This window comes from Carya illinoinensis, chromosome 15 (genome assembly GCF_018687715.1).
Source record: "Carya illinoinensis cultivar Pawnee chromosome 15, C.illinoinensisPawnee_v1, whole genome shotgun sequence".
Classification (NCBI taxonomy): Eukaryota; Viridiplantae; Streptophyta; class Magnoliopsida; order Fagales; family Juglandaceae; genus Carya; species Carya illinoinensis.
The window spans coordinates 33776981-33849069 of NC_056766.1; the positions used below are offsets into that span (position 1 = coordinate 33776981).

The 72089-nt window shown below is 34.0% G+C and overlaps 4 protein-coding genes across 4 annotated transcripts; 2 read left to right on the forward strand and 2 right to left on the reverse strand.

Annotated features, from left to right (window-relative positions):
* Positions 1 to 4682: 4682 nt before the first annotated feature.
* On the forward strand, positions 4683 to 8552 carry LOC122297449 (ATP-dependent Clp protease adapter protein CLPS1, chloroplastic-like). Its single transcript, XM_043107501.1, has 3 exons — positions 4683 to 4879; positions 5062 to 5209; positions 8133 to 8552. Exons 1-3 carry the CDS (start codon positions 4813 to 4815, stop codon positions 8395 to 8397), a joined length of 480 nt encoding a protein of 159 aa, XP_042963435.1. The 5' UTR covers positions 4683 to 4812; the 3' UTR covers positions 8398 to 8552.
* A 4701-nt stretch (positions 8553 to 13253) lies between these two features.
* LOC122296489 (actin-related protein 4-like) lies at positions 13254 to 29751 on the reverse strand. The gene is made up of 21 exons (XM_043106248.1): positions 29592 to 29751; positions 29376 to 29467; positions 28200 to 28376; positions 28022 to 28095; positions 27148 to 27228; positions 25892 to 25952; positions 25710 to 25759; positions 24239 to 24293; positions 23879 to 23956; positions 23617 to 23670; positions 21520 to 21573; positions 21359 to 21419; positions 21123 to 21174; positions 19708 to 19774; positions 16895 to 16957; positions 16729 to 16791; positions 15997 to 16059; positions 15536 to 15600; positions 14404 to 14472; positions 13701 to 13781; positions 13254 to 13595 (listed from the first exon to the last, which is right to left on the reverse strand). Exons 1-20 carry the CDS (start codon positions 29602 to 29604, stop codon positions 13736 to 13738), a joined length of 1338 nt encoding a protein of 445 aa, XP_042962182.1. The 5' UTR covers positions 29605 to 29751; the 3' UTR covers positions 13254 to 13595; positions 13701 to 13735.
* Positions 29752 to 40192: 10441 nt separating this feature from the next.
* LOC122296848 lies at positions 40193 to 41124 on the forward strand. The gene is made up of 3 exons (XM_043106645.1): positions 40193 to 40300; positions 40374 to 40628; positions 41038 to 41124. Exons 1-3 carry the CDS (start codon positions 40193 to 40195, stop codon positions 41122 to 41124), a joined length of 450 nt encoding a protein of 149 aa, XP_042962579.1.
* Positions 41125 to 42327: 1203 nt separating this feature from the next.
* On the reverse strand, positions 42328 to 43707 carry LOC122296849 (protein FAR1-RELATED SEQUENCE 9-like). Its single transcript, XM_043106646.1, has 4 exons — positions 42808 to 43707; positions 42663 to 42722; positions 42480 to 42557; positions 42328 to 42390 (listed from the first exon to the last, which is right to left on the reverse strand). Exons 1-4 carry the CDS (start codon positions 43705 to 43707, stop codon positions 42328 to 42330), a joined length of 1101 nt encoding a protein of 366 aa, XP_042962580.1.
* Between the last annotated feature and the right edge of the window lie 28382 nt (positions 43708 to 72089).

The following is a 72089-nucleotide window of genomic DNA, read 5'->3' on the forward strand; positions in this document are numbered from 1 at the left end:
TCCGCTTTGATCATCACATTGCCTCCCCTCACTTTTTTATTTAGACTTTGTAGTAGTTCTTGAGCCAGCGAGATGTTCTCATGAATACTTATCCCTTGAATAAAGGCCCCTTGCTCTTCTGAAATCAATCTAGGTAAAACAATAGCCAATCTATTCACCAATATCTTGGAGAAAATTTTATAAACCACATAACATAAACTAATAGGATGAAACTTGGTTAAGTCTTTAGGAATTTCCTCCTTTGGGATTATGACAATGAATGAGTTTGTATAGAAGGATGGTAGCCTCGCCTCCCTGAAAAACTCAGTTGCCATTTCCAATAGGTCGAAGTTAACTGTATCCCAACACTTCTAAAAGAAACATGAGCTAAAGTCATCCGGTCCTGGACTGTTGTCCATTGGAAAGTCTTTTAGAGCCTCTGAGACTTCATTCATGGTAGGTATAAGTCATAACTTAATATTATAATCCTCTGTAATATTGGGGGTGACAAAAGATCTCAGGTCCCCATCAAGTGGCTCTCCATTGGATGTCTAGACCCCCTAAAAATATTCCATAGAAGTATTGTGAATAGCCTTTGGAGTTGTCAAGATTTCACCATTTTCCTGCACCATGCTTTCCACCTGGTGCACTCCACCTTTTTCCTAGTTCTCCTTTGTTGTACTTTGGCATGAAAAAATCTTGTATAAGCATCCCCTTCATTTAGCCACTGCACTCGAGCTTTCTATTTTAATAGAATTTGTTTTTGTAGGAGGCACATTTCCAAGTCATCTTTCTTTCCAAGAAAACCCACCTCCACTGCACGGTTGGCCCCTAGCCTTGCTTCCATCTCAAGTAGCTTATCCTCTAATTTTTGTATATTCTTGTCAATCCTGCCAGACACTTCTATATTCCACTTTTTGAGAACTTGTGGTCTCTTCACTTTGGCTTCCAGCTTAATCATCCCACTTCCATACATAGGTTGAGAACAACTTTCTGTTATTACTCTTTGAAGATCCTGGTGAGTGCTCCAGATCCGTAAGCATTTGAAGGGTGCAGGGTCGTATGCCTTGAAAATATATTTCTCTGAAATAACCATGGGACTGTGGTCGGAAAACACCTTAGCTAGATATTTTTGTAGTAATACATTGCTCATGGAAACAATGATGGGAGAAACCAAAGTTCTATCTAGTCTGGCCCACAACCTTGTGTTTCCTTCACTACCCTTACAGTAAGAATATTTTGAATCTTTAAAGGGGATATCTATCAATTCACACCTTTGGATACACGCATTGAAGTCTTCCATGACCACTCTTAGCTTAGGGATACAAACCCACTTTTTAGCATTACATCTAATTGTATTAAAATCTCCACTAACAACCCAATTTCCACTAGTTGAGAAGAGATTAGTCAAGTCTCCCATAGGCTTCTCCTCTCTATATATCACAGCTTGCATGCATTACATATGACACCATATCACTATTGTTAAACTTCACTATGCCAGATATCATTTTACTAGAGCTTTGAATAGGCTCAAAGGACACATCATCACTCCAAAATATCCAGATTTTCTCATTTCTCTCTTCATTAGAGAAATAGCTTGCCATCTTCAATTTATTGGAAATTCTATGAGCCTTTCTAAAAGGTAGAAAAGGTATATGCAATGCAATAACCTTTGTATCATAGGACTTCACAATCTTCCTCAACTTTCCCAAAGATGACATGTTTCCTACACCCCTAATGTTCCGCACAAGAATTGGAGGGATCATGATTTAGGATTTTTGGGTGCTATCGCTTTCGTTAAAGCCATAATCTTTTTCTTTCTTGACTTGGTTTGCAATGTTATCAAACGCTTTTTTGAATCTAGGGCATAACCTTTTTCGACACTCATGATAGTTTGGAACAAATTTTTCTTGTCCTCCATATCTTGAAGTGAGCCAAAAGAATTAAATGTTGGAGTATTCCACCCCTCTTAAGGCTCACCCTTCTAATTCTCTTCCTCTGAACTAACAAAGACTAAATCATGTAAATTTGTTACCTAGGTTGAATGAGCTCTTAGCTTTTTGGCCCAATTTACTGTTGTCCAAGTCCCTTTCCTCTACAGAGGGCACTAGTGGCATCTCGTCTCTCACCAACAATTCATCCTTCCCAGCAAAGTTGGTACCATGTTGATCCTCAATTGATGTGGCTTTTGCCTCTACAATGGTTTCAAATTCAAGACCCCCTTGAACCCCACTAGCTTCCTTGTCTTGACTTCCACTAATTTATTTCTTTGCATACCACGCTTTATGTGTTTTTTGTCGTTTCCCCTCCTTCACGACAGCTTGTTTCTCCTCATTGACAATTCGACAAACACATTGGGGGGGTGTCCCTGATGTTTGCATTTGTGACAATATTGGGGGATCTCTTCATAGATGACCTTTCGCTAAAACCCATTAATTTCTTAAACTCCAATCCAAAACTTTTCAACCAAAGGTTTTGACATATGTACCTCTACACAAAATCGGGCACAACTTGGTCATGTGAAGGTTTTAGTGGCATTAACAGCTCTAAAAAAATCTCCCTAGTGATCTTCCAAAAATCTCCAGATAGTCTTTCTCAAATAACTAAATATATAGTCTCAGTAGATTCACCCAAATCGAGGCCAATGGTGGTTTTTCTCATCCACTAAACTCTGAAGTCCATTGAAGACTTTGTACGTGTATCCCTCCATCTCTTTGGCCTCTCTGGCCCAAGCAAGTGTGAAATCTTCCTCTTATTCCATATGCACCATAATGTTCCTCATATCAAAAATTCCAATGGTCGGAATCTGAGACAATGCCCATCGGTTTACTACATGCACTTTGATGGCGTCCAAAGAAGGCCTCCCCCTTGGAAACTTTAAAAATAGAGTCAGTTTAACATTTTGGGCCGCCGTTGCCATCTTTTTCTCTATAAAAAAAAAGAAAATCGGGGCTCCACTTAATTTTATGGGCGCACCATCGAGGTATAGCCAAACCAAGACTTTGAGGCCTTCAACAAATTTGCGAAACTCCTGGAAGATCCAGCCGCTATAGGGTCCTGCGCCGATGCCATTCTCCCTTGCCGAGGTCACGAAATCCCTAGAGAGATTACAGTTTTATCTTAAAATTATATCGTATCACATAAAGACAACTTAGTTCATGAATTTACTTTTGTGAAATCTTTTTGTGGTTAAAATATTTTTTATAGCACTCGCTTGACTTCATTGACATGATAGACAATTAAATTAAGAAAAATTCTATTTGTAAGTTGGTGCAAATAATGCACATAGTAAAGCACATATATGACAAGATTAAATTTTGAGGAAAAAAATTTAAAATTGGATTTTAAAAATCAAATATTATCACGTAAATAATGTAGATGACATGATCTAGACATCAGTTTGTAAATAGAACTCTTAAATTAAGTAGTTTTCCATCTTGATACATTTACAACTTAATTTCGAGCTTATTTTAATTATTATTTTTTTATAAATATTTCATAACTCATTGCACAATTAATTAATATAATTGTACTATTTTATTAAAAGTAATCTTAATTTTAAGTGATTATCTATAATTTAAAATAAATTTATAAAAATATTTTTTTTATGTTACACTTCTCACTTTGTCAAAGAATTGGGAAGTCTTCTCAATATTGTTATAAGAGTAATATTTATTACAAGAATAACATTACATACACTTTTAAGGTGTATGAAATTTTATGCACTAAAAAAAAAAAAATCAAGTCTTCCATTAAAAAATAAAACTTTTTTTTTTTAATCTAAATATGAGATTTACTCTCTTTTTTAAAAAGATTTGTCTAAGTGCTGCAATCACTCGTACAAAAATAAATTCATAAATAGATTTAATTTCATATAATACATTAAATTATTTTATAATAAAAATAATTTTACAATATAACCATATTTGGTCTAGTTAAACATTAAGTTACCTAAAATCTCTCTAAATCATTTATCCATAATCATTTTTTTTATTAAAAATTGATTCAAATAGTAAAAGAATGTTCATTGTTATAAAATAAAATTTATTTTTTATTAAATTACGTGATTATATTAATTAATTGAATTTATTTATTTTGAATTACGAAAGAATGTCACATTTCAAGATTTTTAATTCATATTTAAAGAATAAAAAAAATAGTTAAGATAACAAAACATCAATAAAGAAAATGTAAGATGTTAATAACCTTTGGAGACTGTTACAGCTACCGCTCCTAGCTCCCGCTGAGAGTTATCGTTAGTATTTTAATATATATATATATATTTTACATATATTTTTTAATTTTTAAAAAAAAAATCATAATATCATTAAAAAATACTTCCTTAATCACGAAATTTAAAAAAAAAATTAGAAAAAAAACCAGCATTATTCATAACCTTTTTTAAATAATTATTTCATTAAAAAAATTTAGTTACAAATATAATTATGTACTAATATATATATTAATTTATTGTGATTGATCAAAAAATAAATTTAATTTAAAAATAAAAAAATTAATATTAATATATATATTAATACGCAACTTTAGTTATAGTAAAGTTGTGAGAGAATCGCGCGACCTCGAATTGGCCTCTGTTGATTACCAGTTTCGGGACGTTCACCCACCACTCCTGATTAAGTGACGTGTCAAAAAGCTAGCGATTTAAAACGAGCAATGCCTGATCACAGACACCGTTATAAATATCTTTAATCGTAGGATTCTGCTAACTGTTACTTTATCTCCGAATTGCATAGAATTTCAGATATCTGATTCCGTCAAGCGGTGGAGAAGAGAGAACATCGAGGAAGGGAGAGAGAGAGAGAGCGCGCGGCCATGGAAACTGCCATATGCGGTCGAGTCCCTCTTTCACCCAACCATGTCTTTAACCCTACAAAATCCGGTACCTCTCTCACTGTCACACAATTTTTGCTTCAATTTTGACTTCTCAATGAAGAGTTCTTCGTGATTTCCTCTTTGTACCTCAATCGAATCGGGTTATTTGTAACATTGTATTATTTGCAACGGAAGCTTTTACATTGGTTTTTATATTTTAAAATTGAAGTTTAAATCGGATTATCGCAGGGGATAAGTACATTTTTTGCAAGCAATGCAAGAACCGGATCATTTTGATGACAGTATCGGCCGCTGGGCTTGGGAAAGGTGGCGGCTTATTGGAGAAGCCTACCGTTGAGAAGACGACGCCTGGCCGTGAATCCGAGTTTGACTTGAGGTACACACACTATAACCAGTTCTATGGTTTGCCTTTTTCTTCCCTCAGACGGTCATTGACATCATTAATGAATATATCGTTAGAAACTTTTTTTTAATTACCCCATTATTAATGAATTTATTATTTTAATTAAGACTTTACGATCTCCATCGTAGCTTGAATAAATTGTTAGGCAGGACAGGTGCAAGCCCCGCTCACCCCTGTGAAAAAAGTGGTTAAATTTGGGATCCACATGATCAAATCAATTTTTAATGATAGAGCTCACTTTTTTTTAAAAAGAGTATGCGGGAGCTTGCACAACTAGGACTATATTTAGCCTAACTCTTCCTTAATAAGTTGAGGCAACACTTGAAATCTTTGATTGAAATTAGCGGAGTTAAGGTTCAACTGCATGGATGGTAAATGATTAATTTTCCCAAAAGTTTGAAGTGGATAAAAAAATGGTGAATTTAATCATTTTACTATATTTTAACACAAGTACACTTATTCACTTCCAAACTTGTCTCACTCTTATGAGCTTGACATGTAACCAACAGATCAATATGTAAATAACCACAAAATATATATATATATATATATTAAGTGTGAAAACTAGAGGTGGGAAAAGCCGAAAGGGTTTGTTTTAAAGCCCTCCAAACTCGTTTTACCTAGGCTTGGAAGTTTGACCAAGCTGTGGAGAAGAGTAATAATATTTTTTTGTACGAAAACCTTCTGATAACATTCATCCTTAGTCTTAATCTCAATTCCAAGGTTTCTGTTTTGCTCCAAATCAAAGTTTTCGAAACGAGAAACTTCTGTATGCTCTATTTTGCTGTACTGATATCTGTGTACAATAAGCTGATGGCCTGGATTACAAGAGGATGAAGTCGGCATGGTTATGTGCACTGATATTGCATGGGTCAACATGTTTGTAAGGTCTGACATTAAATTCCAGGTAGTCTTGCGAATGAATGCCTTTTTGTATTAGCCAGGCTATGACAAGATTTCTTGCATCTGGATGATGTCGGATGTAATGTACAATAAAAATTTAGAGATAGATATCTATTATCTAATACCAAACATCTTGTGTAGAGTTTAGGATGACCATCAGTATTTTAGGTTTATACTTTTGAAAAAATATAGGGAATTTCTTAAATTACCTGGAGATATAAATTATCAAGATAAATGGCAATGTCATTTATCTATAATATTGACTAGATTGGTTCATTCATACTTAATAAAAAAAATATTGGTTAGATTGGCATCAATGATCTCGATCTTCAATATGGGTTAGATTTGTGTCAATGGGTTCATTGAATACATTTTCACTAGTAATATTTTGTTGAAATTAGTGCCTGGAAACTTGGATGGAATTCCTTTCAGGGTCACATTTTGTAAGTGACTTAATGAAGGTGGTGAGGATTTTTATTTTGAGACAGCATCATAATTCTCTGACTCAATAGACTTAGGTGAGTAAGGACCTAGATTTGAGAGTTTGTCTGCATGACATCTTTTTTCTAGTTACTACCAAATTTTTTTTTTTTTAATTGGTAAACAAAATTTGATTGATCATAAGAATGGGCAAAAACCCAAGTCTACAAGATAATATACAAGAGCATCGCCTGAGTGTGCTAGTTCAGTGATACAAGAAATTCATGGAAACTCATTCCATTGAAATCAATTGCAACCTACCAATGGAATAAAGTATTGAAAAACAATTTCCTAAGCTCTTCCATTGATCTCTCTCAACCTTTGAAGCACCAAATGTGCCACCTTAGACATATTGGGATCATCTTCCTTATTGCTGCAATATGAGAGTTATCTTGAAATCCTCTCCAAGAAGCTAGAAGATGGATGACCCATCTTGGCATCCCCCAAGTTAGTCCCACCCGAGTGAAGAAATCATTCCATGAGGTCATGGCAATCTCACAATGAAGTAGTAAATGATTAACGGACTCCCCGCTCTTTTTGCACATCCAACACCACTCCATGACAATGAATGATTAGATATGGCAATATGTGACACGACCCGTTAACCCAACACGAACATGATGCAAAATTAGCAAATTTGGGTTTGATGTTAACAGTTTTAGGTCAAAACAGGTTGACCCGTTAAGACACGATTAATTATCGGGTCAACCTGCTTAAACCCTTTAGTGACGCGTTTAGACCCGTTAATTTTTTTACTCAAAATTACTATTATATTCTTTTTGACCTAAAAACAAAAGCACCACAACCCTATTTCATATTTCCTAACTCTCTCTCAGTTTTCACGAGTCTTAACCACCTCCTACACTTCATTTGGATTGTAATTTTGGACTTATGTAGTTAGTTTTATATTTTTGGGAGATATTATGAATTTAACTTTTATATAAAATTATGTTAATCAGGTCAAATAGATAATTTGGGTCAATTCAATCCTTTTACATAAACAGATTGACATGGGTCAAAACAGGTTGTGTTGATATATTTTTAATTAATTCATAATAGGTCAAAATAGATCATATCATGTCAACCCATTATTTTAATGGGCCATGTTAGGGTTTGGAGATCTAACCCGTTAAGAACAAGTCATGTTCAGGTTGATTCGTATCATATAATATACACGACTTGACACGATACGAACACGACACTTTAACACAATTTGCCACCCCTAAATGAATTTATTTTTCCCTTAAATTGTCAAGTGTGAGGATCTTTCCCAAGGAAGCTGTGCATACAAAGAAGAGTGCCCTTAAGGGTGCCTTCATCTTCCAAATATTCTTCCATGGGAATGGATTTGTATCATGTGTGTTCATGGCTTGTAGAAGGAGCGGAAGGTAAACTTCCCTTTCTTGGACCACTCCAAGAATACACTACACATCACTCCAAGAAAGGGAAGTGACAATCATTTTTCTTAGATGGTAAGAGAAGATTCAACTATGTTCATTGCTTTGGATTTCAGAAAATCAAGGAAAATGGCCCCACCTTACCGTGTTCTGCTGCACAATGATAACTTTAACAAGCGGGAGTATGTTGTCCAAGTGTTAATGAAGGTCATTCCTGGAATGACCCTTGACAATGCAGTTAACATCATGCAAGAGGCACATTATAATGGCCTGGCGGTGGTAATCATCTGTGCTCAAGCTGATGCTGAAGAGCACTGCATGCAATTGAGAGGTAATGGCCTTTTGAGTTCAATTGAGCCTGCCAGTGGCGGGTGCGAATAGTTTCATATTTTTAGAAAAAAGCAATGCATGTCTTCAACAACAGCTTTAATCCGTTTTTAGTGATGGAATTCTGTTGAAATGTACATAAACTTAAAAAGTCCATATGAAGATGAACCTTTGTTGTGTTTTGCTATGTTAAAACCAAATTTATCTTATATTATTTTATTGTTATATAATGAAAAAATAGTTATTCCAATATGGGAATTTATGTAAATAGAATAGCCAAAAGTTAAATTTCTCACATTAATCAGAAGTGTCATTTAGTTTTGACTAATCTATTAAGGATGAAGCCTCGTTTGGTTACACAAATTATCTTGTATCGTCTCATCTCATATGATCATTACATATTTCCCAAACTTCTACATAAAATATAATAAATAATTTAACTTTTTAAATTTTAAAATAAAAATAATATTAAAAAGTTATATTCTAACAATATTTTATTCAACTTTTATCTTATCTCATCTTATCTATATAACCAAACTAGGCCTTAGACTCATTAGGTACCAAGGTTTTGTCAAGGTTATTGGCACAGGAAGAAAGGAAAGGGATACTTGAGGAATAGCACTCAATAGGAATGGTTCAACTACCTTTCATGATCTCCTCTTTGGATTCGATTTGATCGGCTACTGCAAAGCAAGTCCACAAGGACTCAGAGAATAGCACAAATAATTTGGCAGTACCCATTTTGGTCAGGACAAGAACCAAACTTGGAAAAGTCCACTATCCTTGGATCATCATAATGGTCTTAAACCAAAACCAATAAACAAGGACATCATAATGGATCAAGCTGGTATGCACTCAGTCCTATTCTTGCAGGAACCAATTAAAGAGATGGAATTCAATTTTAATAGCAACTCTATTCGGTCAAGAAAGTTCCAATGAAATTCTCAAGACCTCCCTTCCCTCAAATAGAAGTCAATATGGTGCCAGGACCATACAAAATTAAGCACTAAGTACTACGGAAGACCTCTCCCTCACCCCGTTTTCTCTCCATGAAAAAACTCCCACCACCGTTTTAGTATTACCCTCCCCTTGTCTAGCCCTCATCAGACCTGTCTATAGTTTGTTTGTTTGTTTGTTTGTTTGTTTGTTTGTTTGTTTTTTTTTTTTTCCAGTCTTTCTCTAGTTTTCCTCCCATAGCATCGAGGCTTTCCACCAAAGACGAGCAGCTTGTGTGGCTCATGAACGACTCATACCGCCAGTGAGATTCACGCACCGCAGCGCTGGGTGAGGTTTGTTGCCGCCACGCGTGGCGCCATCGGGTTCAGTGGCCTCAGATCTCTTAGATCCGACCTTCACTTTACAGCCAACAGCTCATGCGCCTCCACAGCTGGTGGTCTTTCTTCAACGATTCAACTCATTTTCCGATTGCTACGTTTCTATATTTTTCCTTTCCGTAACCAATGATTAAGATAAAGTGGTCGTGGAAGTCTACTTCAGACAATCCAGCCCAGCAAAATGTAGCACACATTTCACTACAGCTTATAGCTATAGTCTTATAGTCTATTTATCAGACTATGTTAAAACTGCTTTAAGCAGCTTCCCCTTGTGGGAATTGGATGTGAGTCAAACTTTTGGCTCCAAAACTTTTTTATTTTATTTTATTGTTCTTGTGTTATATTTGCTGGTTTTGGGATGATTGTCGGGAACTCCCACCCTATTAAATCTTGTATCTTGTAACTCTATAATTTATCTATGATATGTTTGCTTATAGGAGGGGGAAAAAAAAAATCAATATGGTGCCAAACAAGCTTCGGTGGATAGCCACTACTAGGAACTTTTCAACAAAGTCAACATTATTAGCCTAGTTTAGATAGAGAGATGCTTCAATTTCATCTTATCTTATCTCAATAGACAAACATTATAAACACAAATACTTTTCAATTTCAAATCTTCACATTTTTCATCTAATCATTACATAATTATTATAACTTTATCAAATTTTCAAACAAAATATAAAAAATAATTTAAACTTTTTCAATCTCAAAATAAAAATAATATTAAAAAATAATATTATAATAATATTATAATTTTATAATATTTTTATTCAACTTTTTCTCTCATTTCTCAAAACCACTTACAATATTTTAACTCAAACAATTTCTAACTCATTTAATCTTAACTCAAATATCTCACTACTGTTATCAACTTATCTCATCTTAACTTACAATCTAAATCAAGCGGCTCCGTTTGGATGGTGAAAATGTTTTATCTCATCTTATTTCATTATTATAAGTTTTTCAAATTTCTATACAAAATATAATAAACAATTCAACTCTTTCAAATCTTAAAATAATAATAATATTGAAAAATAATATTCTATCAATATCTTATTGAACTTTTATCTCAATCCACTATCCAAATAGCACCTAAATCCTAATTCCCTCACCAATTCAGCAAGACCTCAAATGGAAAAAGTTTCAGAAATGCTTTAGACACAAAGAGAGTACATAAAAATAAACTCACAAATTGATGTAGTTTGATGTGGTACGTCAGATTGTAAAGTTATTTTTATTGTAAAATAGATATAACAGATCTCATAAAAACATATCAGTTTATAGATTTTCTTTTATCTACGTAGCAGTTCTCCACCAAAACGAAAATCAACCAAGTCATGGGTAATACTCATTAGAAGAACAAAGATGCCCAATCTTCAATATGGAAGAGGAAACCAGAGAACATCTCTTACCAAAAAGCATATATACCAGAATCCCCTTGGCCCTTGTACACATTGCTTTTATCTAGTTACTCAATCCTGAAATGGATCAACCTTGTAATTGGACCTCACAAAAACTTGGAAGCTAGAAGATGAAGATAAGCAATCATTCCAACTCTTTGCTATGCTGGCTATGGACTGCATCTGGTACCTTCGTAATCAAATTATACACAATCCAAAACATGATAATTTTCTTAATCCAATTAAATTTGCAGAAACAGTTCACAACAGATACAAGAAGCACCGACACCAATAAGAGAAATACTTTTTGCAGTCGGCAAATGCAGTCGGCGTGCAGTCGTGGAGAAAAAAGTGAATTAATACGGGACCTACATGAAAAAAAAAATTATTTTTATAATTTTTTTTTATTCATGTAGGTTCCCTTGAATATAAAATAATTTTTTTATAATTTTTTTTATTCATTTCGTACAGCCGACTGCACGCCGACTGTATTTGCCGACTGTATCTAGCAAAGCCCATCTAATCTCACTCTGTACGAAGAAATCATCTCCCATCCAAATAGTCACAAAGAGATGTGAAAGTTGATTTAATTTATTTTCACAAAATGACAAAAACTGAGATCTGAAGGTTGGTTTGAATTTATTTTCACTTCATATGACAAAATCTGTCACCTTTTTCAAGAGAAAGAAAACATCATTTCAACTTTTCCAAGCGGAAAATGAACAAACTTGACAAAATGATCATTAACTCAATAATCTCATTACTATTTATAAAATATCTCAATTTATCTTATTTTAATATTCAAATGAGGCCCAAATCTCATCCATTATTGTGCATATCTTAAACTGGAAAGCCCCAAATCATCAATTGGGACCAAAACTGATCCACACTTTCCATAGCACAATGAGTAGCTGCCAATTCCCAACATGGCAGCAACCCCTTAATGTACTCCCCCTTGCTTTTTCCACTTTCATACAGTACTGCCAATTTCTCTCAAATATTTAGAAAAGGGTAATATTATATATCTTACCACCATTCTATTTGCATTTCACCATATATGATATAACGCATTTATCACAATTTAATAATAAAAAAATATTCAAATAAATGACTATTTAATGATGATAAATATACCATATCTTACTTAATAGGATACAAGTATGATGGTAATATGGTATATAGAATTTTCCTTTGAAGAAACAATATTTATACTTAATTATGCAAATCTTGCATATTTCCTTTAAAAAAAAAAATCTGAAATTCACATCAAAATTTATTTTTTAATATCAAACTTCATATTTAAAAAAAAAAAAATGAGTATAAGACTTACACACCTTAAAACTATATCTAACATTATTCCAATATTTATAATATATCGTGCCATAGAACAATTGTACTTCGTTTCCTCTTATTAATGCATGGCGTGATTATTAAAAAAAAAAAATCATAACCAACTTTAAAACCAGTTTTTTTAATCACATCCTGAACTGCTAAGAAATCGTAATAACCTCATTAAAAGATAAAATTATCTGAAGAAATTCTAAAAAACAACAAAATACCGAATTTAAAAATAATTTACAAGGAATAACAATGAATTTTTTAATTTTATAAAATAATTTTTTAATTTTTTGCACTAGAAAATTATTCAAGTTTTTATTTTTTATATTTCAAAGCTTTTAAATATATATTTCATATTTTAAACAATTATTTTTTGTTCTTTTGGTTTTTACTTTTGTTTACTTTTAGCACTGCTACATACAGGTGAGTTTGTGCACGAAATTGCGCGCACCCTAGCCCTTCCATCACCTGCATCCAGCTTTTTTCATAACAAAAATTCTATGTATAGTAATTTTTATGGATTCCTTTGTGCACTCCAGTGAGATGATTGGTTGTGTATTAAAAAAAAAAATTAATCCAGCCAATCATATCAGTGGAGTGCGTAGGGAGTACGCAAAAATTCTATGTGCAGTAATTTTTGTGGATTCCTTTGTGCACTCCAGTGATATGATTGGTTGTGTATTAAAAAAAAAATTAATCCAACCAATCATATCAGTGAAGTGCGTAAGGAGTACGCAAAAGTGACTGTATGTAGCATTACTCTTTCCATAAAGGTGTGCGCAAACTCACCTTCGGGGAAGAAGAGAATGAGAGATATGAGAGAGAGAGAGTGACCAAGTAATTTGAAAGTATTTGTAGTGTCCACAGTTAGATCTGAGATAGCTACTGTTCATTTGATGATATTTTAAGTTCTACCCTAGATCAGAATGAATATAAATTTAATACTAAGCTACAATTGCAAACAGTTCTCCACGAAATAAGATACTACAACACTCAGAACCTAATGGACCATTACTAATGGTACAGGATGAGAGAGAGAGAGAGAGAGAGAGAGAGAGAGAGTAATTGTTCAGTTTAAATACATGCATTATCTTCTGCAAAGATATCATACACAAGCTTTGAACCTTTTACAGGCCTCAAAAAGTTGGTCTGATGCACACGAGGATCCGGCAGTAAAATCCTGAGAGAAAAAAAAGGAGCAAATTAGTGGCGTGAAATAAAAGAAATACACAATCTTTAGAAGGGTGCCGTGAAATCATCTACTCTTCAATCATGCCAAACAAACCTCTGGTTCTCTTCTTTCACGAGGATGATATCATCTTAAGGGCATTTCCGTTGAATATAAGCAGCCCCATGCTCTTCATACCTGTCAATTGCATACAAAAATTGAAATGAGGGGCTGATCAATAAAAACTGTTTCGAGGAAAAACTACATTTTGCACTTCCAAAAGTGGTATATTTGCAACCCTGAATTACCAAAACTATCATACATGTCATCTCAACTCATCTCAATTCATCTCATCTAATCATTACAACTTTCTCAAATTCTAGTATAAAATATAACAAACAATTCAACTTTTTCAAATCCCAAAATAATAATAATATTAAAAAATCATATTCTAACAATATTTTATTTAATTTTTAACTTTCATCTCAACTCAACTCAGCTCAACATCCAAACGAAGCCTAAATTTTGGCAAGTTGGATTAAACAATTGTAACAATTAGATCTTAGTCGACGTGTCTCGTGTCAATTACCAAAATTTAGTAGCTTAGGGTGCAACTTGAAAAAATACTAGTTGTTCATGGATGCAAGACGTAATTTTCCCAAAATTAAAAAATTTAATCAATGTTCCACACTATTTTTGTAAGCAAGGCTTTAATTTTTCATTCCAACGAATAGGTAAAATAAAAAAAAAGGTTCCTCTAAACTCTCCAACAGTTAATACAACGTTTGAAGTGCAATCTTGTCAAATAGGTGAAACTTACTCAGATTTGGAGAACCACATCTGCTGGAATGAACCGAGAGAAGCCAATATACTCCCTCCGATCCAAACACTAAAAAAGTACCCATCACCATCAATAGGTTAGACAAAACAATGGTGCATGATGTGGTATGAAAACAAGCATCTTGCAAAGAAAAATTAAAGAAAGATATGTGCATGAAGGGGCCAGGGGTTGAATAAAAGTATTCTGGTGCAAACTCGAAAGGCTAAAGACCATTAAATAGAAAATGATGACTTAAGTTGGCTTATGCGTGGATAAAAGCAACTCTCCCCTGTATCAGCAAGTGGTCTAGATCTAGGATGCGCTAGTCAGAAGTAAAAGGTGATGCTGAGTTTCTCAACATAGCATTCTGATAAATAAATAAATAAATAAATAAATAAAAAGTTTCTCTACATAGCATTACTTGTAGGAATTTAAACAGCAATCGAGATTACTAAAATTGATTATTAAAGCAGAAAGTTAATTGGATTCAACCCTCCCATGGATCGGCAAGGGGTCTTAGATATAGGTTGCCCTAGTCAGAAGTAAAACGTGATACCGAGTTTTGCTACACAGCATTACTTCTATGAATTTAAACAACTGAGATTACAGACATTGAATTTGGTAAATGGTCATTTTTGTTCATATTAAAAGCTATGTCAACCACAAACAGATTAGGATCTCTTCCCCCACACATATGAACCAATACTATCATTTCATCCTATATGCCATTTCTAGTTGTCACCAGTTCACAATGCACAAAATAAAGATGTTTTTTCGTTTTCAACAAAGGGTTACGCAAACCAGTAAGGAATGTTATAATGATGTTTACTGAAAGTACTCAAAAAAAAAAAAATAATAAAATAAAAAAGATTACAGAGAGTCATAAGACAAAAGGATGTTTTATTTCCTTTATTTATTTGTTGATGACAACCATATGGTTTAACAGAATAACCAACAAGGGAATGCTGTCAAGACCAAATCATTGATTGAGAAATCTGATTGGAAATTAAAAAGTATCAACGTCATTAATGAAGCCAAACGGCACTGTGACACTATTATGAGCTTGCATGGGCATGCAGTGCATATCAACTAATACACATCCAACACTGCAAGAGAGTAAAATAGATCTGACCTGAATCTCCTCTCTGTTGCATTTCCGCTCGCCAATACTTTAACTCTAGCAGCTTGAGGAGACTCCTACACATTGAAGATGATATTTCAGAAATGCAAAATCTTTAAGTAGAGTTTTCAGCTTGAGGTGTGTGTGATGGTGTGAGAGGAGAAGCAAAGGGGATCCACAACATCGGATAAAATGTTGTGCGATGTTATTTCAGTATGCTTAAGTTGAGGGTTTGAATGTTCCATTCAAGATTGTGGGTGCAAAGTTGGATATAATGATTAGAACTCTAACAATAAGATCACAGAACTTATTTAAGTTATTTAACAGTGGAAACACTAACATGGCCCTTCGATACTTAAAGCTACTGCATAATGGAAACCACGAGTATCAACCAGGAAGGAAAATCACCAAGAATTTGGGGTGAGGGGGACAAAAGAACAAAACTTTATAAAATACAAAGGCCGTAAATATACTTCTAGCAAGTCTTTCTCAAGGCGTTCCTTTAACTGTTGCATTGATGCCGTGCCACCAGCAAGCTGTACAAAAGGGAAACAGCGAAACCAAGTTAGGTTGAAAATGCTCAAATAAAAAGTTGCTTCTACTGGAAATATCAAGTGTTTGTATATGTGTATGTGTCTGATACAGTTGCATGAAGAAATTAGTGTATGCTTAATAGGCTTGTCTCCCAAGCACATGGCAGAGAGTCCATGGAAAATGTATGGCTTGATATAACTTTCAACCAGTCTCATTAAGAATCTACGAAGTCTGCATACACAAAAACATTTATATGATACTTCTATCAATTTTTCAGGCCAGGCTGAATCAGGCCACCACTTGGGATGGGAATGGCTCCGCTCACATGCATCATTTGATCAAAGCAATTCAGTCCACTCACCTCCCAAAGTGGGATTTACAAATATCATTAATCACTGAATTTAGTGAGCGGCACCAAATCTTTAGTAATCAAATACTATATTAAAAAACATAAAAGAAGTAGCCCAAGTGCACAGGACTTAAAGTAGGTTAAACTTAAAGCCTTCAGTAACTAGTAGCATTTTATCATTTAAAACATAAAAAGAAGATATAAGTATTTAATGACAGCAAAGGATTTTACTGGGATATTTTTTATAAGTAATGTTACTAAGATTCTCAAAAGAAGAAAACTGAAAAGGGAAAAAAAAAAGAAAGATATTATATGACTTTACCAGTATACTACTAAATAGCTCTCTCCGAATGTCCACATCACACTTGTTAATGCTCTCTAAGACCTGAATAGATAAAAAAGAAATTAGAAACCAGAAGTAATTAAAAAAATAATTAAAGCCCAAATACATGCAACTATACATGCATAATCAAATAAAAGGAGCTTACCATTTGTGGCAAACCGCGAGCAGAAGAAGCAATCTCCGCATAATTCTCCATACCGGGAATTGTCTGAGGTTTACGTCAATAACAAATTTAAAGCTTGAAAACACAACAAAAGTGATAAAAAGAATAATGAATTTCCAAGTAAATTAATAAGCACATGAGCCCTTTGAGAACTATGTATTCTGATAATTTACATACGTATATTTATGTTTAAGGTAACTGCATATCACACTAATATCAGAAAATTAGATATTTATCTGTGCATGCAGGTGTCCTGCATTATCCAATTTCAATTGTCCTACATTGAGGTGGGTTCTACTTCGGGTATCGGTGTAGAGACATCCGTAATGGAATGCCCTCCGCCACAAGTGACACAGGAAAGACCGATAGTCAGTGTTACACCCTTAGTCAGTGTTCTCTCCGAAGAAACTATGGCACCCATGCCGGAGTTGAAGGAAAACGGTGTAACGCCAAGGTCTGAGGGAGATGTAGGGTCTGTCGAAGTTGCACAAAAACGGTTGTTGGAGGTGAAGGAACTTGATGTACTGCCGAGACTTGTTGCCAACCTAGAATCTCCAATGGTGACCGTGGCCTCATCACTTGTGACGGAGAGATCCAATTTGTTGGGTATCTATTCAAACATCTTGTGACAGCAACAATGGAGCTGTTGAGGAGGTACGGGATTTGAATGTAGGAGATGGTGTTGGGGGGGGGGGGGGGGGGGGGGGGAAGATGAGTTTGTCGGTGGTGCCTTGCGAGGATGAATGTTTAGGGCCAGGTGTACTGTTGGGAGCTGTGTCTAGGGAAGTTGTTGTCCCCCTATTATCTCTTCCTCTGATAAACAATATAGCTAGATCATCATCGGATTGGGTTTTGCAAAAAGTTAGCGAGATACAATAGTGTATGGGGATTACATGTGGAGGATTTGACGACCAATACACAGCACTACTCACTGCAATTGAGGTAGGTCACCCGCTTGAAACAAAATCAAGATTTAAAAAGAGCAAGGAGTTAAAGCTTCTTACTTGGGCAATCAACTACGACGCAAAAGGAAGTAGTACAAGTCAAGGGAGGACTAGAGGGAGGGCATAAAGCCTTCCCCCGTCCCCGTAGAATCATTCGGATGGACTATTAGTTTTGTGAGAAACAAGGGGTTGCGGTAGTTACAGTGACTTGCTTTGCTTTGGCGAGGTGTGTTTTGTCCCAATAGGGCTCGGTGTATATTGGATAGGTTTTAATTTCTCCCTCTTGGGTGATGTTCATTAGGGGCTCTCTATTATGGGCTAAGTGTTTTCTCTTGTATACACCCAGTGTATTTGGTTACGCCTATTGATATTAATACATTTTTACTTATCAAAAACAAAGAAATGACCAGTGTCAACTTTGAAAGAGGGATTAAAACTTTGAAATCAAATGTACTTCAGTATAAAGAAAGTTTTGAGATTAATGGCAGATTATTTTATCAAAACTAAAGCTTAAGAGTTCAAGAGAATTTCATAATGAAGTTATTGCATCAATCAACTGATCAATTAAGAAGAATTTTACAGTCGAGGAATTTAAGAAATTAACAAGTTATTGATAATTGTTTGTTTTGAAACTTTTGAGACCAAAAGTGAAGTGATTAATGCCAATGAATTTCACAGAAATAACTATTTAGGGGTTTCGTATTCCCAGCTTCTCAAGCTTTTGAAGATTTTGCTCAGTTTCTGATAAGGGATGACCTTCCCTTCATGATAGAAAGCTAGAAGGAGGTACTTTGTGAGTGCTCAACCCCCCCCCCCCCCCCCCCCCCCCTCTCTCTCTCTCTCTCTCTCTCTCTTCGCTTGAACAAATTTATGTTTATTCATTCTAAAAATGGCTTCACTTCTGAAACCCAAGGAAATTGATATGCATATTGGGAATAAGCTAAAAGGAAGAAGAAACTGTTGTAGCAAATAACACCTCATGCCAATTACATGGTTATGCGAGTGAGCCATAGAGAAGTATCACTAAAGGGGGGGGAAAAAAAAAACCCAGCAGCTGCACCAATATTTGTAAAAACTGAAAGCACAATATCTAACCCTAGGTAAACAAAGCAAGCATACAGCTAGCGAGCTATTAGGGACAAATTCAAGATGCTAGCATCAAACAATGTTTTAAATTTCCTGGCATAAATGTCAACAAGTCTGTTTTTGAAGCTCATAAAGGTCTACACAAAATAACAAAGAAAAAAAATACTTTAGCCATAAACTAACACGGCTTGATGTGATACGTTAGATTAGAAAGTTTCTTTTCTCGTAAAGTAGATCTAACGGATCACATAAAAACATGACTTTGTGAGTTTACTTTTGTGTAATCCCTTTATGTTTGTAGCACTTCCCAACAACAAAACCCTTTCTCCACCAAAGATGAACATTTCAGTATCACAGGATTAAGACCTCTCCAGGACTTCAAACTACATTCATGGGCGAGAGATTGACAAAGCCACATGTATTTCCTATTATCTGTTTCACTAAACAACTTATCTTTCATATTTGTAGTAAACAATGTAGTATAAAACATTATTGGTTAAAGGAAAATCGTTTAATAGAGGAAGAAGCCAATCAGCCAATAAACAAGCAAAGTGACTTGACTTTCTCAGCCCCCACATGCCCATAAAAAAAGTCTCAGCACCATAAAACCATAATCAACAAGGTTCATCTTTAAAGAAAACTATTAAAATTCTAAATTCAATGAAAAAGATAACATAACTATATGAGATATGCACCCAACATTCCCAATTTAGCTGAGAAAATACATAAAAAAGCTGAAGTTCTGTTCATTTGCAAGCCACCCACCTGAACCAGAGATGGATTAAATAAAACATCAGGAATCTTGAATCTGTCAGCTCCAATTTCAATTGTCCTGCATTATATGGAATGCATTATGAAGTATCAATATGAGAAACGACAATAATGATAATGTACCAGTATAAAAGTAGGTTGGCTGTTTGGAAGCAGCTGTACTATCAAAAGGAGGTAGAATAACCTTAATTAAATGTAAACTTACCAATCTCCCAACCTCCTTTCTTTTTTAATTTCCATTGCTTGCAGGGATGGCAGATTGGATTGAGAAGTTATTTTGTGCATTTCTGTGGGGTGGAATGGGAGAGGAAACTAAATTCCACCTTGTTAATTGGAATAAAGTTTGTACTCCTATTTTGTTTGGAGGTCTGGGGGTTCGTAACTTGAGAATTTTCAATAAAGCTTTGTTGGGAAAATGGCTATGGAGATATCAATTAGAAGGGACTTCGTTGTGGAGGGAGGTTATTGACCAAAAATTTGGGAGTGATTGGGGGGGTTGGTGTTCTAAGGAGGCTAGGGGGGCTTATGGTGTGAGTCTTTGGTAGTTCATTAGGAAAGACTGGGAGAGTTTTGCTAAACATGTCAGCTATATGATGTTGGAGAGGGTTCTAGGATCAGTTTTTGGTTTGATGTTTGGCGTGGTGATTGGGCCCTTAATAGGGTGTTCTCGGCTATTTTTCGTATGTTATCTGATCGGCATGCATCTCTTTCTGATATGTTAGTCCATTCGAATGGATCCTTGCAGTGGGATGTCTGTTTTACTAGAGCTGTACAGGATTGGGAACTTGATGATGTTACAGATTTTTTCAGCTTTTTATATTCCCTGGGTATTGGAGGTAATGAGAGGGATAGAATGCTGTGGAAGAGAAGTGTGGCCTTATTGTTATGGAGTGGTGTTTCATGTGTAAGAAGCATGGGAAATCTGTGGATGCTTTACTTTTGCATTGCGAGGCAGCTAAGGCTTCTTGGGATGGGGTTTTTAGTAGAATCGGCTTGGCTTGGGTGATGCCTTTGCAAATGAGCGGTGTTTTAAAGAAAAGGAGTGCACCTTGGAGGATAATCAGAATCTTTTTGTGTACGCTTTCTTGCAATGGTTTTCTACTTTAGTGATTAATGGAGCTTCAGCTCATGACTTTTTGTTGTTGCTTTCTACTTCCTAGAATGTAATTAGGTGTTTTCTTTTGTATACGTCCGTGTACATGGGTTTCACTTATTTCATTCATTCTAATAAAATTGTCTTTCTTACTTATCAAAAAAAAAAAAAAAAACACTAGGTCACAATATTTCCTTAGAATGCCATGTTGTGCCTCATGAATCCATTAAAGGTCATGAAGACCAGAACTAGGACATTCAAAGAAATGAGACATGGCATAATCGGATTACTGGTAACAAACAAGTACAGGACTTACTGGCCGTCAGGTAGCTCATATGATGTCATTGGAATGTTTGAATAAGCACTTTCTGTAACGACAAGAATACTCTATCAGATTGCTCAGCATGATCAATGCTTTTAAGGCCTCAATGAGCAAAGAATTTCATAAAACAATGGAGATTTGGTCAGAAGAAAATTAACAAGATTATCAAGGTTCAACTATAAACATGGATCAAAAGCAGTTCAAGGTGTACATATGGCAGGGATACAAACCATCATATGGAGTATCTGGGGCTCGACAGACGCATTCCTTAATATCACTAGCAATTACCCTCTGTAATAAGAGAAAAATAAGAAAAAAATAAAAGGGACATTCTGATCAAATAAATATAAATGATACAACATCCAATAAAGAACCGTAATCAATCACAAACCTGGGAGTAGAGTTTGTAGCTTTCTGTTGTATTTGGATGATCAAGGTCTACCGTCTGTGAGATTCAGAAAGTTAAAAGTGTCCAAAGAATGACATCTTAAGGTTATGTCTAACAATTGCACCTGATGAGTTAATACAACCTAAGAAAATGCAAGTGCACGATTAGAAATCCGTAACTGATTTTTTATTTATTTTTTGACAAGTAAGAAAGACACTTTTATTCATCGAATGAAATAAGCAAAGCCCATGTACACAGGAAGTATACAAAAGAAACACCTAATTATATTCTAGAAGCATAAAACAAAAACAAACACTCATGAACAATAGCAGAAAACCATTGAAGCAAGGAGAAAACAAAAAATTTCCAGATTTCCTCTACAGTACACTCCTTATTGTTAAAGCACCGCTCATTCCTCTCCAGCCAAATACACCACATAATACACAAAGGAATCATCTTCCATGCAGCTGCCACTTGAGAAAAACTATGAAGCCTATTCCAACATGCAAGTAAATCCACTACTTTCTTAGGCATAACCCAAGCCAGCCCAGCTCTACAAAGCACACCATCCCATAAAGCCTTTGCCACTGCACAATGAAGAAGTACATGATCCACTGATTCACCATATTTCTTTTTCTTTTTTTTTTTTTGATAGGTAAATGATTATAATGTATTAATAAGAATAGGCATAGCCCAAATACATAGGGAGTATACAAGAGATAACACCTAATTAGATAGAAGAAATAGAAACAAGAAAGTCATGAATATCAAGGCCATTAAAATCTACAGATCTGGCCCAAGAAAACAAAGTGCTAACAAAAAGCAATCTAATCTCCTCCAAAGAATGCTCCCTTTCTTCAAATGTCTGGTCATTTCATTCCTGCCAAATGCACTAGAGAATACATATAGGAATCATTTTCCACACAGATGAAATTTGTGGAATACCGCCAAGGTTCGACCCGCATGCCAAAAGTTCAACCACTGTAGCAAGCATAACCCAGGCAAGCTCTAACTGTTTGAAGATGTCGACCCATAACACTCTAGCAATCTTGCAATGTAATAAAAGATGGTCCACAGTCTCACTACTTTGTTTACACATACAACGTCATTCCACCACTATCATCCCTCGTTTCCATAGATTATCCATAGTTAAAATCTTCCCTAGAGATGCAGTCCATGCAGAAAATGCCACTCTAGGAGGCGCGCCTTATTCCTCCAAATTCTTTTCCATGGAAATTGAATATTCTGTGCTTGTGCGAGGGCCTTATAGAAAGAACGAACTGAGAATATTACTTTCCTAGCAGGTGTCCATCACAAAGAATCAGCTCCATTATTGCTTGGTCTCATGAAGTATAAGAGTTGGAAGAAATCTACAAAAATACTGATTTCCCAATCTTGGGCCACCGTAGTGAAGTTCACATTCCACCATATTTCTTACACATGAAGCACCACTCCATAACAATCAAGCCACACTTCCTCAGATTATCAATCATCAAAATTGTCTCACACCAGGAAGCAATCGTATCTTTTTTTTTCTGGGTAAATAAACTGAGAAGGATAATTTAACACTAATCTTAAGCAACCATGAATATTTTTTTGGAATTTAAGGCCTTTGACTAGAAGCAACATATCGGTTTTTTCATGACGTGGGCCCTCACCATGGTAGGTACACTGGCGAGTAAATCACAGATACACAACCCACAAGCTAGAACCATGTATAGAGTAATCCCGGGGAACTCCCAGTGCGAAATTGAACCCAGAATGTCTAAATCTACAACTAATCCTAAGCCCGCCCTTTGACCAAGTGATTAGATTATAACACATTCTTGTACCAAGAGAATATCCCGTTGACATGAATTCTTAGTAAATTAAGTATTAGCCAAAAAATAAGTCTTATATTGGCCTTCTACTACAAAGCTTGCAAGCAACTTGACCAAAGGAATCATATAATGTAGCAATGCCATGCATAGTGAAGTCAAGACAAAGGAGATGAGGGAAGACGAGATTGAATCGTGATATACATCAAATCCATACCACAAACAAGACAGAATTGAATGAATTATTTGCCCAAAAGAGACTACAACGGAAATCATTAAATACCTGAAACTCGCCTGGCCTTATTTCCTTTCTCTTGAAAGAGTATCTGGGTTTTATCTGTTTTTTTATCAGTAAATAAGAATTTTATTTATCAGTAAATAAGAATTTTATTAAAATAGGCGAAGCCAAGTATACGGGAAATATACAAGAGTTTATCTCTAAAAGAATAATAAGAAACATTCATAAAATAAAAAGAACACAAAAGCCAAGCAACTTGAAATAGTCAATTTGTCGTCCAAGATAAAATTTTGTTGTAGCCACTTACCGTGATACCTTTGCTTTCCAGACTTTTCATTAAGCAATCACTGAGAAATTCTCCTCCAATTGGAGAAGATGCCACAGCCTATAGTTGTAAACACAATAACAAGGCAAAAGAGCCCGTTACTAGCTGAGAAAAGCTTTATTAAAATATTGACATGGTAATTTACCATGTCATTAACTGATTTTTAAGTTGCCCCTTCTTATGCGGACAGCAAATATATGAAGCTTCAGGACCATGTTAAAAGTGCTGCGTGCAGAAATTCAATATAACTAGGTTTGCATGTCAAAATGTGAACAGAAATGTGCGCTCAAGTAAAATTATCTAATGAGTCATTTTTACAGTTGGTTGTAAAGTGAGGAATACCTTCTGAAGAACATAACCATCATGCACTGGGGCAACTGTAGTTGATCCTCCACCACTGAATGAGTCGGTAATTATAGCCAAATATATCAAGAAAAACAAAAAAAGAGGAATACAATAGATTAAACAACAAATGAAAAGAAAGCCTCATAACGATAGCACATTTTATACTCATTTACCTACAAATAAGATGAGAACCATCTAACCAACGGATTTCTTATGGGAAAGGGGTGGTGAAGAAAAAAAATCTAAAAAAAAAGTCTTTTTTTAAAAAAAAGAAAAATTGTTAACATTTTGCAAAAAGAGAATAAAATATCGATCATCGAGTCTTTCTTCATCTCTGGTATCTTGAGAATCAATTAATTCCCTTTGCAACTTCTGCTGAAACTTTTCCAAGAATTGACAAAATTTTGGGTTCAACTTTTCCAAGAAGACTGGAAAAAAAATGTTGGAGCTCAAGTCATCCTTTCTTAATAGTTTGTACCATTGGATAGTGGTCCACAATAGTGTATTCTTCTATTTCTACCATTATGAATTGCTAGCATATTGTTCCTTATGCTAATTAGGTGGATGTCTTTTATACTTCCTGTACATGGGGGGTTACACCCTCTTTTGTTTTAACAAATTTTATATTATTAAAAAAAAAAAAACCCTCTGCTATAGCAAGCATATTACACGACACCAAATTACAAAAAAAGAGAGGGATGATTTTCCTACTAATGGGCATGTAAAAAAGTTAGCATACATATCGATAATGACATCAAGATTGCTAAGGGTGCAGTATATGTCAATTATCCTAAGGAATTTAAAACATCAATTACTTCCAAAAAAAAAAAAAAACAGAAATCAGAAATCAGAAATCCAATTGAAAGTATATTTATCATCATTGTACATACAGCAACATGTCGATAGATTTATCACTCCATATTTCAAAATTCCCGTTGATGTTTCAGCCTAATAAAGTAACCTTTCATCTTCCACCATTACTTAAAGCATAGTGAGGAGTGCATTGCTGTGAAATATCCAATACTCATAATCTTTTGAACTAATATATGCATTACAATATCTATCGTTTCTTGTATTTCTTTCTTAGTTCATATATTTTACATGCCTTAGCCCTGTAGCCCAAAATCTTTTTTTTTTTTTTTTTTTGGGAGGGGGGGCAGAAGATAACTAGCCCTACATCTTAAAGCAAATTCAGATGTTTTCCAATCCAGCTATACAAATTTAAGGAAACAGTGAAAAGAAAGAGTAATTTTGGAAATTGTGTCCACCCATGACAAGCCCCAAGCAATGCTAAAAAATTCAAGTAATCTTACTCCATAGCAAGAAATGCAAACATTAATCACAGAAATGAAAATATAATATGCAAATTGTCGTACACTATAAATGGAATGTCAAATAATAATGCTTTTGCATGTAGGTATAAAGGTCATTGAAGAAAACTAATACTGATAACAGTTACATATCCTACCAGTCAACAACTAATGAGGTAGCACGTCCTGATGCAAAAGATGTGAGAACCTGGTATCAACAAAAATGACAATCAATTAACATACTAACATTACTTAATGAAAGGAGAGGAAAAGAGCATATTCATCTTGATAAGCAAAGTGCTACAAGTGGAATGAGGTCATGGATCCACAAGGGGCATACAGCATTCTTGGCCAAAAATAATGCAGGAACTTTGTACTTTTCGAACATAAGCTCCGCCGTCCTGTCAGATACATGACAATCAAACTCTTTTACTAAAAAATTAGTTTTTTTATAAGTAAACTAAAAATTTAGTTATCCTCAAGAGTAAAATGCAAAATCTTAAAACATTAAATTTTGGCCACCGCTAAAAGAATAAAGCTTTATTGAGTGAGATAGGATACAATTATTCAGCATAAGTTTTTTTAAAGAAAATATGGAAAGGTAGGACCAAAAAATAAAGGAAATTTATCTTATATGGAGAAGGTAAAGTTTGCATATATTTTTATAAGACAAAAAACTACTAATCATACAATATGCTTTCCATCAATTGGAAATTAGTAGTATATACCTACTTACTCATGAAATTATAATTCCCTTTATTAATGATACAATGTTAAAGGTAAGAAAACAACCTATTGGCATAACAAGACAGTAATTGCGTTCATACTACATAAAGCACAGAACTCTATTCTTGATAGACTCGGCTGAAATGCTTTTATAAGTCACCTTAAAGTTTTTTAGAGATCTTTCTGTGAGACCAATATTGTTTCTTAAGTCTTAGTCTTTCCTCACCAATCCTAAGACAATTCCAATCACCCATATTAACATCATCAACTCCATAGATCTTATGTTCCTTTTTTTTTTTTGTCCCGTGTGCTTGGCTTCACCTATCATCAATAAAATCCTTATTTACTAATAAATAAATAAATACTCTTATGTTCCTTTTCCTTAGGATTATTTCTTAAAAAGCATTTGGAGAAAGATTGTTTATTGATGAGACAATGACTCCTTATAGCAGATACCACCCTTTCTTAAATTGAAAAAAAAAAAAAAAAATCCACCTGGGGCAGAGAGTGCAAAGTCTGCTTTTAAAACGCTTCTTCTAAGCATATCCGCTATGAACTCAGTAGATGGTGGCTGTTGGGTCATTGATAGAAGTACATATGCTTTTTATTCCAACAACTTTAGTAAGTCAAAAAAGAGAACAGCTATGGAAAATAACTGACAAAGAAGCCACTTGTGTGTATGCTCAGAGGGAAACAAATACTATCAATACCAGTAAGTCAAACCTCAATGTCATAAATAAACATCATGCAAGTCATAAAATTTACAAAATCCTGAAGCTGCTCAAAAACAAGTTGATAATAATTGCACAGTGTCAGATCACTGATCATATGTATCATCAATTTACAAAATATCACACAGCACTAGATCACCTTTCTCGTTGTTGTTGAGTATTAGAAGATGGTTCTGCGAGTAGCATTGGATGCTCTTGAGGATCAATCAATAGGCATTCCCTAAGGCAAAATAGCGCCCAGTTATGACATAAGGTAACATAATTTCAAATAATAAAAAAAATAATCAAACAGCTTAAGATGAAAAGGATGTACAAATTGCTGCGCTGACAAATGATTTGTTCTTTTGTGTTAAATAACAAACAGCCCCAATGGATCTTGAACTCACAACTATACCTCCACCCAATGCTCATGAGGAAAGGTAGCATTTGAGCTAGAGCTCGTGGGCTATGGATGATATGTGATTTTGAAATTATAAAGGAAAGAACTACCGCATAGTTACACTTAAAAAAGAAGAATGTTTTCATGCAGTAGAGATAATATGGTCGAAAATATAACATTCAATGTGAAAATACATGCATAAGTAAATAATTGTTAAAACATCTGGAGCTCAAGCCCAAAAAGAGATGGCCTTAACAGGCTAGCAAAGAAATATATTTGAGAGAGCAATAACAATGGAATTATTCCGATTCCCCCTCATTTGAGGTGGTACCATGCCATTGGGCACCTGATATCCTGTTTTAAATTTTTATTTTTATTTTTATTTTTTTTATAAGTATCCTGTTTTAAAAATTGGGGAGGAAACGTTAAAGGTACAACAGGGTCATACTTCCAGTTCTACAAAATGGATCAACAGCAATAGTTGAGAGTCTCTTCACACTACTCAAAACTGCAATATATCCTACATTTACCATTATTGAAGAATTTTATTTTAAATGATTTATAAACAAACAAATATTATAGAAAAAATTAACCCTCATGGAACATCTAGCCAAATATAATCCTCAGAAATTACCTTAAAGCATGGTCCCATATGCTGTCAACCATCTCCCAGTCAACAACAACTCCATCCTTTATGGGTGACAGCACCTAATCGACAGCAGAACATATAGTCAAAATCGTAGTACATGAAACAATCAGGACATTTTCCATAAAAGACCACTACATTAACAGATAATAACTAACATACTTACCTCCATATGATCCCGGCGAAAACCTAAAGTTTGGGATCCAACATACAACTTGCGTTTTCCCTTGGTTTTGTCAGAATCAAGAGTTCTAGCAGTGTTTTTAGCATCTAAAGCAGATCCAGAGTTATTTTCAGTTTTTTCGGGGTCATCAACTTCCATTTGATCAATTGCGCCAACAACCTTAACAAGCATAGACATAAAGTAAAGAAATTTAACTGCTTTACACACAAGAATGAAGAAAAATCTGCAAGATGATTTCCAAGAAATTATATCATACAGGACACAATTGGAGGGTGGATTATGCAGTAGTGGCATCTTATCATAGAAAATTCTTCATATGAACCAGAACTGTTTACAGTACATTTGAAGGTACAAGCATGCTATCCAGGCACCATGCATGCCGCTCATAACGGACAGGCACAACACATAGCAATACTTTCCCCACTATCCAAAATCTACATTCGGTCCCTATAAATAACAACCAAAGCCATACCCCAATATATGCAACAGGTTCATTATTGACCGATACTAATAAATTCAACCACAGGTCCCTTTGTTGTTGATGAATTACATGCATGAAATCTCAAAGGCTAAAACCTCAACATTAAACTTCCCCCACAATGATTTTTAAATATAACTTACCAGATCGGCCACATTTTCCTCATCTGTCTAAAGTATATGAAAAGGGGAAACTTTTCAACTTTGGGGCACCAGCCTTATCCTTTTACTAGTTACCAGACCCCGCCCAAAAAAATCTCCACTAAAATTAGTATCAGTTTCATAATACCCTATATAATCGCTGAACAAATAATTGTTCCATCTTTCCAATTTTAAAGCATAGTCTACAATTACATGCCACAAGCGCAGGGTATAAAAAAATCAAATAACACAAAATTACATCCTATTTCAACATATATTGAAAAAAGAAACAGAGAAATACAGCTCCGGAAGTAACATTCATACTGAACAGCCATCACTTTTACAAGATTTTAACAGAGGCCTCACAATTGTGAACCCCGATAGCCAAGACCAGCTGCGCAGAAGACTTGGAACGATTCACATTGTGAAAGACGATTATTTTGTTCAAGAAGAATAATATGGTTTAAAAAAATGGAAAAAACATTGTGAGTGAGTGAACACCTTCACTCAAAAATTTGACTCGGTCGAAAAAACACTTACAGAAGGAAACACAGCTTTGGGCGCATCTTCGCCGGCATAACCTGCTTTGCAGGTGTGAGAACCTAGGTCTATTACAATTGCCGATACCTCATCTGTACAATTCACAAACAACCAAAAAAAAAAAAAGGGGGCAAAACAAAGCAAAATGAACAAAATCCATTAGCGAAAAATTCAAACATAGAAAGAAAAAAAAAATGCGAAAATTCATGCACTCACCGCCTCCATACATGACTGCAAATTTGATTTTTAGGGAGTCTTGCCAGTAGGCCGATTAGGGTTTTAGCAGACGTCGGACCGCGGGAGCGAGAGGAAGCTCAAAAAAAGCTTTGACCCGTAAAGAGTTGACTGGGTTTCTTCGAGTTCGGGTTCGGGTTAAACTGACACCTCATTCGTCTTTTAGGCCCTGTTTGGAACTGGATTCAATTAAGGCTAATATCTAAATACTTAGCTGTTTTTTTCTTTAAGAAACAATACTTCCATAAATAAAATGATATTACAGACATTTATCAAACTAAATGACTTGAGAAATAAAATCTAGAATATAATCCCACCACATAGCAATATCATCCACATTTTTCGCATACCGAGCTAAAGTATGAGTTATCCTATTTCCTTCTCTATGAATATAGACAAAATTACATTCAACGAAATATGAAGAAAGTAACTTAATCTCCCTGTATAACAGCCTCAATACTGATCCTTCTATAGTATTTTGCTGCAATGCCTCCACTGTTAACAAACAATCAGATTCAACTTGAAATCTTGAGATACCCATTCTGATACATGGCTCTTAAATCACTAAATTTATCTAAACTTAAAACTTCTTTACACGTGAGACTCATAATATTTTTCAACTCAACACGTTTTTATACGTGAGATTCATAACTTTTTTTAACTTTCCATAAATAAATTTAAACTCATTTGAGGTTGACCCCATAAAACTCACTTTATCATCTCAACTTATTCGAAAAATATAGTTGCAAGCACAATTGTGCACTAATCTGTATATCAATGTGATGTGATTGGTCAAAAAATAAATTTTATTGAAAACAGTGTTAATTTAAATTTTAAGTATGAATAAATCAGTATTGGTACACAGATTAGTACGCGACTATACTTGTATATAGCAAAACTCGTTAATTACTATCTATAAAAAATTTAACTCATTTCAATTCAACTCAATATCCAAATAGAGCCTTAAGCTGAGAATGTGGCTTGTTTCAATTCTCGAATGATAGAAATGATAATTGTATAATATTTTATAACTCTTAATAAATAAATAAATAAATAAAGATTTATTCTCAAATCGGTATGTAGAACACATCATCTACATCACTTAAATAATAAAATCTTATTAATAAATTTTAAATTTTAAAATCTATCTTTCAAATCAAATTATTCTAAGTATTTTCTTAAGTATGCTTTATACACCGACTTGATAATATAATTTTTGATAAAAAATATTTAATCTATAAAAATATCTTATAAAAATAAAAAAATAAAAAAACCACTTCATTTATACAATTTGGTATAAAGTGATTTTACATGCTGATGTGTCAATGAATCTTTTATTTTAAATTAATTTGTTGTTGAATTAAGACTTTACCATCATATAACCTATCCTTTATTAAATATATATATATATATTAGTTATTGTTTTTTTTTTTAAATTGCACCTTAAATAATTAAGTTGCTTAACTTGCATCACAAGCCACCACATTTTCTCAATTTGCATATGAGGTACGGTTTGGATAATGAGATCAGATAAGATGGTTTTAAATAAAAGTTAAAAGTTGAATAAAATATTATTAGAATATTTTTTTAATATTATTATTATTTTAAGATTTAAAAAAGTTAAATTGTTTATTATATTTTACGTAAAAATTTAAAAAAATTATAATGATAAAATAAGATGAAATAAAACATTTTTACTATCCAAACGAGGTCTTAAGATTTAACAAAACCCTTACCTTGCATGTCAAACTTCAACATCATTCATTTTATAGTTGCACACTACACTTTCAAAATGCACTTGTTGAAATCTTTTAGTCTATATTTAGGTGTTGAGGTCTTCTCAATTTATCTTAAATTAACCATTGACGGAACTCATTACTTTTTTAACTTCTCATAAAAAGTTAATATATCTCAATGTATTTTATATATTTAAATACATATCTTCACTGATTTCATATATTTAAACACATCTTTATAAAATCTATGAAACACTATTATTCACAAGTTAACTTAAATTATTTCAACTCAATACTCGAACGTAACCTTAAAGTTAATATTTATTACTGTTATGATAATAAACCTACCACAACCTATTGTTACTTATTATTTTTTGGTGGGATAAAACAAGCCTATGGCCCACTCCATGGGAGGATAAAAGTCACGAGTCATGACCAAGTAAGAAAGTAGGAGGCTACACCAGTCAAGAGATTAAGTAGAAGGCTACACCAGTCATGAGATTAAGGATATGTCTGGGTAACAAGGTGAAATGAAAAATTATTAAAATTTTTTATAATTTTTTTCTTAGATATCACTAAATATAAAATATTTTTTAATTTCAAATTTTTAAAATTTTCTTCTAATCATTACGATTTTTATAAATTTCAAAACAAAATACAAAAATAATACAACTTATTAAAACTTCAAAATAAAAATAATATTCAAATAATTTTGTAACTTCATAATATTTTTATTTAGCTTTTTATCTCTTATTTATCAAAATCCAATCAAACATATTAATTCAAATTATTTTACTATTATTTATAGATTATTTAACTATTATTCACAAAATTTTTATACAAAACTGTTAAATACAGTCGCAATATACAAGCGGCGTGTAAACGAATGTACGGAAAGAATAAAAAAAATAAAAACAAATACTTCTCAGCCTCTTTCTTCTTTCTCCTCTCAGTTTTTTTTTTTTTCTAATCTCTTTCTCGCCTCTGGTTATTCTTTCTCACCATCTTCTTCTCCTATCTTATTTCTCTCAAATTTGTATCCGCTATTCTTTTTCCGTCTTTTTTCTTATTTGTTTTTTTTGTCTTAAAATCTGGATCTCTATGGATAAGCGCAAGCAGTTGGCCATCTGAAATGGATCCGAAGGCAAATAGATTCAACTATAAATACACCTTCTTTTTTATTATTCTAAAAAGAACCTCTTTAGTTTCTCTTTGCCACAGCTTGCCGTCGTCTTCAACAAGGGAGGGGGCACGGAACGATATCTTCAAGACCTTTCATGTAACTTTGCATTGATACAAAGCCGAAGATTCATACCAGAAAAATGACCCACACAACGATTCTAGCGCACCGTTTACTTTTTCTTTTCTTTTTTTCCTTCTTCTTAACTGGTCTCTCTCTCTCAGCTTTTTCATGGAGTCGACCATGACTTTTGTTCCTCAGCACTTATTAAATGGCAACTGACAAGATTAGTAAAGAGATAACAAAAGAGAGAGGAGAGAGAATTAAAAAATTATTATTAAATGAGCCGATTGCTTGCCGTTTGTATTCGGCGCTTGCAAAAGGCATTTCCCATTTTAATATACTTCGAATGTCTAAACGAGCCCAGCCAAAGATAAAGAACAAAGTGATGTTCTGACATGCAAAAATGTGCAATGACAAAGTGGGTTAGGGCCAAAAAGGTGAATTAATGCATAAACCAAAAGAGATAATTTCAAAGGGAAGACTTGTAACTACCTGACGCTTAGCATTCGAAGAGTTAGTTCTTGTAACTTAAAATCATCTCGCATAATATAATTATATATTCCAAATTTCAAATAAATTAGAAATTAATTTATTCCAATCAAATATATATGTTTCTCCATCAAGATACCAAAGAAATACCTCAATAAATTAAATTTGAATCTCCACAAAGATTTGAAAATATCCATGACTCAAAACACCAAAATAACATAAAATAATAATTCTATTTAGTAAGACTCTCCTATAAATACTTGTACCATTTGGCACTTATTCTTCTAAAGTCATCAAACCTTGTTAACACTTCCTACTCTGGACTTCTAGTTGAAATATCAAAATTATCTAAAAAATATTGTGAAAATACAGGATGTAACACCTCGTTCCCGTAGAATAGAGATGTCACTAACATACATAACATATTGCTTGATAAAGATATTGATATCTTGAAATGTTGCATTTATTGAAAAACATTAATTAAATTGAACATAACTGTTTTTGAAAACTTAAAACTGAAAAATGTAAAATAAAAACATAAACTAACCCTATGCGTGACTTTTTATCCAAAAAAAATATAAAAGAACTAAGTCCTTGCACTAGATCTACTCTTGGTCCTGCAGCTTTAAATCCTTACAACCATCATCTGTAACATTTAAACATAGAGGAGAACAAAGAAACAAAAAAAAAAAAAAAAAAAAAAAAGAGTCAAATACTCAGTAAATAGTACATCATACTATAAAATATAACTTAACAAGACTTAATTTTTGAAAGACTTCTTCGAAAACACATATATCATTCATCGATTCTCATAACATGTCTATTCATCATCATTATGAGCGGACACATACATAATCATGGTGAACATATAAACATGAAGGAACAAATTACTTATTTATTTTGTCTTTCACTTATTATATGGTGAACCATACTTAGGTTCGTGAAACCCCATAACTTATTATAACATGGAGTGAAAAGACGCCTGAGTTCATGTTTCACTTAACATAAGGTGAACCACCCTTGAATCTGTGGCACCGCATAACATAACTTGTGGTGAACACGCTTAGTACCGTGTCACCCTTAACATATTTTGTGATGAACATGCTTAGATCCGTGTCACTCTTAACATATCTTGTGATGAACATGCTTAGGTCCGTGTCATCCTTAACATAGCTTGTGATGAACACGCTTAGGTCCGTGTCATCCTTAGCATAACTTGTGATGAACACACTTAGGTTCGTGTCATCCTTAACGTAACTTGAAGTGAAACATGTTTAGGTCCATATTTCACTTAACATATGGTGAACCACGCTTAGGTCCGTGGCACTGTCTTAACATAGTTTGTGGTGAACACGCTTAGGTCCATGTCACCCTTAAACATCTTATTTTTCTTAATGCATGAGAACTTATTTAATATTATGAATTTTTCTAGCATGGTGTATACTTGCAAATGGCATAGCATAACATGGTATAACTTTGTTCATGTCATAGCATAACATGGCATATCTTTGTATGTGGCATAATATGATCTAAACATAAACATTCCATGGCATACATGATCTAAGATCTATATGAACTTTACATAACATATTTGATCTAAATAATTCATGACATTACATAGCATATATGATTTAATCACTACATGAACATGGCATACATGATTTAGGTACTACATGAACATGTCATACCTAAACTGACTATTTTATTACAAATGATACTTGACTTAAATTACTACATGAACATCTCATGGCTTCCATATGATTTTAGAATTATTTACTCCATCAAACAACAATTCATTCATACAAGCATAATTTCATAATTTATCAAAGATCATGAAGGGAATCTAACCTTGACTTATCTCATAGCATAGCGTAGACAAACATCATATTTTCCTATACCATTAGAGAATTTACAATACACATGCAATTATATGATCATACTAATTACGTCTTAGCGCTGCTTCCGCAATCTTATGTCGTAACTTGTAACCTATATGAGTAACTAATCGTTACTAACTTTTCTGGAAGAATGTGTCGTAGCATTCTAAATACTTAAAATAATACCAAAGGGATAATTTAATAAATATTCAAATATACAAAGATTTCATAAAATAATAATATTTAAACCTCATATCATAATACTTAAAACACATATCTTAATAATTTTATAAAAATTAGTTAAAGGTCAATTGGAATATTAGCTAAGATAATAAGCTAAAAATAATATAAAAGAATACATTAAAAGTATACTAATATGCTTAAAATCCCTTAAATATTTTCAAATAAAAACAAGTCTATGATTACTATATTTATTTAAGTAAAACAGCCCACTCAAATACACTAAAACAATTTCTCGTAAAACACCATCAACTCACATTAAACAGTATGCTAATTTATAAAATCAACCTACTTTAAATAATAAATATTTTCTGAAAAATATATAGTAAAACAAGCCCACCCAATTTAAACAAGTCTAGTTAAAAGCTAAGTCTAATAGGTTTATTAAAAAAAAAATAAGCCCAACACCCTTAAAGGGAAAACTCTTGGTCAAAAGGCTTAAAGCCCAAAAGACATTGTAATAAAAAGAATCTTGTTCAAGACGGTATAGGCTAAGGGTCAAAGGGCATACATGTGATTATGGAAGCATTGAAGGGGTTTTTTGGGAATTCTGAAACAAGACAATTAAAAGGAAGGAAATATACGGAAGTGGCTTACATCACGTATCACCAAACAAGGACAAAAGAAAAAGAAACAAATGGCCTTGCGATGCTTACTGAGAGGAAACTGAAGTGACGACAGCTTAGGGGTGGCTGGAAATGACCAGCGACATCACTGGCCTTCAGGGAATGGTGGTGCAAGAGAGAGAGAGAGAGAGAGAGAGAGAGAGAGAGAGAGAGATAGAGTGAGTGAGAGGGTTAGTGGGAAAAGCTGTTAAACTAAAACAAAAAATGGAGGGAGAGAGAAGATTCCAGCGTGGACTTACCGGAAGGGAGTGGGTTCGACAGGATTAGGCTGGTCGGCACATTTCTATGGTTGTTTCCGACGAGTTGGTTGTCTCGGTTGGCTGTGAGAGTGGTTTTCTCGGTTGTAGGGGCTGTTCCGTTGGGCTGGTATATGTATATTTTCTCCAAATGTTTTTGTGTTTAATACCAAGGATCATGTGGGATTTATAGATGAGGGAGAGGGAGATGCCGTGAGTCTTGAGAAGAAATTGGATAAAGTTTAGAGTTGAGAGTTTGTATTCAATTCGGGGGTTGTATTCAAACTGAAATGAAAACTAACGGGATAAAATTTCGAGATAGGGGATGAAACTCAATCAACAACAAACATCATCTTAAAATCTATTTCAAAACATATCTCAAGTTTATAATAATAATAATAATAATAATAATAATAATAATAATAATAATAATAATAATAATAAAATCACTCTGGGTCTAGGTGTTACATGAGTTATCAACAACTCAATAAGTTTATTAAAAATATTAGAGCAAAGGTTCAAAAATATTTTTATTCAAAAGTCCATTGGCATAGCACAAGTGAAACATCACATCAAAACAGAATTCTATGTTTAACCCCCATGGTAGGGTTGTGCGAATGCCCGTGGCCAAACGAGTAGAAACAGAATGTGAAGTCTTCCCCTCATTCATTCTTGGAGTCCTGAGTATGCATACAGGAAATACCATGCTGAAAACCATTGTATTTCTAAAGTGAGTGCACCAGAAACAGAAAAGTTGTTACCAACCCAAACAGAAGCCATAATTTTACACACATGGTAAGGTTAGAATAGAACATAAATAGAATGTTATGTTAAAGGTTTTTACATCACATCATATCATATAAGAGTAGAAACAGAATGTGAAGTCTTCCCCTCATTCATTCTTGGAGTCTTAAGTGTGCATACAGGAAAGACTATGTTGAAAACCATTGTATTTCTGAAGTGAGTGCACCGGAAACAAAAAAGTTGTTACCAACTCAAACGGAGACCATAATTTTACACCCATAGTAAGGTTAGAATAGAACATAAATAGAATGTCATGCCAGAGGTTTTTAGATCACATCATATCATATCGAAGTATAGAACAGACTCAGAACACAACAGAATCATATCATCGCATATAATTATGCATAAATTTTCATATTCGCTCTTTTCGCACAGTTTGAAAATAGAATGCCAAAAATATGCCTATGTCTGCACCAATCATGACAAAAAATACTTTCTTCTTATACAAAACTTCATGAGTAATGCAGAATAAATAATTGAGATTATTTCAAATTTCTTTTCATAACAAAACATGCAAATTTTTCAAAATAAACCTCATTTCATTTTTTTTATACAAAGTCTAGCATAAGAACCCTGCTTACCTAGACTTTTTAACTTCTCATAATTTTTTCACAACAGTGTCAAATGAATATTACTCGTCACCTATAAAATTATCACGTAACTTCCATAAATTTACAATTAAAGATGTATTTCAATTCTTAAACCTAAAATACTAAATAACCTATTTTTCCTAAAATTTTAAAATTCTCGTAATCCTAAAATATCATCATTTCTCAAATTAATTGATATTCACTAATATAAGTACTAGTAAAAATTCCATTTAATGATATAGACTTAATCAAATTTGAAGTGCTCAAAATAAAACTACATGCTTACTACTTACTTTTGAAATTTAATTTATCAAAAAAATTTAATACCAAAAATACAACTTAAAACCTTATTTATTTTCATTATAAGTTCTTGTATTTAAAATAACAAAAAGTCTACTTACAATCGGTCTTGGGGAATCGGCGTCACCATGTCCTACGTGGCACGTTTCCAATACGGCGTCGTTTTGATTTTAAATTCAAATTGAAGACGCGCAGCTCGATATAGGTTTTGTTTTGGAAATCACTTTCAAATAAGCCGACACACCTACGACCATGAGACCCTCCCCTCTTCCCATCGTCTTTGTCATTCTGCCTTCCATCCCAATCGCCAGCAATTAGTCTTTGTCCTTCCATCCCAGTCGCCGGCGACTTTCTTCTTCGTCTTCTCGCTTCTTCGTCTTCTCGCCAGTACTTTCTTCTTCATCTTCTCCTCGGTAGACCCACAAACCCTAGTTTCGCATCTCGTTTTGAATAGCCACGAATCACAAACGGCTTTTGAACCCACGAACCAGAGCCTGTATGTGGCTGTCATCTTCTCCACCAGATCTGATATCTAAAGCCCGCTCACAAAGCAGTCCCCGTAGTCACTTGGTCTTCGGCTTCTACTCAAACCCATGACCCACAAACCCATGTTTCACATCTCGTACCGAAGAGCCACGAACCATAAACCCGATTTGAACCCATGAACTAGAGCCACAAAGCCCTGTCGTCTTATCCACTAGATCTGAAATGTGAAGCCCACATAGCACCAAAACCCTAACTCTAACCCTAACACCGACAAAAAATCTAACCCTACCACTGAGTTTTAAATCAGGTTAGATTTCTCCTTTTGATGTGTTTTGGTTTTTTTTCAACATTCTAATGCTATACATACTTGGTCATGTGTCATTGTTAATTTTTTGTTTTTTTGTTTTATAATAATACTATTAAATTTGATATGCCCATTTGACAATCCATTGTAGACTTCTCAACATAGCTAACAAGTGAATGTCTTCTGCTTCATTTACTGAAAATGTCTATGAATTAGTGGTTGAAAGGTCCTTTTTGTTGAAAATGTCTATTAATTTGTGGTTGAAAGGTCCTTTTTGTTTTATTCCTCCTCTAAGTTATAATAATTTCACAACATTGTATGTGAAACCACTAATATATGGTAAATTGAAATTGAATGTGTAGATGGAGATGGGTTTGTAGTAATTAGAAAATTATAGTCAAGGTTGCTTACAATCGGGTTGTGTCATGTTGGGTTAGTATTAGGTCTATGAAATCGAAATTATTTATGAATTGACAACAAACTGATCCAAGTGAATCGTCCTAACCCAAATTTGAACACTGCCAATAATAAGCTATTCCAGACATCTTCATTGTAAATGCTCATAATTGAGAGCTAGAGGAGGGTTTGTAAATTGTATTTAGTTTATAGTTATTGTTTATGTATGCCGGATTATGTTCATTTGTCACATAAATTTGTGGAGTTCATTAAGATTTTGGCGTTTCATTCCGAATCCTTCATCACAGAGCAGGCTAGGGGCTTGTAACTATTTTAAATGAAAATTGAAACTACAAATGTCAGTAGTACCACATATCAGTAAGAAAGATCAAGGTTTTATATAAAAACTCATAAGCAAAAGCCAAATTACAAAATTAACTTGTTTATTAATTACAGACTTCGAAGAACTCTGTAGTTTTGTCCAAATCAAATCAAAATAAAATTAAAATAAATATTTAAAATAATATTATAATATTAAAAAGTTGAAGAAAATGTAAAAGAGTAGTAATGCTATCATTTCTCTTATGGACTTGGACTCTTTTCCATTCTTTATTTTAACCCAACTCGTAGTCTCTATATTTGGTAACGATATATTTACACTTTATTTGTTACTGTTTCAATATCTAGTTAATTTTTTTTTCCTTGAATATCTACTGTTTCAATATCTATTATTGGAATAGATCCTACTGTTGAATAATAAAGCAAGGCCATACAAAGAATTACTAAGAAAATATTTGAAGTAATACTACTAGTTTGTCATGTTCCATAACTCAATTTGTAGCTATAAATTGCATGACAGGTCACGAATTGGTGTAATTTGGTGTGGGATCATTATGAATGATACCAAGCTTATTATAAACATTTCTTTTTTAATTGTTATTTTACTACTAGTTTGTCATGTTCAAACCTATGTTCCGTGGGACTAAGTTTGTTTTATAGGATTGTGGAGACACTGTTTTGTTACCAAATAATAGTTTAGTGGTAATTGTTTTGTTACCAACTATACACTATTTTCTTACCAAATAATTGTGGCAAATTAGTTTTGGATTTTGACCACTAATAACTTTCTCTTCTGAAATATAAATATATGTTACTAACTAATTGTGGGAAATTAGTTTTTCCTTTCTCTTCTTTGGTTCATCTTAGAAATGTCATCGTCCTCATCAATGTCTTCTTCATCTTTTGCTAAACGTACCATGGGGCATCCATTGTGCTGCTATGTGGTGAAAGCCACACTGAAATTTTCAACTACAGCAAAAAATCCTGGTCGGCCATTCTTAGGATGTCCAAAGTACAACACAGAGGTAATTACATCTGTATCCTTTCTGTTCACATTTCTTTTAGTGTTCATTAACTAATTTGTGTTCTAATGCTCAGGGATTACCCTTCTGCAAGTTTCTCCAGTGGGCAGATAGTAATCAAGTGACTGAGCTCCATCTTCAAGAAAGAATCAATGACCTGTTACAGAGGGAGAAAGATCTCTCAAAAATAGTTGACCTTCTCAAAAAAAGGAAGATTGACCTGCGTAAGATGGTGGATCAGCTTGAGAAGGAGTTGCTGAGGCAGACACAAGAACCTGATATTAAGTGGGAGCAGAAACTGGGAAAACAGTTTAGTGGGATTGCATTAGTGGTACTTTTAATTTGTATTGGACACTGGCTCTTGTATTAGAGAAGAGGGAGCTGAATTCTGTCATAGATGGCTTTAGTAGATGATGATAACACTCGATGTTAGAAATGCATTGTTGCAAATTATTTATTTTGTTGGAGTATCTAAGTGCCAAAGCCATTGCTGTAAATTATTTATTTTGTTGGATGATGTAATGCACACTATTATATATTGTTTCTTGCAAATTCTGGGAATTATGGTGTATTAGTGGGATCTGGAACAGTGGCTCTACAACCATACCACAAGAATATTTTTAATGTTATATATCTTTTATGTTTAGAATTGTGAATGTTTAGAATTTTTCTTTCTGGATGTTTAGAATTCATTCATAATCAACATTGAGCTTTCTGGATGTTTAGAATTGTGCTTTCAGATGTTGCAAGAGCAAGTTGCCAATCCATACCAAGTTATCAAAGAGGCCTCTCGTAGCACTCCCTACCAATATTGTAGAAAAGGTTGAGATTTTAGGTCAATATAATTCTGCTGACTTTATTTCACTGGAGAAGAAATACAAATCAAAATCTTAAGTAAAAACACCATTCTAGTGCGCAGAATGAAATTAGTGTGTTAACATACAACCATGCATCTTCCTGACAACACAAAAGTGGAATTAATTAAATACAAGAACGTCATTTACACACACGTACTTAGGTCCATGGCTAAGAATTGCAAGATCCTTGGTCATCTTATAACATTTCCACGAATCCAACACCAACACTTTCTCATACATTGTTTATATATATGGTCTTCATTCAAGTAATTACTCATACATTTTCTCTGTCCAGACTTATTAGTCCTCATTCAAGTAATTACTCATTCCCATTCTGCTTCTATGGTCTTTCCACCTGGACACACCTGAAACCAATTCATATTACTAGCAAGTCAAACTACACAACAAAGATTGGGTCGGTAGAGAGTAAGCTATTGTGCCACTTCACTTCAATGCCGGTTTTAGTGTATACACACATTCTCTTTAACTTCATGTAAAAGAGATCCAAGATGTCACCCATAACTTTTATTAGGTACAAATTCATTTGGAAAACAAAATATCAAACACAATGCACCAGCACAGATGTCATCAATCCAAGAGATCCAAACCCTGTAACCATGCATTTAGAAGTTAGTGATAAGGAAAAGAGTAATGAATGCCCAGACTTACTGTTCAGATGTTCAGATATGTGGTGTTCCATTAGTCATCAAATACACCAACAAAGACAAAGGCTGCTAAGCAATTGGCATTAAGCCTACAACCAACGTCATTTACCAACAAAAAATTGATAATCCCTTTTAATCAACAATAGATGCTTAATAGCACAACAAAATCTTCAGGAAATAAATTAAAGCTTTATTGCCCCCTCATCATCAAAGGCAAAATTAAATGTTTACACCAACAAGTATCTATATTCACTAAATACCACCAACAACAAGATTAACATTCACAGGTGTTTTGCTAAATAGTGGTAGGCCAACTCATAACAAAATTTGTCAGTAGCTGGTACACCATGGGATGAACCTACATGGAAAACAATTGATGTAAATTTGGTGCCAAATCCTTCATTAAAACCCACAAAGAACACCCTAATCATTAAAACCAAAGCTTAAAAAAAATTATAAGCATGTGTAACCACGGAAAGGCATACCCACAACAATTGAAATGTCATTCCTATGGTTGTGAACCATCCAATATAGCCTCTAGCGGTTGTGATCCAACCAACCCAAATTGCATCTGTAGACCAATAAAAGTCATGCAAAACCATCTGATGTCAAACTTACTATTAAAATTATCATCCATACCACAAGTTGGGATTCACGTACACTTTCTTGGCTTTGCATTAGTCTTTCTTGGGGTTGGGCTCCAATAATGTCAGCAGCTGGTATGCTTTCTGGAACAGTCTGATTATACGGTGCCACCAAAATTTAAAACAATGCTTAATACGAAACATAAACAGAATTTCTTTATCTTATAATTTAAATATAAATATAAATGGAATATATTACTTGCACGACACCAAATAAATTCTTGCGCACATCGTCGACTGATATATCTTCTCCATCTCGCTGAAAATAATATATCATACTTTTCAGGTAGTAATAAAAAAAATTAAGCATCAACAAGGTAGATGTCGTGCAAGAATATCAGCACCTGCTTGCGTTTTCCCTTTCCCTGCGCTTGCTTGGTCTTCTCTTTAACTTTTTGCAAGTCTCTCTCCATCCTGGATGCTCTCCTCAGAGATGGGGGTCTCCCTTTCCCTCTCACAATATGTGGACTGAGAACTTTTTTTGAAGAACCAACAGTTACTGTAACATTTGCAGTACCACTTGCATGTGCTGTGGGATCCAAATTGCCAGAATAGAGGTCAATCATTGCATGCAAGTTATTAGTTGCATCCAAAGTATGTTCTCTCGAACCCGCAGCATGACTAATCATCTTATAACAGATGTTCAAAAGACTTGAATAAGCAATAGAATCCTCCCGTTGATGTACTGTGTCGTAGCTGCTATGGATTAACATGTATCTTCTTTTGATGTCCTTCCTCCATCGATCCAAAATGTACCTATCTGGCAATGCTTTAATCCCGTTACATTTGAACACAGCGAAGATGTGCCGGCACACTATCCCCCTCATTTCAAATAAACCACAAGAACACTTTGCAACACCTGTATCTTCCTGACTAAATTGGACTGAATGTGTAACCAACTTCATGAACTCTTCGAGACAAACTTCATCCTCTACTACATAGGTCTTTACTGTACCGTTGACCTTGAGTAAAACTGGGTCCAAGTCGATAACACAGACAAGTTGTTGCTGAACTTCCCTAAACTTTCCATTGGTGTACAAATCTTGAAATCTCTTTTCAATTGGAGATCTAGAGATGCAGGGAATTGTGACATTAAATGAGTGGAAGTTCGCCACATTTTCGTTCTCAATTTTCTTCTTCAATGCATTATCATATTGATCGACAAACTCTTTCAAGTTTGTCTTAGCATGAACATAGCCATCAAAAAAGGCATTCATGCTCTTGCTCCGCTGAGTTGTACTCATTCCAGCCCAAAAAACATTTCAAAAATGCCAGTACCCAGTACTCATGCTCAGTGTATAAACTCTTCAACCACACATTATCATACAAGTTGTACGTGGTGATGAACTGATCCCAACAATTCTTGAACTCTTCCCGAGTTTGGGTGTCATACACACATTTCATTAGTGTAGTTTTCATTCCAGTTTTGTAGGAACCATAGCTTCCAAGCTTTTCAGGAACTTTCTTAAGTATATGCCAAAGGCAAAATCGATGTCAGCTTTCGGGGAAACAATTGAAATGGCATTTTTCATCGCTCTGTCTTGATCAGTGTTAATAGCCTTCGGCGTTATACCATCCATTCACTGCAACCAGGTCTAGAATAACCACACGAAGGTCTCAGTATCCTCTGAGGAAATCAAGCCAGCTCCCAACAAAATTGATTGCCCATGGTGGTTTACACCAACAAATGGTGCAAAGGGCATCCCATATCAGTTCGTCAGGTATGTGGTGTCGAATGTGACCACATCACCGAAATATTGGTACGCAGCTCTACTACGGGGGTCTGCCCAGAATACATTCTTTAACCTACCATCATCATCCAGGTCCATTAATGTAAAGAACCCCAGATTTTTGTACTGCATTTGTAAAAAGTAGTCTTAAAGCGCCCCAGCACCACCTGCGCCCAGTCGTAGATGTCGTGCCTTGTCGATGTAGTTACGACAATCCTTTTCCAAAAATGGGAGGTTCTCAAATCCACCCACACTAACAACAAGTGATCCGAAACTCTTATTCATACGGATCCCAGCCATATCATTTGTATCAAGGACTCTTTTTACAAATTCGCTTACTTCTCTATTACATCGAAAGAAGCGTGATTTCTTTGGGCTCAGGTTGTGATTATGGATATTGTGAACTGTATTCAGCCGAAACTTTCCATCAGCAGTTTTTGAGGCATTAATCTTTGCCTTACATTCTGTCTTTCCTGTCGGACAAGGGTTGGCAACATTCACAATCCTATTCCGAGCCTTCCCACCATGGGCACAGGCAAGTGTGACATATCTAACAGTCCCATCCTCTCCCCTCTCACTCCTTTTTGCCATCACCCCAAACCTGCATTTCTTACCATATTCCTTATAATAACTCATTAAATCTTCTAACGAATTAAATTCCATCTTGGACTTTGGCACATCATCACCATCCATTTGCACTTTCTCAGATGCTCCGGCACTGGATATGGGGGTTTCACTTTCCCTACCATCGGGTCTATTATCCTGTGCATCTGGTCTATCCGCAACACATTCATCAACTATAGAGGATGTACATGGCGATTCGGTTTCCCAACCATCGAGTCTATTATCCTCTATACCTTGGAATTTGCTTGTAATGGTGCTTGTACTAATGCGAGATACCGGGTCTTCGATGCCATGTTGAAATGGGTAACTACCATTCTGGCAAAAAGAAAAAAAAATGCAATTAAACTCTTTTAAAAAATCAAATCATTAAAATTAAACATGTTTGATATGACATCACCACCTGTAGGTTGCTTGGATATTGGCTGGCACTAGGATATGATAAAAAAGCCGGTGACCACGCAGGCATTGGTCCATAGTAACCGTGCATGTAATTTGAGATGTTTGGACACGTTGATGGTATGTCCTAAAATATTATTGGATAAGTTATTGATGTATTTTGACAATAAAATATCAACTAATAAACAAATAATGTTTTCGATATATTAAATAATACAACATACCGTGGGTGGGGGATTTGAGCTAGATTGCTTTGAATTAGACAGGTCTTCTTTTCCGTTTCCCATGCTAAGAGGGAGGCAAATGAATTGTCAATAGCAATATTATATAACTTAAACCACATTATAATCTATGAACTAGTACATAAAAAATGAAGAAAGATACTAATATCTACAAAAATTTCCAAAATCAACATTACTAGGAAGGAAACAATGTCCTGCAAATGCTTTCCAGCCAATCATTGAATATAATAATTCTAAGGTGGAGAACATTGGCATAGATTTGGTAATAATTCACTACATTCTAACTATGGTTTACCAAGTTGACAAAATCTTCTTCTAGCAACATTCAAATGTCTTGTCAATTGTTTTTCCCTCTTTAATCTCTAAATATTTATCATACTCACCCTGGGATTTGATCTCTAAATAATTAGTGGCATGTTCTATTTTAATTCATAAAGCAATTTATGTAGGGGAAAATCTGTTTTGCTTAGACGTTCAGGCATTGCTCATGAGAGAGATCAATAAAAGTCATAATTTGTTTTGATATAGTTAAGAGGCTTGAAGCCACACTGTTTAATACTCTAGTGGGAAGCAAATATGAATTCATCCAAAAATTTAATCAACCAACTACCCTACTGTGAACATGTGGTTTCATGCTCATTAAAAACTTTAAATTTAATCATAGAACCAAGTTTATTATGGCATCCAAGTCCATGTATGCTGTAGTTGTAAAAATTAAAATAGAGATGTAAACATAATGGAATAAGCATTATCATTTCTTTCCCATAAGCTGAAACAGGACATTCATCAACACCCGAAAACTGGAGACCCGTAAACATCCTTACCACAGACCAAAAAATCTGTAGTAACCAAAGAGCAAGACTACATCAACTTTGTCTAAAAGGAAAGAATACAACAGAAAAAAAAAAAAAAAAAAAAAAAAAAAAAAAAAAAAAAGAACATACTCTCATAAGCAAATTTTCCTTATTTTATACTCTCTAGTCTGACATGAGCTTACGGACATATTCAGGTTTGTCTAAAAGCAAGACTAAATTAGGTTTGTCTACCGAGAAAGAATAGAACAGAAAAAAAAAAAAAAGAAAAGAAAAGAACATATTCTCAGATAAACCCAAAACATAACTCTACCGAATGAACTTGGATGCGCCTGGGTTGAAATTCATGCAAGTTGGGGCTGAACGGAAAGGGGGCTAACAAGTGACGGACGGCGACCTCACCTACTAGTTTTTCTCCACGCCGGCGACTTTCTGACGAGATTTTTCAGCTTCGACCCTTTTTGGATCTTCTCTCTCTTTCAGCACAAAATCATGCTTCTATTTCGATTTCGATTTCCCTCTCATTTTTCTGCTTTGTTTCTTTTTTTCTTTTTCTTTTTTTTTTCTGACGTGGCTATACATGTCAGCCGATGTCGCACCTGTTCTGTAAATCCGGCTGCATATAGAAGAATTGTTAAAATAAAGCCCACGTAAAGTGAGTTTAATCAATAAAGACCACTTATGGCCAAGGTAGAACTAGCCTAATGACAAGGGTATTTTAGAAATTAATCAAAATAGGTATGAGTTCTTTGGTCTGCAAATTTAAAAATAAACTTATGAAACTACAAAACCTCTAGACCAACCCGTGCCATAGAGATGAGAGGTCCATTTTGAGAGAGAATTAGGAGTTGTGCGATGGGGCAGGGTCTGGGCAGTGGTTGAAAGTGGTCGGCGCAGCAGCACAACATTGAGAGAGAGAGAGAGAGAGAGAGAGAGAGCGTGGTGAGAGAAAGCAAGAGGGACGGAGAGGAGAGAGAGAATGTGGTAAGAGAGAGTGACTTACGTATGGTGGTCAAGGGAGTAGTACGATCGAGCTGCGGCTGTTCGGTGTGGCCATTTCTAGTGAGAACTGGTGGCTGACAATGGAAGGGCATGGGCCTACGATGGTGTCCAAAGTTGCTCTGTTTCTCTTGCTTAAAACAGCGACATATGTGCTATGGGTGCAAGAACGCCGTGGGTGTGAAGGATGTGCAACAGTGGCTTGGATCAAACCAACTACCCTTTTGATCGCACTACACTGTCCGTGGTGAAGGCTCACAGTTGTTCCGTCGTGGCTTCGGGGCTAAGCTACTAGGGTAATGTGGGAGTTTGCTCTCTTTTTCGAGTGGATAAAACTAGGCTGCGGTGGTGCTGCGGTTTGGTGTTATCTGCGGTTGTGGAAGGAGGCATGGAGAAGCTACTAAACGTGGGTTGTTGCGGCAGAGGAGTATGGATCAACAGTAAGGTGGGCTTTGGTGTCGTTGGCCTACATTGCTTGCAACGGCTTCAACCTCAACCGCTTGATGTTGCGGTTCCATGAGGGAAAAAGCCAGCGGTGCTCTAGTGTTGTGGAGGCTTATCACGGCGTGAAGGTCCAGTAGGCTATGAGAAGTGGATAGCGGCAACTACGTAGAGAAGGTGATTCACTGAAAACTCAGGCTGTGGCAACTTCTTTATGCATGAGAGGAGGTGATTGGAAAAAGCATAGATGAGAACCAAAAAAGGAGGGGGGAGCTATGCATGAGAGACATGCATGGCATGGAAACGTGCCTGAGTGGAAATTGGTCCGCTTTCACAGGCTCGGGTTTTGAGCTTAGCTTGGGATTTTTTTTCCTAAGTTTTGGGCACCGATTCAGCCTTTAAAATAACCCAACTTGTCCAACAAATTTTTTCAGTACAAAAAATTCTACCTAATTCAAAAGTGTTTAATGGTTTTAACTCACTTAGCAAATCTAATAAAAATAAATTAGATATCCCCCAGAATAAAAAATTTGGGCCTGTAGTCCATTCCAAAAAAAAAAAACTCTTTAATTCCAAGTGGGCTTTTTAGTCGTATAAACCCAAAACTTTTAGAAAATAGCTTGGTGCTCGACCCAGGTGTCACAAGACTTCTATGACTACTGCTCTCTCTCTCTAGGTTTCTACCGGAATAACATGTTCTTCAACGTTTTCTTAACTCTTCTTTTTCACCATTGTATTGAAATCAAAGAAATATCACGAGAGGCTATAAAATTATCAAATATAATAGATGAGTAGTACTAAATACAGTCGTAAGGCGTGTAAGCTTTGCTCATTCTATTTGAAAAAATGTAAGGTCCATTATTAAAAAAAAATTCCGTGTGCACCCAGAGTTACCCACTTATTTTAAAAGGAATGTGCGACTCTTGCATACTCTAAGACTACAAATATCATTTCTCTACAGTGGATTTCATTCTAAAAAAGCATGTGGATAAAGGTTTTATTGCCGAAGCATATAAATCTTTTTGTATATACCTTTATTTATATTTTATGTGCTAGTCCATGGATAAGCATATGAGTACCGTACCTGTGTCCACGCACCATCGTAGGCCATTCAATCGTAATGTTGTGACTTCTGGCCTTAATGGGAAATTGCATTAACAAATAGCACTGTTGTTATAATTAAGAATATCACTCTTCAAAGAAAAAGTCTACCCAATACTAGAGGCCTCCAACAGATTACATATTCGTCAAAATTTGGCCCACACAATTTAGTATTAAATCCAAGTTGTTTCTCACCAACATGTTGGTCCACCATGTATGGTGGTGCATAATGTCATACACCCCAATTAAGAAAATGAAATTTGAAAGGCGGGCAAGCATGAGCCTGCCAACCTCCTATCCTAGGCAAGCATTCCCAATGGACTCCGTGTCTATGGGTGTGGAATGCTCTAGGCCCATCGATGCCCGCATATTTGATTGGTGGCCATAGGCACGCCGGTCTATCCTCACATGCAAGCACAAAAGGGTGCCAACAAACTTTACTGCAGAAGGGCGTCGCCCACTTACTTGGCTATGAAGTCCCCTAGAATGGACAAAGTTTGTGGAATGGACTACTTGCTACTTGGTGAGCTGGTCTTGTGGCCAGCACATCCCGCCAGGCTACATGGCGAGCAACATCCTGCCACATGATTCCAAGCTTCACGCTGCAACTGCGACTACCACGTGATATACATCAAGCTCACCAAAGATTTGCTCACCTCCTCCACTTCCCACCCATGGAGTCCCCACGCTCGCCTCCAGTTTGGGCTGAAAATTTAAACTCGAGAACTAGCCTGAACCGAATCGGTTCCCTCATTTTAAAAATCAGTTAAAATCGATCCGGTTCCAGTTTTACGTTTTTTGGCACTAGACTAGTTCATATAAAATATTTTTTTATATATAATTATATATGAAATAATTTTATATTATAATTTATAACATAAAATTTTAATCTTAAATATAAACATTTGTTTGATCATATGTTATCAATATAAAATATATATATATATTAAATACATTTTATAGCCTAATAAATTCTCAACATATTCCTTTAAATAAATACATAATATATATTAATATTAATACTAATATACATTAGTGTATTAATTACATTTCACTTTAATTAATTAGTATACATTAGTATACTAATGTATATTAATATATTAATTACATTTTATGACCTAATACTAATACTATTAGTAATCCACTTAAAGTCTAATATATAAATAACTATATAAATCATTTTTTATGACACATTGTCACTTGACCAAGATCGAAAAATCAGACCTAACAAGACCAAAATTGGAAGTAGCGGTTTAAGAGAGTAAACAATACGGCATCGGTTCTTGAAAATGCAAAACTAGTGTATACTGATTCGGTTTCAAAATTTGTCCAAGATCAAACCGAACCAGACCTGTTACACCCCTATCTCCACTTCTACCACTAATGAAGCGCAACTCCCCCAGTGAAGGAGATCATCTCACCTAGTTACTATACTTGCCAGCTTCACACCCACTACTACAACTTCTCGCCATCATGACCAATAGTGTCTCATCCAGCTCGAAGACACCCAACAACGCACATTAGCACATCTCACCTAGTAATGGATCTTGAACCATCTCACCCAGTCATTACAGTATCCTACCAACATGGTGAGCAAGGGAAGCTTGCCTACTATGCCCACCATCATGACCTTGTCTGCGTGATTGGAGCCACGTACTCATCGCCCTCAAGTAACTCGCCCAATGATCGCAACTCGACATTCCTCATGGAAAATTCTATCAACTCTTCCATTGGTCCTAAAAAAGTGTGTGTTTCTTGCCTCCAAGCTTATCTCAGTAGGATTTCTACCATGCCAAAACAACCAGCACACATCCTACCAGCACCAAGCTCGCCTGCGCTAGGCAAGCACAAGGCCCAAATCACCATTGGTAAGATAACATGAACGAGCTTATGCCTACCCATATCTTGCCCCTGCAGCCGAAAACTAACCGACATGTTCTTTCAAAGCTCAACTTGCAAAGTGGCAAGAGGAGCTTCCCTACTTGCCACCCTCCCGGCCAAGGTGTACAACCCTTTGCATGACAAGTTGAACATCTTGCACACGGTGCTTAAAAGTCCTTGCTCCTATGCCAAAAAGACAAACAGACGTACCCACTCAGCAACTTAAAAACTACATGACACACGTGCTTGTGCAATGCCACACTTGCCATCTGATTTCACATACCTTTGGACATTTGACACCTATTCTATATTCATAATTGCTAGCAAAATGTTATGTTATCTCTCTACTAGCCACATTTCAACGTGTTTTACCATATCATTTATCACCCAATGAAGAAAGGGAAAATGTTACTTTATGGCATGCAAATAGTTCATCACTCAACACCATCATATTCAAGGGAAATCATCAAGGCAAGAAAAAGGGGAAATGGGACAAGAGGATGACGAGAGCACATCCTGCCTACCAATTCTATTTGGTAGTGCTCAGTCTCTATTTGAAAAAGAAAAAAGAAACCACCAATAACAAAGTCGCACTTAGGCACTCCAGATTTCAAGGTGAGCCCTAAGGAAAGCAAACGAAACAAAGAGGATAACAAGCAAGGCAATTTGTTCCCCATTCTCACTCAACAACGATCAATCTTTGTGAAACAAAAGGCTTGAAGATCAAGTCACTTGGCTTGGGTTTGCTTCTCTCCACTTATGATTAAAATTATTTGTGCTAGCAAATCTTTTTTTTTTTTTTTTTTTTGCTTGTAGATTTCTCCCTGGGCCAACTGCAGGCTCACCCATAAGCCTTGCTTGAGTGCCCTGAACCTCCACTTTCACCACTAAAGATTGCCTTTGGGCCTCACTTGGGTACCACAACTAGAAGTGTGCGAGCCTTGCCTTATACAAACATGGAGGATGCGGTGAGGGTTATTCTCGAGTCTTGACTTAAACACCTTGCCCCATACAAAATTGAAGCGCACAAGCCTCGTCCTATACAAAACCCCAGTAACTCCATAAGCAAAACTAGCCTACAAGCTCCGTAACCACCACATGAGGGTTGGCTATAGGAATGCGCCTATAGGTTTCGCTGCCAACGAGTTACTTTCAGGATTAAAGCTCTAGGCACCCTAGCCGCCATGTGTGAATGGCCTTTGGAAACTAGTCAATGGACTTAGCAATTGCCTAGGATATAGTGGGGGGCCAATAAGTTCCTTACCCACTTAGTGCTAGGAGTGTAATCGGTCTAAATTTGAATACTTTTCTTTTTCTTTTTCTTTTTCTTTTTCTTTTCAAGCATTGAGAAGAACTAAATAGTCAAGTTTCATTCAAATGAATCATTTGGGCTGACTGTTTTTACGTATATTATAAGTCAAAAAGTAGTAGGAACTAGAATGAATAGTGCAGTAGCAATAAATCCTTATATGTATATGGATTATATATGTTGATAATGATTTTTTTAAAATGAGTGTAATTTGAATGAATTTATTTATTTTTCATTGTATTTCATTTTTCTTATTCTATTTATTTATACCAACAAGAAATATATCGAAGAGTTGGTGTTGGGCTAGCTGAAAATCAAAGTTTATCATAAGCTTAGTCTAAAATTCCTGAAAAATTAGCTTTTATGATTACATCAGCAATAATCCAACAAAAGAGAGATTATTCAAAGCGGATTACACCCAATATCTCATGCTTTTGATCGAACTAATCCATTAACACAAATAGTTCATGGGAGAAAATTGAGTTATTTGGGCCCTAGAGGATTGACGGGGAGAACTGCTAGTTTTCGGATACAAGATATCTATCCTAGTCACTATGGACACATTTGCCCAATTGACACGTCTCAAGGAATCAATGTTGATCTTATTGGATCCTTAGCCATTCAAGCAAGAATTGGTCATTAGCCATATTGGACACATTCATGTGAGATATGTTCTGAACATATTGTTGAACTGAACCGGTCTAAGAGCATTGGTATTGGATTAGGCATCCTCAATTAAAGCTGCATAATATTTGCTTAAAAGCACTTGTATTGGATTAGGCAAGTCTAAATAATTTTGACTTTGAGCTATAGTAACTTGCACCCTAGAGTTATATTTGGCGAGTTACTATAGCTTGACCATATGACTATATATTCTATTATTTATTTTCCCTTCCAACAATTAGACACTCTCTCTCTTCTCTCGATCTCTCTATTTTTTCTTTCTCCTGAGTCTTCATTTCCTCGCATTTTCAATCCCTTCTTTCTCTATCTTTATAACGTCCGTCCTTGTGGTAGAACTTTAATAAATAGTTTTAGAAAATGAAAACAGGAATTACTAAAAACATATTTTAAATTTGTTCTTTTCTCCCCAAGATATAAAAGATTCTATAGTTAAAATTAAAATCTGCTTCGTAAATCAAAAGAGAATTTACAACAGTACTCATTAGATTAAAAATACAAAGTCCTTTTACTGAATATGTTTTTAGACATTACATAAAATGTGTCTTGGCTTCTATCACCTATGCCTTGAGTCATGCCTGTCCTCACACTTCATCCTCATTTTGTTCCTGGTAGGGGAATGAACATACATAAAAATCAAATAAATTGAATACTCAATAAGCACTACTTCATAGTATAACAATATATTAACATAGATTTTTATCATGCATTAATTATTCCTCTACATACCTTATATAAAACATTTATTTCCTTTGAAACACATCACAAGGTGGGGGTTTTTTTTTTAAAAAGCTCTTCATTCCTCATAAAACATATCAACACATTGTACATTTATTCATGAAGATACTAAAGCATTCTTACATTTAATTAATCGTTATTGCTTTCCATTGGCCGGTATACACTATTACATCTCTTGTGTTGGAGTTAGCGATCTTTTAGACCTAGACTCTACCCATGGCCACATGTGGGAATCCCTTTCAACTAGGAGGCAGTATTGTGTGCATTACCAGTACTACTTATCCAACATTGCAATCTACCCAATCCATTAGTGCCATCATTCATTAAGTCATAGTAGTCACGTAGCTTCATACATTAAAATATTCGTTTCCTTTTCATTCATTAGTCAATTTCATTTCATAACATAAAACATAAACATCATTTAAAACATCATCATTTCATAGCATCATCATTTAAACATCATTTCATAGCATCGATCATAAACATCATCATTTCATTTCAAAGAACATAAAGACAATAAATACTACATATAACAACCATTCACATGCATACAGCTATTCTAGAGGTGCATAAAATGGAGGCTGCTAAAGAAGGTTATTATGTACATACATATATACCTTAAACTATTAATACTTTACCATACTTTCATAAACCATTTTTTCATTTCTAAGAAAAAATTTCATCTTCATTTTCATATAATTTAGATAACTCTATAAAGGTATGAACATAATACTTATTTGAACGTCATGTTATTTCATTTCATGTAGTCTATTCATGTGTGTGTCAGATGGCAACCTATATGCATTTAGAACATAACGTCATTTCCTTTTCAAGTATATCAGCAACTTAAACCTAAACGTGCATAAAATTACCCTTCACTTGAACTTCTCTCATTTAGACCCATTCAATTATCCAACCCATCTTCCATGCATTCTTTTATCATCGTTTTCTAAATTCTCTAAGTCATAACTTGGGACACACACTTGATGTCACCTTCTCCACTGCGTGCAGTGGTTGTAGTTGTAGGCTAAAGAGATAATGTGGGCTGGAGGCATGAGGTAAAAGTGTCGGTTCTTCACGGAGAATATGGTGGCACTGGAAGATCGTGGATTGCAGCTGTTAGACTTTCGTGGTGGAGGTTTATGTGGAAGGCGCTGGTTTTGGATAGCGACATCATCGCATCGTGGAGGGGTGGCTCACAGTAGTGCTCTGTGGCTGGGGAGATTGTGAGTGAGAGGGAGAAATCTAGAGAGAGAGGTTTGCAAAGGTAGACACAAATGGCTAGGGGTTTTCTTTGAAGCTATTGCAACTTGAATGAGGGGTTGTACTCATAGCGACTTGAGGTGGTTGGGCATGGCTGCTAAGTGTGGACAAAGGAGGATGAAAAAGAGAGAGATTTGTGGGATGAGGGTGAGGTCAAGAGAGAGGAGGGGCTAGTCGCTGGCAAGGTGCGAGGACATGCTCATGATGGCCAAGGAGGCTGCTCACAGTTGCATCTGGCGACTTGGCATAGGGGAGGGCAAGAGAGGGACGGCACTGTGGAAGAAAGGGAAAGAAAAAAAAAATAAGAAGAGAGAAAGGGGAGGGAACTAGGGTTTTGGGCAATAGATCCTAACGCTACATCTAACTTAAATCCGACGGTGTAGATAAACTCAAGGGAAATGAAGGAGGACTGATAGAAAATAAGGAGTAAAAAATAAATGAAAGGGAAATACACTAAGTGTTAAAACCAAAGCTTTTATTGTTGATCTAAAAATAATAATTTTCATCATAAAATAAAATGATGATCTTTAATAAATATTTTTAAGGAAATAAAATCATATAAATAAATGAATTTCTAAAAATCCATTTAATTTTCGAGGCTTTAAAAATTAAAGTGTTTAGTTTAAAAATTAGGTTTGGTTCAATAACACTAAAAATACTCCATTGAAAATAATTTCAAACTTTTAAATATTTGGAGGATTTTAGAATACTCGACTTGACTTAAAAATCATTTGCTAAATTTAACATAAATATTTAAGATTTTAAACGTTTAGGTGAGGTTTGTGACCATTTTGAGAGGAAAATGAGCAGTTGGTCAAAATCTCTCCTCATAAAAATTCAGTCCTCAAAATTTGCCTATGCATCATTCAAATTTGTTCCTGCTTATCCTCACATCGTCTTCATGCCTTCGTACACGTTCATTGCTTCAATCACTTCTTGCATAGCACCTTGCATCCTCGCATCTTGTCAATCCTCCATTGACATGCTCAAGTCATTTCTACGTACTTAATCTGATCCATCGTGTAGCACTTGTACCTTCAATTCTACAATCCTTACAAAAACAATTTGAAGTCATCATCTTATCTTCCATCTTGATTCTAACTTAACTCGTGGTCATTCATATACTTCGAGTCTATTGCAATCCATCTATCGTTTCTAATCAATTCTTCGCATAAGCATGTAACTATTCTTGTGCATTCTTAGCATTCCATAGTTCATTCATTCTCTTCTAACTACCTCCCTCCCTTATAACATGTTTCACTTCATGCACTTAACATCACTTCTTCTAGTAGGTGCCATTCTCACATGCATGCATTAACTATTTCATACTTTTGAACATCATAACTTTAAATAGAAACTTTTCATATATTTATTGCAGAACAAGACAAGCCTCGAGAAGACTTTAGCCTTGGTTTTCCTTGGAATTTCTGTTTTCATTTCAAAATTTTTCGTTCTTCATAAAAAAAAAAAAAAAAAATCCTCTATTTTATTTTGAAAAGTTTACAAAGTCTTTCATAACCTTGTTTTTGCTCTAATACGACTCTGTAACGTTTGTTCTTGTGGTGAAAATTTAATAAATAGTTTTAGAAAATAAGACAGACATTACTGAACTTTTTTTAAAAAAATTCTTTTCCTCCCCAAGATATGAAAGATTCTATAGTTAAAATTAAAACCAACTTTGTAAATCAAAAAAGAGTTTACATAAGTCTATCTAGAAGTCTTAGGTGTTGTTTAGATAAGTCTTTGAGGTTAAAATCGAGTTCTGGAAGATTGGTATTTATCCAGAAGAAAGTTGAACAGAGTTTAGTCAATAATAGAAGATGTTATCGCAAAATGTTAGCAGTCCGTCGAAACACGTTTTCACGACTGTTGCTAACCGTCAGCAGAGTCCTATTGTGACTAGAACTTTTTTCAGACTTTCTATTTAAAGGGATTGGGTTTTGTATCTTTTTAAGGATTTTGAGCCACGAATTTCAGAGAGGATATTCTGAGCATTTATGAGAGAAAATTCACTTGAGAATTTTCATGGGTTTTTCATATCTTCTTGAGTGTGATCATGCTTTGAGTGTGAAGGAACATCAATTGGATTTCAGCCTCTGAAGTTCCAGAAGGAAAGTCAACATTTGAAGATCGCCAGAGGTTCTGGCTGCTACTACGGTAGAAGACAAACGGGTCGTTTGTCTAGGCAAGCAAGAGAGTCGAATTGCAAAGATTTTGTAATTGATTATTGCTTGTAATTGTTTGTCAAATAATAAGATTGACTTTCATGGGTTTGGCTGCCCCATAGGGTTTTACCTTTAAAGAGTTCTTTAAAGGGTTTCCCTTCGTAACCAATCATTCTATCTTGCAAGTTTGATTATTTATTTTAAAGTATTTGATTCGTTTCATAATCTTAATAATTGAAATCTAACTTATTTGTTCAAGAAAATTGGTAGACAATTTCGTGGTTTTACAGGGGTACATTGAAAATTTTAATTGGTATCAAAGCGTGGTTCACTCATTCGAGTATGATCTGTGCCCTTGCAGATCATGTCGACGTCATTATACGTTCCACCATACTTCGATGGGGAAAACTATACTTATTGGACAGTTCGTATGAGGGCTTTTCTCAAGTCTTTAGATGAACGTGTATGGCATTCGGTTGACCGAGGATGGACTAAACCCAACACATCTATAGATGCTTGGACAAAAGATGAAATCAGCAATTGCAATTTGAATAGCAAAGAACTTAACGCTATTTTCATGGCGGTATCCTTCGAAGAATTTAAAAAAAATCTCCATGTGTGAGATTGCTAAAGAAGTTTGAGATATTTTGGAGGTTACACATGAAGGTACAAGAATAGTAAAAAATTCGAAATTGCAAATGCTAACCTCAAAATTTGAAGAGATTAAAATGTTAGAAGACGAAAATTTTAATGATTTTTATGCTAAACTGAATGATATTGTGAATTCCAGGTTTAATCTCGGCAAGAAGGTGGAGGATTCACGGATTGTGAGGAAAATTCTAAGGTATTTACCTGAAAGATTTGAACCAAAGTTACCGCTATTGAAGAAAGTAAAGATCTTGATGCAATAAGGGTAGAAGAACTGGTAGGTTCTTTACAAACGTATGAATCTTCGCTTCCTCAAGCAAAAAAAGGTAAGTCTATTGCCTTAAAAACTATAGGAGAAAATCAAGATGATTTTTTTGATGAAGAAAATCTTAACAATGAGGATATAGATCTCATAATAAGAAAGTTTAGAAAATTCATGTTTAATAAAAAGTATAGTGAAAAGAAAAAAGGAGGTAAAGAATTTTCTGTAAAGAAAAATTATTTTGAAAAATGGAATAAAGAAAAATCTGATAAAATAAAGTGTCATGAATGTTCTGATTATGGTCATATAAAAATTGAATGTCCAAATTTCAAAAAAAGTAAAGGAAAAGTATTGAATGTCACACTTAGTGATAGTTCAGAATCTGAAACTTCAAGTTCATCATCTGATTATGACAATACTTTTGTGGGTTTTTCTACTGTTGTTAATGATTTATCTGATATTGAGCTAACAAAATCTGAAAGTGATGATGACAATAGTGATTCGGAGGTTGCTCTAGTTGTGGATGATCATGAGTTGAGTTTACAAGAAGCTTACAATAATGTGTGTGAAGAAGTGATCAAATTAAAGAAACTCAACAAGAAGCTGTACAAGAAATTCACTAATATGGAGAGTGAGAAAAATAACTTGTCTGAGGCATTCAAAATTTCTGATATTGAAATAGCAAGATTAAGGGATCAAAATATTGCATTAGAAAAGGAATTAGAAAAGGTTCAAGAAAAAATAGCAACACAAAAACTAGAAAAAATGTTGAGTTTTTAAAAATCTAGTTGTGATCGCACAGGTTTGAGGTATATGACTTCCCAAGGTATGGAACCTAAAGACCCATCATCCGCTGCCACCTCATCAAAAAATATTATTTTTGTTAAAGGAAATCAAGATGAGGAAACTCCAAAGAAGACCGTGCCTACAACTCATGTTCCAAGAGCCTCACATGATAGATCAATGACAAAGAAGTCCAACCAAGGTAAGTCTAAAGGTAAGTTTATTCATACTTGTCATTATTGTGGTGTTATTGGTCATATAAGGCCAAATTGCTTTAATTTGAATAAATTAAGTGAAGAAAAATGGATGTGAAAGAAATCCAAAAAGGAAATGAAATAGTCTAGAGAATCAAGTTTGTGATATGAATCAACAGATAAACTTTTTAAGTCTCAAACTTGGTGAACTAGCAGATTTTTGCTTTCATAATAAAGAAAAGATCATACAAAGTGGTGTTAATGAAAAGAATAGGCCAAAATTTAAAGTAAAATGGGTGGTTAAAAAAGATGCCATGTTACATTAATTAATAGGACTACTTGCATGTTCTTTCTTTATATTATTGCATTAGTCTAGGACATGCATTTTATTTTTCTGTTTTATTTTTATGTTTTTGTTTTTCAGTTTTAAATAAGAAAAATATAATATATAAAAAAATTGGTTTGGTTCAAAACTTTTTTTTAAGGAAAGTGCATGCTTGATATGTCAAAGTTTGAGTATTTGTGTTCTCACTTAATAAATTTCTGAACCTATGCATCTCTCTACTTTGTGCAATTCACTTTGTGCATACTAACCCTATGGATTATCTTGGCAAAGTTCATTTTCAATGCACAGTGAGAAACTTATATGTATGTTTTTTTATAATTAAAGTTTACATCATTTAATGAGATGCTCATCAAAGAGAGAGTTCATACCTTGAATTGACTAATACTAGTTGAACCTAGTACATAAATAAAGAGCTCTCCTCTTGCCAAATACAAAGAGTTGATCTATATAGAAAAAGTTGGTGTTAATTCATTGCGGAAAAAGACAAACACCTTACACGGATCTACCACCTTAAGTTTTTATAGAAAAAATCGTTGCTCTAATCATTATGGAAAAAGATGAGCAACAAACATGAACACAAAAATGGAGTGTACAAACTAGTGTTTAGAGGAGATGCTCATGTATCTAGGCCCTAGTATAAAGTTTGACTTTTAAGGTGAAGCAACAAAATCTTGTGAGCATATATAAGAAGCAATCATTCATGAATGAAGGTATCAAAAAAAATATATATATATTGAAGAAATGAGTTCTTAAAAATGCTATGTTATAAGTATACTCACTCACACACTCACATGAACTTTGACATTGATGATCTTATGAGAAGTGAACATCCATAGTGATTGTTGCAAATAAGAGGGTGTACTCTATTGAATTTTTTTTGTGAGTTACACTATGTTTGAATTAAGATGCATTTAGGCATGTTACTTAGCCTTTTGTTTTTTTGTTTTTTTTTATAAAACAATTGTAAAAAAATCATTTTTTTTTTATTTCTTTCTAATCTCTATTTTTTTGGTTTATATAAAATAAATACAAAAATAAAAATATAAAGTTTTTTTGTTATTTTTTTTTTTTTGGTCAAGATGGTATATTGTGTTTTTTTTAAAACAAAGTGTATAAGTCCCAGTGGGACTTTTTGGTCTAGCACGTGCACTGGAGAGTCAAGCCTTAAAGACTTAAAACCCATCTCTTGCCTCTTTTATTTGCTCCCAGCTCCCGTAACTAAGCACTTCTCTACACCCATTTTCACGGTCTCTTGGCTCCTTCATGCAAAACCCATTTCATGGTGTCCATTTCATTTTCCTCTCTTCATTTTCCATCATCAAGGTAAGTATACTCGAGTTCACTGATTTTTTTCTTATTTCCAGTTTCATGTTCGACATATGGATAGATGAAGTATGTGTGGATGGTTTTGATTTTAAGAAGCATTGGGATGTTTTGTTGAGCTGAGTTGCCCGTAAATGGGTTATTTTTTGTTATATCTACTCTATGCATGTATTGAGGACGATTTTTGAGTGGGTTCTTGATCTTTGTCATTCGGTTTTCATGGTATTGCCACCAAGTGTTTGTTTTTTTGTCTCAATCATTTGTTCATTATTTAACATATATTCATGCTTATACATCATGTGCATTTAATCCATAAAAAATTGAGACACATGGAAGTTGTTCATCATGTCTTTCTTAGTATTTTCATCTTGGCACACATAAGTGATATTTATTATATTTTGTGTCTTGTCAAATTAGTGACAAAAAGGGGGAGTATTGGAAGAGCAAATTGGAAAATCTTGATATTGTGAAATTTAGGAGGAGTTTGAGTAAGTGAGAGTTTAATGAATTTCCTGAAAATAAAAAATGGGAGAACTATATACTTTAGGGGGAGCAGCAGAATATTGAGGGGAGAACTAAATATTGAACATGGTTATTGATGATGACTAGAACACTTTCATTTTGTAGGTTTACATTACATCTAACCTTTGATTATTATTGAGACTAGTTTCAAGGAATGTTCTATGTCATTTCTTATCATTACTGTATTAAGATATTTTTCACGAGATCTTGATCTGCTGGTTGTTTTTGTCTTAAGTACACACTGCATTCATCAAGTTGGTTTTGTGACCGATCTGCCAAAGGGAAGATTGTATATGCAAGACATTCATCAAGTTGGTTTTGTCACCAATCCGTCAAAGGGGGAGATTGTAAAGGCAAAAATTAGCTAGGATTAGATGACTAAATGATAAGGTTTATCTTATCATTATTTGATTAAATTTGGATGAATGTAAAATAAGTATTGATTTGTATCTAATTAATGTTGAGTCTATCTAGAAGTCTTAGGTGTTGTTTAGATAAGTCTTTGAGGTTAAAATCGAGTTCTGGAAGATTGGTATTTATCTAGAAAAAAGCTGAACAGAGTTTAGTCAATAACAGAAGATGTTATCGCGAAATGTTAGCAGTCCGTCGGAATACGTTTTCACAACTATTGCTAACCGTCAGCAAAGTCCTACTGTGACTAGAATTTTTTCCAGACTTTCTATTTAAAGGGATTCGGTTTTGTATCTTTTCAAGGACTTTGAATCACGAATTTCAGAGAGGATATTTTGAGCATTTATGAGAGAAAATTCACTTGAAACTTTTCATGGGATTTTTCATATTTTCTTAAGTGTGATCATGCTTTGAGTGTGAAGGAACATCAATTGGATTTCAGCCTCTGGAGTTCCAGAATGGAAGTCAACATCTGAAGATCGCCAGAGGTTCTGGCTGCTACTGCGGTAGAAGACAAACGGGTGTCTAGGCAAGTAAGAGAGTCGAATTGCAAAAGTTTTGTAATTGATTATTGCTTGTAATTGTTCTTCAAATAATAAAATTGACTTTTCTGGATTTGGCTGCCCCGTAGGGTTTTACCTTTAAAGAGTTCTTTAAAGGGTTTCCCTTCGTAACCAATCGTTATGTCTTGCCAGTTTGATTATTTATTTTAAAGTATTTGAATCATTTCATAATCTTGATAATTGAGATTTAACTTATTTGTTCAAGGAAATTAGTAGACAATTTCGTAGTTTTACAGGGGTATGTTGGGAATTTCACCTGTCTTGATACTTTGTCCTCATTTTGTTCCTGAAAGAGGGAGGAACATACATACAATAAAAATAAGTCGAATATTTAGTAAGAATTCTTTCATATTGTAAAAATATACTAACATAGGTTTTCACTTATGCATTCATCATTTATCTACATACTTTACATGAAGTATTTATTTCCTTTGAAAAACATTACAACGTGGAATTTTTCTTTAAAAATATCTTCATTCATTATAAAACATATTCCACACCTTGTACATTCATTCATAAAGAAACTAAAGTATTCATGCATTCAATTAATTGTTATCACTTTCCATTTGTTGGTACACACTATTACATCATCGTGTGTTGGGGTTAGCAGTCTTTTGGACCTGGACTCTCTCATGACCACAGGTTGGGAATCTCTTTCATTCAGGGGGCAATATGGGTACATTACTAGTATTACTTATTCAACATTACAATTTTTCCATTTATTAGTACCAACATTCATTCAATCATGGTCGTTACGTAGCTTTATACATTAAAATATTCATTTCTTTTTGTTTTAGTCATTTTCTTTTCATTCATTAGTCAATTTCATTTCATAACATAACACATAAATATCAATTAAAACATCATTATTTCATAGCATCGATCAAAATATCATCATTTAAACATCATTTCATAGCATTGGCCATAAATATCATCATTTAAACACCCTTTCATCTCGTTAAATATAAACATCATCATTTCATTTCAAGGAAGATAAAACATAATAACTACTACATATAATTATAATTCACATGCATAAAACTATTCTTGATATGCATAAAATAGGGGCCATCAAAGAAGGTAATTACATGTATATACCTTAAACCATTAATACTTTACCATACTTTTATAAACTATCATTTCATTTCTAAGAGAACATGTCATTTTCATTTTCATATCATTTAGAAAATTTTAGAAGAGTACAAACATAATAATTACTTGGATTTCATGCTATTTTTATTTCATGCAGTCCATTCATTTGCATGTCATATGGCAACTTACATGTACATCTGGGGCAAACTTAAATTCGACGGTGTAGTTAAACTCAAGGGAAATAAAAGAGATCTAATAGAAATTAAAGAGTAGAAAATAAATGAAAGGGAAATACACTATAAGTGTTAAAACCAAACTTTTTATTCTTGATCTAAAAATAATAATCTTCATCATAAAATAAAATGATAATCTTTAATTAATAAATATTTTTAAGGAAATAAAATCATATAAATATATGAATTATTAAATATCTATTTAATTTTTTAGGCTCCAAACATTAAAGAAGCTTACATTAAAAATTTGCAATTTAGGCTAGATTCAATAACACTAAAAGTATCCCATTTAAAATAATTTGAATTTTAAAATACTCAACTCGATTTAAAAATTATCTGCTAAATTTAAAATAAATATTTAAGAGTTAAAATATTTAGACAAGGCTCGTGATCAATCAAAGAGGAAAATGATCAATTGGTCACAATCTCTCTTTCTTATAAAAATTCCGTCATCGAAATTTGCCTACATGTCATTCAAATTCCTTAGTGCCCTTCCACACATCGTCTTCATGCCTTTGTACACGTTCATTCACTTCTTGCATAGCACCTTGCATCCTCACATTTTGTCAATCTTCCATTGACAAGCTCAAGTCACTTTTTGCTTATTGGTTCAACTATTAGGTTCACAAAGTCGCTTTGAAATTGTGGTTAGGGACCGCCCCATGTTTAGGTCTCCTTTTTCCCTCGCATGCCAATTATTTTTGGTGCATTACCAATTTCAATGGACCCAAAAGTATCTCTATTTTGTTGGGGAGCACTAGCTAATTCAACTTTTTTTTTATAAGAATTTGGTTCTAGTTTGTAGAAACCTCACATATGGATTGACTTTTGATTGTAACAAGGATATTATAAAGCAATTCGTTATTTCAATACACAAAAAATGGTATATTCATTTTTTAAGATAAAAACTAATTATGATCCCAAAAAATCAATAGTGGCACGAAAAGAGGTCCCCCAAAAGGAGACTCATTTACTCATCACCAATAATCTCATTTGTTCATTTACAAAACCAAACACTTCTAAAGGAAGAGAAATTTTACGCATCAACCTATTGTTGCTTCTACATCGCACACCCTCTTGACATATTTATTTATTTTAGAGATTTATTACTCATCATCTTTACACGCCACACTTTTTTTTAATTAGTTTTATTCTCCCTAAATTAATTGCGTTCTCTTGCTCATCATCTATACACCACATATTTGGTAAGAGAAAAAATAAAAAATTATGTATAGTAATGTGTGGGGATGATGAGTAGAATTTTTTCTAAAAGAATGATTAAATGTAACCCAAACTCATTTTTGGGGAAGGAAAATGATTAATTTATTACTATTTTACGACTCTTTTACAATTTTATATTAAAAACAAAACTTAATACTCTTTGGGGAATCCATTGTAGTAGCTGCCACTAAATTTAAAGTAATGGTTATTTTTTTCCCTAAAATGAAAATACATTATTGTGGTTTGAAATAAAAAATTACTCTCTCTCTCTCTCTCTTTTTTTTTTTTTTTTTGTTTTTTTTACAATTAAGTACTCTTCATTTACAAATATGAAAAATAAAACACATACAAACTTTTTTACAATCATTTATATAACTATATTTTAATTGAGAAGTATTTTAATAAAATAACTTATAAAAGTAAGGTTATTTTCTATAAATATTCAAATTTTAAAACATGATCATATAAATAATTGTAAAAAAGGTTTTGCCTATATCATCACTCAACAATTTTATATATAGTATTATATAATACATAAAATAATGTTTAAAATAATATAATCTTACAATAACACAAACGTAAACATTATTTTTTTATAATTATTTTTTTTATAATTAACAAATTACTTTTGAATAGGAAAATCTAGGCAAACTCGTTGATGAACACATTGAATTTATCTATGTGACTAGGACCCTCACAACCAAGTCACAACGACACCATTATGATCAGAAGCGCGCGCTTTACCACTGTGCTAATAATTTAGCAAAGTTAATTTTGGTGATAGATAGAGCGCGTTAGCTTTGAATTTCTACTATTCCATCATTGTCTTTCCATCTAAGAATTAAAAGGTATGGTGCCTTTCATACATCTTAATCACAAAACCTAAAAAGCATAATTCAAAGGTGCAAGTTACCCAACATTATCAAGAAACTAACAGAATTGATGCTGTAGTTGATAACACAACCTGCCCCACTGGAGGCCACTCTTTTCCTCTTTCAAATGATTGCACTTATAAAAGCTATTTCAATTGAGTCAATTCATTTCCTTTCCTTTTTCTAATTAATAATTATGTATAGTCTGTACTTGAAGAGAAGTAAAATGTTGTTTAAATAATGAGATAAGATAAGATAGTTTTATATTAAAGTTGAATAAAATATTATTATAATATTATTTTTTAATATTATTATTATTTTTAAATTAAAAAAATTGAATTGTTTATTATATTTTGTGTAAAAATTTAAGAAAGTTGTAATGATGAGATGCAACACTTTTACTATCCAAACATGACCTAAATATCTAATATCTATCCTCTCATCACAGAAAAGTACTATATATTTATCATCCTTTTAATATCAATTTTTAAAATAGTATCAAATAATTAATATATGTATTATTGTATGCTTATTTTTTAATTATTTAATACCACTTGAGATATGATGATTAAGAGGAAGATAAATAATATTTTTTTTCTAAATTTATAGTTAAAATAATTGCCAATTTACATGGTCCTAATCAGTGCATTATCTGGGCAAATTCATCACCCTTTTAAGGCAACCATATAGGAACAAAGAGCAAAAGAATCACAGCACCTCAAAATTCAAATGTCTCTTCTTTGAACCTTTTGTTGAAGAATGTCCTGTAATAAAGGTTTCTATTAGACCAATTTTTTCTTACATATTTGTAATTTGGTAATGTTGGCCATCAAGTGGAGAATCATTTTATTTTCTCCTAATATGGTTGTCATACAGATTGTCAAATACAAAGTTAAGCATGCCAAAGAAAGTGCCAAACTACTTAGATTCTGCAACTACCATTTATAGTTATCCCAAATGTGAGGATGCATATGTAATGTTGTTAGATACAACCCGGCCATTTAGTTAGATTGTCCACAACGATAATGATACTCAAAGCATCCACATCTGACTTCTCAAAATTTTCCTTAAATTTTGTCCAAAAATCATATTTTTTTAAATTTTTTCCTAAAATTTACTCATATTTAAAAAGAATGCTGCTAGAGACACAAAATAATCCCACAAAAGGATCCCACAAACTAATATGGTGTACTATCAGTATGTCATGTGTCTTCCCCCCCCCCCCTTTCTCCCTCTTATGTTCCCATGCGTTTACCCCTCCCTTCCTTCCCTTTCCCTCTCTCTTCCATGTGCCAGCGGTTCCCGACCACCTTGGCCACTGGACCGTTGACCACTCTGGACACCAAACGATGCCCATCGACTATGCATGTTACAACCGCCCTAGCCATGTCGTGACCCATGCTGCGACCACCTTAGCCACGCCATGACCACCTTGGCCACCGGCCACGCAAGCCGCAACCACACCATAACCAACCACAGTGTGCAAAATGTGCACGGCAGGCCTCGATCCCACCGCTGCCTTGAGCTCTCGATCCCACCCCTGCCATGAGCTCATATGTCCTAGCCAACAGTGCCGCTTTGACCGCCAGAGGCTTTTGTCCACCTTGAGGTGGTCCCCAACTACCATAGCTGCTGTAGGGAAGGGGAAGAGAGAGGCACAGGGGAGGAGGCGAGTGGAAAGGCACGGGAAGATAAGGGGGGAGAAAGGGAAAAAATAACAAAATAAAGAGAGAGAGAGAGAGAGAGAGAGAGAGAGAGAGAGAGAGAGAGAGAGGAAAGGACACGTAGCATACTGCCACATTAGTGTGTGGGATCCTTTTGTGTATATAGTATTTTCCATTTCAAAAATCTTCTATATAAAATTCTCTATTTTTTCTCTATTCTATTAAAAAAATTTCTCTATTCTTTCTTTATTTTTTTCTCTCACTTCTCTTTATAATTTTAACTATTCACTTGTTTGTCTTTTTCTTTTTAATTTAAACTATCATTCTCTAGCGAAAATTTTAAACACAGAGAAGAAAGTTATGTATTTTCCGGTACAACCAAGTTTTCAAAATTACTTTGTTTTTAAGAATAATATAAATTTTCCTCAAATTTTACATTTTTTTAACATTCTACCCCCTATTCTATTAAAACAAGGGAAATGATGCATCTACCAAGGATCCATCCCAACAAAAGTTATTGATTCTCATTATTTTATTTTTTTACTTAATTTTTAAGAAAGTATTTTTAAATGAGTTTGTGATTTTCTTAAATATTTAAATGGTTTAAAAAATGCTTGAAAAAAAAGACACAAAATAAGAAGTACATTTTGCACTTCTTGATACAAATCATCGGGACCACTCTCAGTGGCCCTAGCAGGACTCTTAAAATAATCTTAATCTATTATTTTTCTTTCATTTCTTTTTACATTTTTAATTACTAAGTTATTTTCCTATTTATCTCGCAAATAGTGATGTTTTCAAAATGTTTATTCCTAACCATAACATTTAAAAAAATTATTATTTTTACAAATGGTGAGACTTGGAAGAAAGAGAATTGGGTGACCATGGCAGCGTTGCCTGTTGTATAGAATGGACTTGTAGTGCAGGATAAGATTGTGCAGATATGGGAAAGAGGGGTTGCTTTTGGGTGCGGGAAGGTTGAATAAACAATTGATCCGAAACTTAAATAGGGAGCTATAGTGACTAACTAAGGCTAGGTTCAGATATAAAGATGGTTTTAATTTATCTCAATACGTCTATTTTATTATTATAACTTTTTTTAATTTCCATACAAAATATAATAAAAAATTCAACATTTTCAAATCCTAAAAGAATAATAATATTAAAAATAATATTCTAACAATATTTTATTCAATTTTCATCTAAAACCATCTCATCTCACCAACTAAATATAGAGAGTAATTTTATTTTATTTTTATTGGCACCAGGTGTTCAGAAATAACATCCCCACTAATCTCGAGGGTGCACAAACCCTCTATAAAGAGTTTTCCACAAGTGCATATCGAGTAATTCAAGAGAAAAATTATCCAATCCAATGGTCTCTAAATATTGTTTACACCCAAGGAGATTTGAATCTTAACCTTAGAGACCTAGGGGGAGCATACCCCAAGCTCAAGGCCTTTACCACTTAAGCTAACCCCTAGAGGTTTAAGCAGTAAATGTGCCTCATTCACTTTCACAAAAATTTTCATTTCATTTTATCTCATCTTGTCTAATTATTACAGTTTTCTCAAATTCCTATACAAAATAAATTAAAAAAAAAAAAAACTCAACTTTTTCAAATCTCAAAACAAAAATATATATTAAAAAAACATATTCTAATAATATTTTCTTCAACTTTCAACTTTTATTTCAACTCATCTCATCTCATCTGCGAAAATAAGTCTCAAACTTATTCTCTAAAACTGGGAGCTAGCTGTGGATTGCTTTCTACACAAATGTTAAAGTTTTCTCCAATATTTAGGCAGGGAACAAGAATGAAGAGCCAGATGTGAATGCTCTTATGCTTGTCTTGACTATCTATCATGATTTTCCTTGCAAGTGAGGATAATTTATAGTCTATCGTTGTATGATTTTTTTGAATAACTGCAATGATGTCAAGTGAGTTTTCTTCTATGATCAAATTGTCCATGCTAGGACTCCTTATCTTTTAATTATCATGGAAGACTTGTTGCAAGCATCTTTTAATTATCATCGAAGACTTGTTGCAACCATCTAAAGTTCTTCTCGTTTAGACGCATTTAAAATTGAGCCTAATGTGATTTGGGTGAGGAGGTGCCCGTCATCAACATTCTACAACTTAAAATTTTTCTTTACAATTGCTAAGGCACGTCTATTGATCCCATCGGTTTCTTTTGACAGATTAATGTTGCTATAGAACCATTTTAATTAGAGTAATATTATTCATCATCTCAATTTTCATCATTTTATGATATAACATTAGATAATTTAAGACTATTTATTATATTTTATTTGACATAATTCCTAACTTTCAAAATGGGATTTAGAGTTCGAAATCTTCCTCCTCCAAATGTAACCAACACTCTTTTCAAGTGACTGCTGATTGAGAGATCCCATTAGCTGCCATAATTTCAAGTCGTTAAAAAAGATGACTAACATTTTTGTCTATTCTAAATGATATGTCTTTTTGACTTTTTGGGTTCCTCCAGCATGTATTGTGTTTACACACAAAAAGAACTCTTGCTTTCTAAACTGGTATACAGAAAAGTGATCAATAATGCAATCTCCAGTTCCCACTTAAGTTATAATTCTATAAAAATAATTTTATATGTAGTCATTTTTATATATTATTTATACACTCTATTAATATAATTGATTATATTTTTTATATAAAATAATTACTTTAGTCAATCACATTAATAATATATGTAAAAAGTACGCTAACTCTCATCCTTCTTTGTAAAATCTCGAATTTGAAATTATATCAATTTGAGATCCCCAAAAGGCTATTGCACCCATATAATATAAGAGTAATACAACATACAGTCACTTTTACGTATTCTTTATGTATTCTATTGATATAATTGGTTAGATTATTTTTTTTAATATATAACTAATTATATCATTAGAGTGTACAAAAAAATACATAAAAATGATTACATATAAAATTTTTGATAATTACAATCATATGGAGCCCCACACCATCTGTCCAATAAATGTGAGGCCTGAAATTACTTAAAAGAAAACTTGTATTGTTCCTGTATAGTGATATATATTATATGTTTTCTATTAAATCAAATGTTTAGTGCTTTCTCATCTTATCTTGTAATAAAAAAGTGAAAGATAACATAAAATTATATTTTTACACGTATAAACATTTTTACAATCTTTTATATAATTATATTTTAAAATGAATATATTTTAATAAATTATTTTACTAAAATACTATTCATTTAATAAAAAAAATCATCGGCGATGTATTGGGTGTGTTAAAAAGAAATATATTAATTAGATTTTCTCAAAAAATAGTTATATAAAAGATTTTGCGTCTATCATTGTCTTACTGCAAAACCAATCAACCAATGTTAATCTCACCATTTTTCAAATCCCCTATGATACCATGTATCATTAAAAATAAAACAATTCTTTCAGGGACAGTCGGCCCATGCAAACGGTGGCCAATAGGTGTCAACCATTATATTAAAAAATAAAATAACGGGGATCCAAAGGTGTGGGCACCGACAACTTTACCTTAGACGGCGACGCTTAGATCCTGAAATCCGGCATTCTTCAGTTCACCAACGACACCGGTCGGTTGATGGGCCACACCTTCTTTAACTCGTCGTTTCGGTTCAAGAACTCTAGCAATGGTAAAGTTCTATCTTTCTCCACATCGTTTGCTTTTGCTAATGTCCCCAAGGATCCTAAGCTCGGAGGCCATGGCCTCGCTTTCACAATCGCCACCTCCAAGAATCTAAATGCTGTGCCTCGACAGTACCTCGGTCTCCTTAATGCCACCGACATCGGGAATTTCTCTAATCATCTCTTCATAGTTGAATTCGACACCATCCAAGACCTCAAGTTCGAAGACATAAACGACAACAATGTTGGCGTCGACATCAATAGCTTAGAATCCAACGCTTCTACCACAGCAGCATATTTCACTAGTGATTCAACCAAACAAGATCTTAACCTCAAGAGCGGGAGTGCTATTCTAGCTTGGATCGACTACAATTCAATTGGAAATGTCCTCAACGTTTCGCTATCTCCATTTTCTTCAAGACCCAATAAGCCACTCTTGTCACTTAAAATATATCTCTAGTAAATAATTCAAGAATTTATATTCATTAGGTTCTCTACTTCGACCAGCATCTTGGGCTAGAGGTTCAAGATCAACGTGCAATCACTGAAACACAGTGAGAGTGCGAGAGTCATCTCGTTTGGGGAAATGGAGGCAAACACTGAAACACTGAACGATGCCCTTTTTATTTTTCCAAGTTAGCGTCATTTGCCCCGCACTTGCATCAGCCGACTACCTATAGCTTTTTTCAAAATAAAAAAATATGTACTCAATAATGATAGGGCAATGTAATATATAGTCGTAGAATTATAAATATCATATAATTGTTTTGAAAAAAAGTGGAGTCTACGATTAAAAAGTTAATTTTTTTTCATGTGGGTTTCATATTAATTTATTTTTTTCAAAGCGACTGCACGCTGTTTATACAATCACAACTGTAAATATCATTTTTCATTGTTAATAATAGCTAATAAAGGAGAGAACTATTCATTATCTTACACTACACATTTTATATATTTTAATATTATTTTTTATTATTTTATTTTATTTTATTTTTATTAAATTAATTTATTTATTTTACTTATTTTTCATATATCATATATTTATTATAGAAAAAAAAATTAAAATAATTTTTATATATAATATATAGAGATGATAAATAAAATTATTCTTAACCGCTCGAGATCTCTCGGAGGAGATAATGAAAATCATATCCAAATTATAAACAAAACAAAAAGACAAAAATTAATGCGGTTGGCCAATAAGATTTACACTCACATTTAGCGTGTTGAAGCTAAATTCATTCTAAAGTGGAGAGATTCCAAACGAAAACCCTATTAACTTTTCACACCATCTTTAGATTGGAAGATTCGATCGGCCTCCTAGAATAATCTGTTTGCATTGAATCAGGTTTCGTCTTTGCCTTCGTGAGTATGTTACGTATAGTTATAGAATATATAAATATCATATTTTTTAATATAAATTTTATATTTATTTATTTATTTATTT

Bases quoted from the DNA above. Each gene is read 5' to 3' on its own strand.
- LOC122297449 (XM_043107501.1), top strand. From the start codon at position 4,813: ATGGAAACTGCCATATGCGGTCGAGTCCCTCTTTCACCCAACCATGTC. The intron at 4,880-5,061 runs GTACCTCTCTCA...GGATTATCGCAG, and splicing joins CTTTAACCCTACAAAATCCG to GGGATAAGTACATTTTTTGC. The intron at 5,210-8,132 runs GTACACACACTA...TTTGGATTTCAG, and splicing joins GAATCCGAGTTTGACTTGAG to AAAATCAAGGAAAATGGCCC.
- LOC122296489 (XM_043106248.1), bottom strand. The intron at 25,760-25,891 runs GTATGCCCCTTG...TGTTGATACCAG, and splicing joins TATTTTTGGCCAAGAATGCT to GTTCTCACATCTTTTGCATC. The intron at 16,060-16,728 runs GTAAAGTCATAT...CCTTTTGTACAG, and splicing joins AGCTATTTAGTAGTATACTG to CTTGCTGGTGGCACGGCATC.
- LOC122296848 (XM_043106645.1), top strand. From the start codon at position 40,193: ATGGGGCATCCATTGTGCTGCTATGTGGTGAAAGCCACACTGAAATTT. The intron at 40,301-40,373 runs GTAATTACATCT...TCTAATGCTCAG, and splicing joins GTCCAAAGTACAACACAGAG to GGATTACCCTTCTGCAAGTT. The intron at 40,629-41,037 runs GTACTTTTAATT...TTGTGCTTTCAG, and splicing joins TTAGTGGGATTGCATTAGTG to ATGTTGCAAGAGCAAGTTGC.
- LOC122296849 (XM_043106646.1), bottom strand. From the start codon at position 43,707: ATGAGTACAACTCAGCGGAGCAAGAGCATGAATGCCTTTTTTGATGGC. The intron at 42,723-42,807 runs GTGCTGATATTC...TATTATTTTCAG, and splicing joins GAAAGGGAAAACGCAAGCAG to CGAGATGGAGAAGATATATC. The intron at 42,391-42,479 runs GTACGTGAATCC...ATTGGTCTACAG, and splicing joins TAATGCAAAGCCAAGAAAGT to ATGCAATTTGGGTTGGTTGG.